This window comes from Malaclemys terrapin, chromosome 21, assembly GCF_027887155.1.
Source record: "Malaclemys terrapin pileata isolate rMalTer1 chromosome 21, rMalTer1.hap1, whole genome shotgun sequence".
In the NCBI taxonomy this organism is placed as follows: domain Eukaryota; kingdom Metazoa; phylum Chordata; order Testudines; family Emydidae; genus Malaclemys; species Malaclemys terrapin.
Genome location: NC_071525.1, coordinates 19,081,322 through 19,148,873, shown reverse-complemented (window position 1 = coordinate 19,148,873; position 67,552 = coordinate 19,081,322). Strand labels below are relative to the sequence as shown.

General features: G+C 57.0%; 5 protein-coding genes, 1 long non-coding RNA gene and 1 pseudogene across 9 annotated transcripts in view; 3 read left to right on the top strand and 4 right to left on the bottom strand.

Annotated features, from left to right (window-relative positions):
* The first annotated feature begins 9,108 nt into the window (after positions 1 to 9,108).
* LOC128827547 (uncharacterized) lies at positions 9,109 to 15,745 on the top strand. The gene is made up of 3 exons (XR_008442977.1): positions 9,109 to 9,325; positions 12,760 to 12,906; positions 13,244 to 15,745. It is a non-coding gene; the product is annotated as an uncharacterized LOC128827547 (long non-coding RNA).
* Positions 15,746 to 16,481: 736 nt separating this feature from the next.
* On the bottom strand, positions 16,482 to 27,183 carry LOC128827531 (interferon-inducible GTPase 5-like; annotated as a pseudogene).
* On the bottom strand, positions 24,622 to 25,851 carry LOC128827387 (interferon-inducible GTPase 5-like). The gene has a single exon (XM_054011235.1). The coding sequence runs from the start codon at positions 25,849 to 25,851 to the stop codon at positions 24,622 to 24,624; it is 1,230 nt and encodes a 409-aa protein (XP_053867210.1).
* Positions 27,184 to 30,748: 3,565 nt separating the features above from the next.
* LOC128827541 (interferon-inducible GTPase 5-like) lies at positions 30,749 to 33,948 on the top strand. The gene is made up of 2 exons (XM_054011488.1): positions 30,749 to 30,849; positions 31,770 to 33,948. Exon 2 carries the CDS (start codon positions 31,786 to 31,788, stop codon positions 33,022 to 33,024), a length of 1,239 nt encoding a protein of 412 aa, XP_053867463.1. The 5' UTR covers positions 30,749 to 30,849; positions 31,770 to 31,785; the 3' UTR covers positions 33,025 to 33,948.
* A 99-nt stretch (positions 33,949 to 34,047) lies between these two features.
* SMG9 (SMG9 nonsense mediated mRNA decay factor) lies at positions 34,048 to 42,973 on the bottom strand. 4 transcript variants are annotated; one of them, XM_054011472.1, is made up of 15 exons: positions 42,674 to 42,971; positions 41,803 to 42,057; positions 40,858 to 41,022; positions 40,696 to 40,770; positions 39,975 to 40,209; positions 39,550 to 39,647; positions 39,119 to 39,231; positions 38,648 to 38,759; positions 38,093 to 38,188; positions 37,737 to 37,822; positions 37,104 to 37,210; positions 36,523 to 36,630; positions 36,109 to 36,234; positions 35,709 to 35,853; positions 34,048 to 35,091 (listed from the first exon to the last, which is right to left on the bottom strand). In XM_054011472.1, the coding sequence occupies exons 3-15, from the start codon at positions 41,011 to 41,013 to the stop codon at positions 35,013 to 35,015; spliced, it is 1,536 nt and encodes a 511-aa protein (XP_053867447.1). In that variant the 5' UTR covers positions 41,014 to 41,022; positions 41,803 to 42,057; positions 42,674 to 42,971; the 3' UTR covers positions 34,048 to 35,012. The 4 variants fall into 4 exon arrangements, with proteins under 4 accessions (XP_053867447.1, XP_053867448.1, XP_053867451.1 ...); XM_054011473.1 differs by having other exon boundaries at positions 41,891 to 42,057; XM_054011476.1 differs by lacking the exon at positions 41,803 to 42,057.
* A 2,978-nt stretch (positions 42,974 to 45,951) lies between these two features.
* LOC128827532 (uncharacterized) lies at positions 45,952 to 49,623 on the top strand. Its single transcript, XM_054011469.1, has 3 exons — positions 45,952 to 46,031; positions 46,430 to 46,519; positions 47,193 to 49,623. The coding sequence occupies exons 2-3, from the start codon at positions 46,436 to 46,438 to the stop codon at positions 49,248 to 49,250; spliced, it is 2,142 nt and encodes a 713-aa protein (XP_053867444.1). The 5' UTR covers positions 45,952 to 46,031; positions 46,430 to 46,435; the 3' UTR covers positions 49,251 to 49,623.
* A 13,545-nt stretch (positions 49,624 to 63,168) lies between these two features.
* KCNN4 (potassium calcium-activated channel subfamily N member 4) overlaps positions 63,169 to 67,552 on the bottom strand; it is a 12,950-nt gene continuing 8,566 nt past the window's right edge. The window contains exons 7-9 of the mRNA XM_054011173.1: positions 66,759 to 66,828; positions 66,075 to 66,252; positions 63,169 to 65,303 (exon numbers count right to left, since the gene is read on the bottom strand). Of these exons, the coding sequence (XP_053867148.1) occupies positions 65,296 to 65,303; positions 66,075 to 66,252; positions 66,759 to 66,828 (256 nt within the window). The 3' untranslated portion in view covers positions 63,169 to 65,295. The remainder of the gene's footprint in view (positions 65,304 to 66,074; positions 66,253 to 66,758; positions 66,829 to 67,552) is intronic.

The window sequence follows — 67,552 nt, the reverse complement described above, 5'->3', positions numbered from 1 at the left end:
ACCTGTCCCCGTCGAACCTAGTTTAAAGCCCTCCTCACTAGGTTAGCCAGTCTGTGTCCGAATAGGGTCTTCCCTCTCCTCGAAAGGTGAACGCCATCTCTGCCTAGCAGTCCTTCCTCGAATAGCATCCCGTGGTCTAGGAAGCCAAAGCCCTCCTGGCGACACCATCTTCGCAGCCAGGCATTCACCTCCATGATGCATCTGTCTCTGCCCGGGCCCCTACCTTTAACAGGAAGAATTGAAGAGAATACCACCTGTGCTCCAAACTCCTTCACCCGTGCTCCCAGAGCCCTGTAGTCACTCTTGATCCGCTCAGTGTCACACCGCGCAGTATCATTTGTGCCCACATGGATGAGTAGCATGGGGTAGTAGTCAGAGGGCCGGATAATCCTCGACAATGCCTCCGTAACGTCTCGGATACGGGCCCCCGGCAGGCAGCATACCTCTCGAGATGAAATGTCAGGGCGACAGATGGGCGCCTCCGTCCCCCTCAGCAGAGAGTCTCCGACCACCACTACCCTACGTTTCCTATTCGCAGTGGTGGCAGCAGACTCTCCAGCCTTAGGGGTACGAGGCTTCTCCTCCTTTACTGTAGGGAGTGATTCCTTCTTTCCTGTATCAAGAAGAGCATAACGGTTACCTATAACCACGGCAGGAGGGTTCGGAGCAAGGGTGGAGCACTGCCTGCTGCCAGAAGTAACCAGCTGCCAGCGTCCACCCTGAGCCATCTCCTCCTCCACCAGTGGTGTATCAGCAGTCCTGTGTACTGGGACAGCTACCTCAGCTGTCTCCACATGGACACTGTCGAGGAATTGCTCGTGGATACGGATGCTCCTCAACCTAGCCACCTCCTCCTGTAGCTCTCTCACCTGCTGCCTGAGAGATTCCACCAGCAGGCACCTTTCACATTGGATGGTCCCCCCAGCCTGGATATCCGTAAGTGGAAATTGCAAGTTACAGTCTTTGCAAAACCACACCAGGATCTGGGTAGAGGCATCCATGCTTAGGCACTCTGTCTGGCTACAGGCACAGGTGGAGGAGACAGTAGCAGTGCTGGCACAGGTGTTGCGGGTCTTCCTAACCATCGTAAGCCTCCCTCTGTCAAACTCCCGTCTGCAGCCCCCTGTCAGCAGAGGCTTCTAGCTTTCAAACCTTCCTTTGAAGCTCACAGCTTCCAACTGCCAGCCACAGCACACGGTCCTTCAAACAACCAAAACAAACAAACAGACTGACAAACACAAGCTCAGCACACAGCAAGTAACCCTCAAACACAAACAAACACACACTACAGACAGTCACTTACCCCAAAAGGTTGCTGTATTGCTCCTCCTTCACCTGGAGAACTCCCTTGCGAAACTCCCTGTTAGCAGCCCCTGTTCGCAAAGCTCCCTGGTCGCTTGTGCGCTGCTTTATAAAGCCCTGGCCTGTATGAATGCCCCGCCCACTGATTAAGGCTCAGCCACTTACCAGAGGCTTCTAGCTTTCAAACCTTCCTTTGAAGCTCACAGCTTCCAACTGCCAGCCACAGCACACGGTCCCCAAAAGGTTGCTGTATTGCTCCTCCTTCACCTGGAGAACTCCCTTGCGAAACTCCCTGTTAGCAGCCCCTTCCCGCCGCTGAGCCTTCGCCGCCGATCCTGTTAATCAGTTTAGGCTCTAGGTGGGGTTTTACATTCTGCTTTTATCTGTAAGCGTTTGGGTCCGATCCTTAGACTTGCCTCTATTGGAATCTTTATTTTTAAGCTGTATCTGATAAACATCTATTTGGAGTTTTACTCTAGACACAACTAAGCGCCGGGGCTGAGGAGAGGATTGAACTGAGGGGAAGCGAGAAAACCGGGGGATGCTGCTTGCACAGAGGCAGTGAATCAATGACCAGAAGTCAAGGGACTGGGCGCCCGAGTGTAACGCTCTGGGGTGCACAGACAGGTTGGAAGGACCTGTCCCCTGGGGCCAGAGCTTAGCTCCAGGGGGTAACTGTCTCCACAGATTTAGCCCCAGGTTCTCTGCTCTGCCCCACGGCCTTACTCCGGGAGCCTAAGTCCTGGGGTGTGTGGTAGCGATTCAGCCTGTGCCCTCTGGGTAACGCCACCCAGGAGAAGGCTCCTGGCTGTGAATCCCATGGAGAGGGAGGTGCCTAACTCCCTCACGCCACACCCCCTCCTTGGCATTTCCTTCACTTGGCAGGCTGGCTTTGTGGGTCCCACTCTCAGGCTCTCTTCTCCCTAAGTGTTGCATGGGGAGCCTGGATGTGTCAAAGCTGAGCTTTGCAAGGCTGAGTCTAGCCCAGAGTGTGTTTTTTCCCGAGTGGTGCAGAGAGTCAGTGGTCAAGCTGGGTGTAGATTTGAAAAATGTTGACCGTCTCTCCCCTCCCCCACGCTATAACCACTAGACCATAATCCCCTCTCTACGGAACCCAGGAGTCCTGACTCCCAGCTACCCCTGTCCTCCTGCATTAACCCACCAGACCCCACTCCCCTCCCAGAGCCAAGGAGAGAACCCAGGAGTCCTGGCTCCCAGCCCACCCCTGCTCTAACCACCAGCCCCAGCTCCCCTCCCAGAGCTGAGATAGAACTCAGGAGTCATGGCTCCCATCCCCTCTGTTTTGACCATTAGACCCCTCACCCCTTGCTATAGAACCCAGGAATCCTGATTCCCAGCTACCCCCCTACTCTAACCACTTCATCCCACTTCCCTCCCAGGGCTGAAAACAGGACCTAGGAGTCCTGACTCCCATTCCCTAGCCACAAGGCCACTCCCTTCCCAATGCCACAGGAGGAACCCAGGAGTCCTGGCTGCCTGCTCAAAGCCAGGAATAGCACCCAGATTCCCACTCAGACTTCCTATCGACTAGGTCATATGGCCTCTGTACCACACCCACGTCATCCAGTCTAGCAAGTCAACACCTGGAGTTATATTTAAATGTAGGTGTAGCTATAAATACACCTGTGCGTTCTTTGGTTAGCTCGGCTGGCACTCGATGGGGCTTATCATGCCAACTTTGGGAGCTGCCCCCACTAAAACAAATCGTTCTTTGGAGTCAACAACAACTTCTGTGCCCCGGGAAGCTTTGTCTAAGGAACTGAAAGGTGACTAACGCGGTCAGCTGACACCGATGGTGGCTGCATCGTTCTCGGTGAGAGCTGGTTGGAAAATGGAGAGGGGTTCTGCAGAAAATGTTTGGTTCGCCTCAAAATTATCAGTGGAAAATTCAATTTTCATCAAAACCAGAAAATGAGACAACCCCCCACCCCCACCGATCCCCTCAAATCCTTCATCCTAAATCTACCAAACACTGAAAAAAATTCAGATTTCAGCCCAAAATCTTCAGTATTCAATTTTCCTGGGGGAGAGGGAAGAGAGGGGGAAATTGAGGAAAGAAGATACTTTCCATGAGAATGTTTGTGTTTATGTTTGTGTTTATGACCATTAGCCCCCACACCCCATGCTGTAGAACCCAGGAATCCTGATTCCCACTTCTCAGCTCTCTGAGCTCTGGTCAAGTGTTTATTAGTCATATTGAGGTAGCACCCAGGAAGGATTCCACTGTGCTAGGAGCTGTACATTATTATTGCTATTTTATTAGGTGTGTTATGGTAGCATCCAGGTCCTCCAGTCATGGCTCAGGATCCCATGTGCTAGGCACTGTACATTATTATTGTCATTTATTAGGTGCATTACGGTAGCCTCCAGGAGCCCCAGCCACGGACCAGGTCTCCCATTGTGCTAGGTGCTGTACATTATTATGGCTATTTATTAAGTGTATTATGTCAGCACCCAGGAGCCCCGGTCACAGACCAGGACCCGCATTGTGCTGCACAAACACAGAATAAACATTTGGTCCCTGCCCCGAAGAGCCGTGACAACCTGAGTATAAGACAAGCGGTGACGGATGGAGACAGATGGAGGAGCCAAAGGAAACGATAAGACAATATCAGTCAGTGTTAGTGCTGGTGAAAAGTTTTGGCCACAATGTTGTTGACAAACACAAATTCAGTTTGACTGAAACGCTTAACGAACGCACATGGATTTCAGCGAATTGCTTCAGTCACACCTCAAAAACCTCCTAAAAATGCAAAAAAAGTCTAAACGTTTCCTTTAGTTCTTTTTCTGAGCCACCAGCAAACTGAACAAACAATTATCCGCACAATGCCAGAACAAACAATTATCCGCACAATGCCAGTCAGCATGAGAGATGGGGGGTTCTGAGCACCCCTGCTCCCTAACCATTGTCAGGCTGTCTGTAGGCAGGATGGCAAAGGAGAGTGTGAAGACAGAGTGAAGGGGGATAAGCGGGTAGCGTTGCAGGTGTGTACAAAGGCCAGTTTCTCTAGACACAGAAGAAACAAACAACGGCAGCCAGTTTCCATGTTCAGAAACAGCCACGCTGTCTTATGTTACAGGTAAGTTATGTAATTGTGTCTATTATGGACAGATTCCAGTAATTTCTAGCATGCAGCCGGTTATTTCTCGCTGGATGCTGACATCTCAAGCACTTTCTCTTTTGGCATAATACACAAAGCTGATAATCTGCACCACCGAACCGTTTCTGTTTTGCTGGGGATGACAAACCAGTTTGAAGCTCTCCCTCCACAGGCAGTAATCTGTAACATGACAGACATTCAGCAGGTCTCATGTTCCGAGCGTTAACTGCTAACACCGCACTGCCAGCCGAGGGCCACAATTTAAATGTGTGAGGGCTGCATGTTTGACTTGTGTTAAAGTATAATTAAATCAACATTGATTTTTAAACATTTCCTACAATATACAGGCTTTTTACACCACCTCACATGACCTTCTCATAACTAGGGAAATACAGCCTGGAAGAATCTATTATTGTGAATGTACAACTGGTTGGAAAATGTAAATGTATTGTGAATGTACAACTGGTCGGAGAGTAGTTATCAATGGTTCACAGTCAAGTTGGAAGGACAAATCGAGTGGGGTTCCACACGGATCTGTTCTGGATCTGGGTCTATTCAATATCTTCATAAATGCTTTGGATAATGGCACAGAGAGTACACTTATAAAGTTTGCAGATGACACCAAGCTGGGAGGGGTTGCAAGTGCTTTGGAGGGCTGGATTAGAATTCAAAATGATCTGGAGAAACTGGAGAAATGGTCTGAAATAAACAGGATGAAATGCAATGCGGACGAATGCAAAGTACTCCACTGAGGAAGGAAGAATCAATTGTCAATCACAAACTAAATATGGGTCAACAATGTCATACTATTGCAAGAAAAGCAAATATCATTCTGAGATGTATTGGCAGAAGTGTTGTAAGCAAGAGACAAGAAGTGATTCTTGCGCTTTACTCAGCACTGATTAGGCCTCAACTAGAGGATTGTGTCCCGTTCTTGGCACCACACTTCAGGAAAGATGAGAACAAACTGGAGAATGTCCAGAGAAGAGCAAGAAAAATGATTCAAGGTCTAGAAAACATGACCTATGAGGGAAGATTGAAAGAACTGAATTTGTTTAGTCTGGAGAAGAGATGAATGATGGGGGACATGATACCAGGCTTGAAGAATGTAAAGGTTGTTACAAAGATGAGGGTGATAAATTGTTCTTCATCACTGAGGAGAGGACAAGAAGCAAGGGGCTTAAATTGTAGTAAAGGAGATTCCACTTAGATATAAGGAAAAACTTCCTAACTGTCAGGGGTGGTTAAGCATTGAAACAAATTCCCTAGGGAGGTTGTGGAATCTCTATCACTGGAGGTATTTAAGAAGAGGTTGGACAAACACCTGTCAGGGATGGTCTAGAATGATAAAGCTTCGTCCTGCCTCAGCGCAGAGCACTGGACCAGATGACCTAGCGACCTCCCTTCCAGTCCTACTGCTATGAGTCTATGAAGCTAGATAATTATTTTAGGTTTGTCATGGTGTTGCGGAGTGTGGGGGAGTCAGGGCCCTGCACCCCTCTTCCTGAGATTCACTGCAACTCTCAACCAGCCAGTAAAGCAGAAGGTTTATTTAAGGACAGGAACACAGTCTCAAGCAGAGCGTGTAGGTATGACCAGACCCCCTCAATTAGGTCCCTCTGGGAGGTTCAGGGAGCTTAGACCCCAGCTTGGGGTTCCCTGCGTTGCACCACCCAGCCCAACCCGAAACTAAAACCAAAACTCCTCCTGCTGCTCCTCTCTTCCCCCTCCCCCCAGCTCCTCCTCTCCTTTGTTCAGTCTCCCGGGCAGAAGGTGTTAATTCTCCCCACCCCCATTCCTGGCTCAGGTTACAGCTCAGGTAGCTTCCTTCAAGGGAAGTCCCACATCCCCACTGCAACCCCCCTGCAACATTCCCAGGTCAAATCTGCCCTGCTCCCTGCTCCGTCACATCTCTCCCCCCTTTGAGACTGAACTGAGCGGGGTCACTCTGACCAGTGACCTGGGGAAGTTCAGGGCTCCCTCTCCGGGACAATGCGTCTGCTATCAGGTTGTCACGTCCCTTCACATGGACCACGTCCATGTCATAATCCTGCAGGAGCAGGCTCCATCTCAGGAGCTTGGCGTTGGCTCCTTTCATCTGGTGCAGCCAGGTCAGGGGAGAGTGGTCGGTGTGCACGGTGAAGTGTCGCCCAAAGAGATATGGCTCTAGTTTCTTGAGGGCCCACACCATGGCCAGGCATTCCTTCTCGATGGCCGCGTAGTTCTGCTCCCGGGGTAGCAACTTCTTGCTCAGGTACACGATGGGGTGTCTCTCCCCCTTTTCATCCTCCTGCATTAACACCGCCCCCAGTCCTGTGTCTGAGGCGTCGGTGAACACCATAAAGGGCTTGTCAAAGTCTGGGTTTGCCAGAACTGGGCCACTGACCAGAGCCTCCTTCAGCGCCCGGAGAGCCTCCTGGCACTCCTCGGTCCAGACCACCTTGTCTGGCTTCCCCTTCTTGCACAGCTCAGTGATGGGGGCGGCTATGGCACTAAAGTGGGGCACGAACCTCCGATAGTACCCTGCCATCCCAATAAAGGCTTGGACCTGCTTTTTGGTTTGAGGAGCGGGCCAGTCTCTGATCACCTCCACTTTGGCTGGTTCCGGCTTTAGGCAGCCGCTTTCCACCCGGTGGCCTAGGTAGGATACCTCAGCCATCCCCACCTTGCACTTCTCCGGTTTTATGGTCAGCCCAGCCTCCTGGAGTCGGTCCAGCACTTGTCTAACCTGGGACATGTGGTTCTCCCAGGTCTGGCTAAAGACACAGATGTCATCGATATACGCCACGGCAAAACTCTCCATCCCCCTCAGTAGCTGATCCACCAGGCGCTGGAAGGTGGCCGGCGCTCCCTTGAGGCCGAAGGGCAGGGTCAGGAACTCATAGAGCCCCAGAGGGGTGATAAAGGCCGATTTCAGCCTGGCATCTGCATCCAGCGGCACTTGCCAATAGCCCTTTGTAAGATCCATGGTGGTAAGGTACCGAGCACCTCCCAGCTTGTCTAGGACTCGTTCGGCCTGGGCATGGGGTAGGCATCGGCTACAGTGATGGCATTGAGCTTCCGATAGTCCACACAGAACCGGATCGACCCATCCTTTTTGGGGACCAGCACCACCGGCGAGGCCCAAGGGCTGGAAGACGGCTGGATCACCCCCAAAGCCAGCATGTCATTGACCTCTCTTTCCAAGTCCTGAGCAGTTTTCCCTGTGACTCGGAAGGGGGAGCATTTTATAGGCGGGTGCGATCCTGTCTGCACCCGGTGGACAGTCAGATTAGTGCGTCCAGGCTGGTTGGAAAACAGCTGTTGGTACAGATGCAGCACCCCTCCGATCTCAGCTCGCTGGGCAGGGGTTAGCCGATCAGAGAGGGGAATTGCTTCCAGGGGGAAGCCAGCTCTTGTCCCAGGGAATAGATCTACTAAAGGGTCATCTCCCTGCCCCTCCCAATGTCCACACACGGCCAACACCACATTCCCCCTGTCATAATATGGCATCATTTTTAGCGTCCCATTGAACCTCTCCACCAGCCCATTGGATTGGGGGTGATATGCTGAGTCCCAGTTGTGCCGGACCCCACATCTCTCCCACAAGCACCGGAGTAGGGCCGACATGAAGTTGGACCCTTGGTCCGTCAAGACTTCCTTGGGGAACCCCACTCAGCTGAAAATGGTCAGCAGCGCATCTGCCACAGTGTCTGCTTCGATGGACGATAAGGCCACTGCCTCGGGGTAGCGGGTGGCGAAATCTACCACCACCAGGATGTATTTCTTCCCAAACCGGGTCGTCTTGCTGAGAGGTCCCACTATGTCCATGGCCACCTTCTGGAAAGGCTCCTCTATGATGGGCAAAGGCCTCAACGCTGCTTTCCCCTTGTCCCGGGCCTTCCCCACCCTCTGGCAGGGGTCACAGGATCGGCAGTACTGCCGGACGTTGGTGAAGACCCCGGGCCAGTAAAAGTTCTGTAGCAGCCTCTGCCTGGTGCGCCGGATCCCCTGGTGCCCTGCGAGAGGGATGTCATGGGCCAGGTACAGTAGCTTGTGGCGAAACTTCTGGGGAACCACCAGCTGCCTCCTGATCCCCCACGACTCCACTTCCCCTGGGGGAGCCCACTCTCGGTACAGGAACCCCTTCTCCCACAGGAACCTCTCCTTGCATCCTCTCCTCATGGTCTGTACCACACTGAGGTCAGCCAGGCCCCTTAGCTTCCGCAGGGAGGGGTCCTTCTGCAACTCGGCCTGGAACTCGGCGGCTGGGGAAGGGATGGGGACCTGCTCCCTCTCGTCGGCTGGGTCGGAAGCCCCAGCCACCCCGTGGCCTGTCCTTGGGTGTTCCCTCCCCACCCGGGAAGGGTTCGGTGCCTCCGGTGGGACATTCTTCCCAGGGTCCGGGCGTAGTGCCCCTCGCCGGCTCTGGCTACGGGTCACGACTAAGGCGGTCTGGGGGCTGCTTGGCCAGTCCTCTAGGTCCCCCCCTATCAACACCTCAGTGGGCAAATGGTGGTGCACTCCCACGTCCTTGGGGCCCTCCTTGGCAGGGCCGGCTTTAGGCCGATTTGGCCGATTTCCCCGAATTGGGCCCCGCGCCTGAGAGGGCCCCGCGCAGATTGGGCAGCGTCTCTGCCTGAAACAAAGCTCTCCCGGAAGTAGCAGCTGTTGCTGCTAGGAAACCAGAGACGCTGCGCTGGCCCGCAGAGGGCTAGAGCTGAGGCAGCGGCTGTTGCAGGTCGGGAGGGGGGAGAAGGCACATGTGCTTTGCAGCCTTCCCCTCCCCTCCCCTCCCCCCAGCACTCACCTGGAGGAGACGCTGCCGAGGGGGCATTCAATCGGTGGGAGACAGGAATCTCTGCAGTGTGGACCTCACTCACCTGACAGCTGCTGGGGCTTGACCCCGTGATTCCCCCTAGGTGTGTAATATTGGGTTGGTTTTGTGGTTTTCGGTGGTGTTGCTGTTTGAGGGTGAGTTTGTGCCTGTGTCTGTTTCAAAACTAAACTCGGGATCAAACCCAATAAACCCAGGAAGAAAGCCCCGAGCCAGTACTTAGTGCTGTGAATTCCAGGTGAGAGGGGGGGGGGTTGGAGGAGGAAATCAAATACATCAAGAGGAGAGAATGCGAAAGGTCTGCAACACGGCAGGCTGAGACTTTTATCTTCCCCCCCCCCCCCCCGAGAGAGGGGAATCCGAGGCACAGAGTGATCCGATTTCCTTCCCCAAATTATTTTGCAAAGGAGGGGGATGGGGGCTCCTATCCAAATCAGTTCCCTTCCCATCAACTCTGCTTCCCCTGCTACAAGACCGCTGTAGGGGCTGAATATTTCCATTAAACTCTGGCTCCTTCCTTTGCCCTGCCACAATAAAATAGACCGGCTTTGAGGGGGGAGGAATAGCCCCCCCCAAAGCTGTGTGGACATTAAGTTTTTTTTTGGGGGGGGGGGGGGGGACACGATAATATTCCAGATCAATCAAACGCCCAGATCAGCCTTCTAGCCATCCAGCACCTCTAGGGCAAGGAAGGAAGGTGCAGAGTGGTCGCAAAACAGGGGTGAATTTAGCGTGGGGGGGGTCTGGTTGAAATCCCACCCAGTGCAGCCACACAGAATCGCTGGCGGCGCTGGGAGAGGCCAGGAGTGGAAGCAGGTGGCCCAGGGGTGGGGGGACATTTGCCCTCAGTCCTGGGCTCTGGGATGGACTAGGCTGGGTGGTGGGTTCAGTCTAGTCTTCCAGCCTGTTGCTCTCGCTGGGGTTTGTGGTTTTCATGTGGCTCCACCGAAAAGATCAAACAAGCCCAGTAGAAAAGGGGGGTGAGAGGCGGGAAGGGGTTTGTAAGGGGTTAAAGTGACCCATCAATGAAAGAGTAAAACCAGAGTGTGACTGGGTTTCCCCCCAGCCACCACTCCTGCAAACACTGGGCAAGGGGCAGCCCCATCCCCCACCGAGGCTATGGTGAGGGGCAGCAGGGGAGGAAGGAAGCCACATGTGATGGCAGTCCCCTCCCCACCCCCAGCCCCCACCACCCCCTCTCCAGCCCCCAATCTCTGTTCCAGAGCCTGCACCCACCCCTCCGCACTCCCTCCCAGAGCCTGCACCCCTCCACCCATCCTGCACCCCACACCGTGCCCCAGCCCGGAGCCTGCACCCAAACTCTGTCCCACTCAGCCCTGGGCAAAGCTCTCCTTGGCTGGCTCCCAGCCCCTCTCCAAGGGTTGCAGCTGTCTGGAAGTGCCTGCCTTCCACACCTTCCTCATTCACACCTCATTCATTCAACAGGTCAATTGATTACAAAGTGGGGGAAGAACTTATTCTACTTCTAGCAAAAAGACATTTTTCTTTTACCTTAATTATACTACCTTAGGGGCCAGCTATAACATTACCAAGGTTCAATACAAAGTCATATAAAAGTTATACAAAAATGCATAATGCAGAGATTTATCTACAACTGCACTGATTGACTGCTGTGTGCAGTAATATAGTGATCCCTGGGTCTTTGAATGAGGCTTTATACTTGGGGGGGGCAAGCAGCGAGCGGGTGGGCAAGCGGCGGGTGGGCAAAGAGGCAAGCAGTGAGCCAGCAGGGGTTCTAGAGGCGGGCATAGGGGTTTCTGGCAGGGGAGGGAGAAGGTGAAAGGAGGCAAGTGGTGGGTGGGGGACTGACTAGGAGGGACGCAGCAAGCCAGCGGGGAGCTAGGGGGTGAAGAGGGGTGTGATGGTGGAGGCGAGTGGGGAGGGGGTCGGGTCCTATTTTACTGCTGTGATCTGGTCACCCTATGTGTGCCGTTTCTTCCACTCCCCCAACCTTCCTTTTCGGCCCACAGCTGTTTCAGCGGGGCAGCGCTGGGGAAGCAGGGTTTGTTTCCGGGGGCCGGGAGGCGCTGTGGGGGAGGGCAGAATTTTATATTAATAAGGAAATAATTTATAAATTTCAATAAAATAAACATTATTGAAGAAAATCAGTTGTACAACTATCAAAACATGAATTATTTTCCTAATATGAAAGTGAAACTCAGCTAATTAATATATGACGCAATGTCTGTAATATATAATTTGGTTATTATTTATATTGTCATGGAAAGTAAATACTACATGGAAGAAATGAAAGGGTTCTTTTTAAGTGGCTTTTTTTTTAGTCATCCCTGCTGGGGCTGGGGTGACCAGATGTCCCGTTTTTGGGGTCTTTTTCTTATATAGGCTCCTATTACCCCCCACCCCCGTCCTGATTTTTCACATTTGCTGTCTGGTCCCCCTAGCTGGGGCCCCGTCAAAACTGTTTGAATTGGACCCTGCACTTCAAAGCCGGCCCTGCCACAAGGGATAGGGAGAGGGACGGGGAGGGTGATATTGAGGGACCATGGCGGGGGTTGTTGTGGGACCATGATGGGGAGGGTGGGGGTTCCTGAGGGGGATACTGAGGAACAGTGAAGGGGGGCAGGAGCTCCAGGAGCTGGGAGGGGGCGATTTAATCCCCTTCCTGGGCAGAAATTCTTACCGGCCACACGAGTGAGCAGGATGTTCCCAGCGAAGCACTAGACACACCCTGATGCAGGGCTCTGGCTGCTTCCCTCTGCAGTCAAATGGAAAACCAACGCTGCAGAGAAAAGCCACCCTGGGGAATTTGAAGCCACACCCTTTCCTGGCAGATCAGCTGCAGCCATCTCTGAGCTCTTGCATATACCAGAGAGTGGGACTGGACAGACAGACAGACACGGGGATTGGAGGCTGGAACCCCAGAAATGTCAGGATTGCCTTAACAAAGAAGGAAAACACTGAGTTTGGAACAGAGACTCATTTAATTCACTTTCAGTCAAGTAGACAAATTTAATTGTGGTGCAAAATGCTCATTAAAGCACTACTCAGCGGCTGTCGTTTGATTGGTTTTTATTCTATTCCCCCCATACCCCGCACGCACCCACACCCCCACCGAAAAGTTGTCTAGGCCCCTGAAATAGCAAAACAGGGGAGGTAATGGATAGAGAAATGGAGGAACATTGAGCGTCCATATTGGGACAGTGGGAGCTCCTGGTGCGGGATATTGAGGGACTGTGAGGGGTATGGCAGGGGCTCCTGAGGGGGGAGATGGAGGGGCCATGGGGGGGATGGTGGAGGTCTGGAGCAGGAATATTAAGGGACCGTGAGGTAGTTGGTGGGGCTTCTGAGGGGGGATATTGAGGGACCAGGAAAGCGATGGCTGGGACTCCCGAGGGGTAATATTGAGAGGCAATGAGGGCATAGTGGGGGCTTCTGAGGGGGGATATTGAGGGACCAGTGGGATGGAGGGGGCTCCTGAGGGGTAGGGTGACTACAGGCTGGGGTTCTCCTGGACATGACCCTCTTTTTATCCTCCAGGCGGCTTTTTGAAATATGAAGAAATGTCCAGGTCCGGGATTTTTCCTTGCTCATTGCGGCAGAGGAAGATCCACCTCGACACCGTGGCTGGTCCCTCCCCTGAATCTGCAGCTGCCGGATCCTGCCCAGCCCAGCCCGGCCTGCCAGGTAAATGGAGCCCCCAAGCACCTCTCGCCCGGCTGCCTGCCCCACCCAGGAGCCTCAGAGCCTGGCCAGGTTGTGAGGGGTGACAGGCCAGGCCCCAGCAACCCGCCATGGGCAGGGGGAGATGCTGAGTGGGAGGTTCTTACTGATGGCCGGGCACATCCACCATCATGACCCAGATACCCTCCCCCAGTACCCCCCAGGTACCTCCTCCAGCACCACCCAAAAAAAACCCCAAATCCCTCCCAGTACACACACACCCCTCCAGCACCCGCTAGGGACCCCTCCCAGCATACAGTCTCTCTGGGATGCTGGGTATGACAATTGAACCGCTTTGCAGAATGTAACCCTACAGGTAATATGGATACCAAGCTGGAAGAATCCTGATCTAAGCTGGCCGCAGCCTGGAGCCGGAAATACCCCTCGACGGGCGAACGTGGGAGCCAGCATGGAAGCGGGTTCAACCAGCGCTTTTCAACGTGTCTTTCCAGTCCATAACGTGGGTAGTGCACCCCAGAGATGGTGGGTGGACCGGGCACACCCCAACTGCAGCACATACATAGAAGGGTTGAATCAACTATTTAATTGGTGGGTGAGGAGACACATGGAATTGTCACTGAAAAGGGGTTTGTGGGCAGCAGGAAACAGGGCTGGGTGTATGAAATCTGGGGGACTGTTGAGTAACTGATAAGCCAGAATGTAAAATTGCAGCAGCAAATCAATGAGCTACTGGCCCAGCAACTGTCTGCAATCGCAATGGGATGGAAAAGGGCCACAAAAGTGAACCTGTGGCTAACTCAATGGACAGGAGACCTCGTGACATAGGAGGGCATTGGCTTCAAAAGGCGAACTTGGGAGGGGGAAGTGTGCATGGGGATACAAAACGCTCAACTCTGGGGCTAGCTCCTGTGTAGTAGTTAGTGTGGTGCCTTGGAACAGGACGGCTACTAAGGGGGTCCCCATGAGCCCTATGGGAATAATGAGAAAGGGAGGAGCTCGCTGGGACCCACAGGGAGATAGATGGGGAGGATGGAATGGTGTCAAATGGACAATAATTCAGTTAAGTAATTGTCCAGAGAAAATATCTGAATGTGTCCCCCCTCAATGGTCACAGAGGGGCAGAATTAATGGCCTGTTGCAAATGGGGGCCATTAGGGGTGATATATATGGGGCATGGGATGTTTGCTGGGAATGTGTCGTACTTAAAGTACTGCACAGGATCTTTTCAGGGGGAATAAGGCAAAACGCCACATTTATTAGTGATACATGTATTTATTAACACTGTATTATATGCATATAATATATTACACTTACACTCACACACACACACAAACACACTCCGTCTTGTTGTTACCAATTAGTTGCTCCCCTTAACTTCACTGGCCAGGTGAGTTAGATGGGGGAGGGGGTGGAGCCGGGCTTCTGCCGATCCGGATCGATGCTCCCATGTTGACAAGACGAGACCCGGGGTCCTCTGCAAGACCTCACTTTTATAGCAGCTTCCCTCTTATGCAAATCTAAACCAGATTCAAACTCTGTGTCTGTGTCTATTGGTCTTTCGTGCTGCTTTCTTTTGAGTGTTGTCCCAATGCTGCAAAGAGGGTGTTTCCAAAAGAAGGTGCTTGCTTCTAACCCCCGAGGCCGTCCGTATGTCTGCTTGTCTTTAATGAGCCCACTTGACACGTTTTATTGTCCTTGGGTCTGGCTTCCAGCCCCTCTCCAACAGTTGAGGCTGTCTGGAGGTGCTGCCTTCCATGCCTTGCTCATCCACACCTCATTCATTCAACAGGGCAATTGATTAAGAGTGGGGGGGGGGGGAAGAGCTCTTGTTCTACTGCTAGCAAACAGAAATTTTTCTTCTATCTTATTTTATCCTTAGGGGCTATAATATTATACCAAGGGCAATGCAAAGTTTCTAAATGAGGCTTTGATACAAAGTCCCATGAAAACAGAGGTCACATGTGGGTAGACCCACCACAAGGTTATATGAAGAGGCACAATGTAAAGTCATATGAAAATTATTAGAGATTGATCTACAAATGTACACAACACTTGGGGACACAATTGCACCAGCATTGCACAGTTACACACATCTACACACTGCCATCAGGACTACGGTGCACGAATGGATCTGTGGAACCCATTGCTGTGCACAATCGAACCAGCACCTCTTACCCCATCCCATACCAAATAGTCGAACTGGTGCGGACAGCACTGAATTTCATTGTGGATATTCAATGGACACCCAACATGGACCAGAGTACACAAAGATTGCAGGAGCAACTCACCGCGACCACCAATAGTTGGACACACTTACAATACACACGTCAGGATGGCGTTGACAGAATTTTAACCCTGTCGAAGGAGGAGAAGCAGTGGTTTTGGTGGTGGTCGGGATGTTGGACTATACTACAGTGGTCAGGACTCTCGGTGTTGCTGTGGATTATCATGGTGGCTGGTGTATTGTTAAGTATACTTGTGCTTTGTTGCATATGGAACAGTCAAGAGGGGCACAACCCTCTAAAGAACGGCCACTAATTATAACCTATAAGTGATGTAATAGGCCCTTCCCCCTCGTGTACTAGACAACCCAGACCCAACCTTCTCAGGCCCACTATAATGGGAAGTCTGGAACACTAAATTGGAATAGGTGTGTGTGATCGGCGTTGGCCCACCCACCCGCTAGGGGGCGGTGGGGAGCTATGAGGTCACTGGCCGGCCTGGGTCACGCCCCCGTCAGCGGGGAATTAGCGGCGGGGCGGCCGCCAGCCAGAGTCTGTAGCGCGCCCCTCAGGCAGGGGAGCGCCGGCTAAGGTCAGTAGCGCGCCCCTCAGGCAGGGGAGCGCCGGCAAAGGTCAGTAGCGCGCCCCTCAGGCAGGGGAGCGCCGGCAAAGGTCAGTAGCGCGCCCCTCAGGCAGGGGAGCGCCGGCTAAGGTCAGTAGCGCGCCCCTCAGGCAGGGGAGCGCCGGCAAAGGTCAGTAGCGCGCCCCTCAGGCAGGGGAGCGCCGGCAAAGGTCAGTGGCGCGCCCCTCAGGCAGGGGAGCGCCGGCAAAGGTCAGTAGTGCGCCCCTCAGGCAGGGGAGCGCCGGCAAAGGTCAGTAGCGCGCCCCTCAGGCAGGGGAGCGCCGGCAAAGGTCCCGGCGTGGCTCTGCCGGGTAGGGGAGCGCAGGCCCACCCTACACCACTGCACTCCAGCCCAGGGCCCTGACAGTGGCAGAACGAGGGTCCCACCACTGGGTCAGCGGGGTCGTCCCGCTACATAGACTCACCACTGTGCAGCTCTGTCCCTGGGCTACTTCCTACCCGATTGCTCGCCCGAATTCCTCTGGTCCCGTGAGTGCGTCGGGGTAGTCCGCTGCTGGCAGCTCCGGCTCCCCCTCAGGCTCAGGCTCCTCCAGCTCCTCTGGGTACTCGGCTGCTGGCAGCTCCCGCTCCCCCTCCGACTCCTCCAGTTCCTCTGGGTACTCGGCAGCGGGCAGTCCTGGCAGCCCCAGTCCATCCTCCAGGTGAGGTCTCCACTGGCCCAGGGCCTCCCCTGGTGTGGCAGCAGGCTCTGACGGGAGCAGCCCACGGTCTGTGTCTGCCTCCCTCCCTGGTGCTGCCCTAACTGAGCTAAGGGCCCCGCCCTTTATACTTCCTGTTCCACCCCTCCCCTTCCGGGGGGTGGAGCAAGCTTGGGCTGGCCCCGCCCACTCAGGCTGAGGGAAAGGCCCTTTACCCTTAGGTTCGGAGGGCAGCCACCCTGGCCCCCCTACAGTGTGGTATGCCCATACCAGAGAAGGTGCAGGGCATTGTACTACACAAGGGGCAGTGGGACAGATGGAGCATCGACACCTTCCACCTCGATGCCTGGCCCTATCAGGAAATGTGTCGCCGTATATCCTCTGCTTTCCCAGGGATACCTGGGCAGCAGGATCCCAAAAGAAAAGAAAGGGTGGAGTGTTAGGATATAGATATTCAGGCCTGCCTGTACAGGCCTAGACTTTAAGAACTTAGGTGTATTTTTAGCACTTAGCTAGTGACAAGGGTATAAAACAAAGAATCAACACCATAGTCTGCCTGTGTCTGGGCCTTCTCTCACCAGGAGAGTCTGAGGCCTGGTTCTTAGGCTCAGGCCTTTGGCTAAGCAGCAGGGGCAGACATAAACTGGGAAGTGAACGGTCACATCCTCACCTCCCAAACCAGCCACACTGACATAAGGGGCTATTGGGCTGTGTCAGGGCTGATTCCCCACTCTGGCACTTCGAGTGCAGAAGTGGGGCCCACCACCCAAGAGCAGAACCCCTTTGAGAGCCCAGGAAGGGGCACTTGGGAATTCCTTCCTGTGCGTCCCCTCAAGCCCTTTCACCCCCACTCCAGGGAAGAGCTGAGAAAGAAAAACAAAGGAAATCAGCTGTTGCCACCGGCTAATTAAACAATACGTGCACAAACCTCGTAGACACAAAAATCCAATTCTGTTCTTTAAAAAGGTAAATTTTATTAATAAAAAAAAAGAAAGAAAATACATCTGGGAACTCAGGCTATTGCTAGGTTTAAAAAAAACAACTACAAGGATTAAGCACCGAGGATAGCTTTCTTCAGGTTCATCTTAAGGATTACAAGCAAAACAAAAGCACCTGGGGTTAGCAAAGAGGAATCCACAAGCCATTAAGAAATAAAAGGGCTAAACCTAATCTTGTCTTCCTGGACATTTCCTGATCTACTTACATATCTGGGGTTTCAAATGAGCAGTTTCTAGGTATGAGACTGATGACTTTTTCTTACCTGGCCCAAGCTTCTTACAGCATCGCTCTGCCCCATCCGCCTCTCCCGGACAACAACAAGAGACAGACAAAAGGGGGGTCTTTTTTCAATTTTAAAAAGTTCGAGCCTTCCCATTGGCTCTTTTGGCCAGGGGCCCACTCCCTTCCTTTTATCTATGCAAGCAGTGAGACTTTTTAACCCTTTACAGGTAGAGCAAGTAGAGAACAGCTACTAAGAGGGATTTTATAGCTACTGGCTGGCTGGGTGTCCACAAAAGGGAGCTATCCTCCCTTCCCCCCTTTCATTTATCACAGGCTGTTAGGAAGACGATCCTGTCCTGATAGTGCCCATCACCACCAGATAAAGAAACACATCTTAAGATGGTTAAAGAAAACAGGGCTAGTCTTCACTAGCAATGTGGCTTGTGTAGTTGCGGCACCAGCGCTGGGAGAGAGCGCTCCCAGAACTGTAAAAAACCCACCCCCTGTAGCTCCCAGCATTGGGGTACTGTCTACACTGCCACGTTACAGGGCTGTAACTTGCTGCGCTCGGGCGGGGGGTGTTTTTTCACACCCCTGAGCGAGAAAGTTGCAACGCTGTAAAGTGGCAGTGTAGACAAGGCTTTAGTTGGATAGCATCCTGTCTGGCAAGAAATCACTTCTCAATGATTGTGGTTGTGAAACCCTCGTTTCTGTCTGTTTTATCTTTATGGCCCCCACTTTTCTATTCTTAATCTGTCTGGACCTGTAATCGTTTCTGTCTGCTGTATAAGGAGAGAGCAGGCAGAGCCCACCTGGAGACAGGACAGATCTAGATGTATGGTGCTGAGGGAGGCCAGGACTGTGGCCCTGAGAGTTTCCTGTGCTGAGTTCAAATGCTCAATAAACCTCCTGTTTTACGCTGGCTGAGAGTCGCTCCGGGCTAGAGAACAGGGGGGCATTATTCCCTCTGGGTGTGGAGGCCTGAGGGGACCCACGGCAGAACCAGGTTTGCTGAAGGCTCAGAGAGGTGCGGTTCCTGGAGGCGCTGGAGTCCAGGGCTTTACCCCCGAGAGAGAGTGTGGACCCCCGAGTAGGGCTGTCACACTGAAGGGGGTTCCCCCCAGGAACAGTACGAAGCCAAGAGAGCATGAGTCCTGTGCGTCTGTGACACACAGGAATACAACTTTAACAAAACAAACTAAAGAGCTTCTAGTTTGCTTTTGAACTGCTGTGCACAGCTGTACTGGGTTCTCAACCGAGCTTCCAGGGCACATCACTAAATTCCTGCATTCATAATTCACTTCATTATGTGGGACCATCTCTAAATTCTAATCTTCAACAAACATCTCTCTAAAACCCCAACCCAGATCAGGGCCCCATTATGCCGGGCGCTGCACAGACACAGAGGGAGACACAGTTTCTGCCCCCAATGAGCTTACAGTCTAAATAGACAAAGGATTATTCTCTCCATGTTATAGGCTGGGAAACTGAGGCACAGAGATGACTAGACGTGATGAAGGTCCCACAGGCAGGCTGTGGTGGAGGCAGGTCTCCTGAGTCACACTCCAACACTCTGACTGCAACGCCATCCTCCCTGGTGCCACTAAACAGACTTTTTCTCTGCCACCTCCAGAGCCCCGGTGAGCACCCGGTGGGCATCCTCAGCAACGCCTTCCAGAAAGGAATGCAGGGCGTTGTATGTAGCTCGGAATGAGAGCTCTGCAGCTAGGAGGGTTCCATAGACTGGTACGAGGCTTATGTACTTTTTAATATTTATAATGGAATCATCCATCAGCCCGCATAGGCTGAACCAGGAAACACCAACAGGGAAGAGACCATCGAAGAATGGACTTATTGTACCTGTAACCTTGCTCAGCAGCTCCAAAGCATCTTCTCTTGATATTTCCTTGGCCAACGGGGTCTTGATCACATCCTTCAACTGAGACACGGGTTTCCTGACCTGTTTGGATAGTTTAATGAGGGATTCTTCATCCAAACCGAAGACTTTGCAGTACTCGGTCATGGATTCCACCAGGATGTCAACATCACATGAGACGGAGAGGTGGGGGATGGGAACAGCTGCGATGGCGCATGACTTCAGGGCTCGTTTCCAGATCTGCCTCTTCAGGGCTTCTTTTTTCATAACCAGGATTGGCCTTGAGATGTTGGGAAGCGCCAGGAGGAAAACGTGTCGCTTGTGAGAGTCCAGTTCGTTTGCCAGAGTTTCCTGCAGTTGAGGAAAATCATATTGGTCGAATTCACAACTGGCAATGAGGAAAACCTGTGGGGAATTTACCCCTTCTCTCCTCAGCATATCCACACAGTAGTCTCGGATTGTCTGTAAGGTGGTCTCCTGATTGTAGTTTCTTTTTCTACTTTCGTTTCTCAAGTCCTCATCTACTTTGGAGCGCACAAAGTAGAACTTCTTCCCCATCTTCTGGATCTCCTGGGCCAGGTCTGCATTACAGGATGTGACGCGCTTCGAAGTGACAATGATGAAGAAGTCATAGCGGGCAAAGCTGACCTGCTGAAGGTAGGTGTCAGGCCGGAAACTTGGAGTCCCAATCCCAGGCAGGTCCCACATCTTCACATTGGAGAGCATGGGATGCAGATAAGCGGTTGGCTCTGTTGTCATTTCTGTGATGCCAACCTCTGCTGCTCCTTCGTCATCGTCGGCTAAGCCCAGCATGGCGTTGACGAAGGACGATTTCCCAGATCCCGACTCCCCCGTGATGGCGATGTTGAGCTCAGTGTTTTTTGACAGCTCCAGGGCCTCCTGTGCTTTTTGAGCTGCTTCTAAAAGGTTCCCTGTTTCAAGGACAGCCTTTAGCTCTTCAACATCCTCCTCGGACATACCAGGGAGTTTAACATCCCGATCTTGAAATAAACCAGACGAAGTTTCTCCAGTAGCATTCATCTCTCTGGGGGAAGGGAAGAGAAGAGAAAGATTGTAGTCATTGTCACAGTGCACCAGGCCCTCCGTGGCCCAGTGGGTCAGACTGTGATTTAGAAGACGTTGGTTCTATTCCTCTTTCTACCCTTTGTCTATTTAGGTCAAGGGCTATAACTCTTCCTCTACAGCATCTAGCGCAAGGCAACCTTAATCTATGTATGTGCCACTGTAATATACATAATTAATAACTATGGTTAGTAAATGGGAAGGGTCTGCAAAAAAAAGCATGAACCAAAATATTTTGATTTAGAAATCCTGTTCTGATGTCTCATGGGAGTTGTAGTTCAGGTGACTCATGCCCCCATTCACCATTATAGACCAGACTCCCTGGTTGGACTACATTTCCCATGATGCACCACACTTTCCCTTCTTGGAGAGAGAGAGAGAGGCAGAACATCACTGGAGCCTCTCAGCATAGTGCCTCATGGGGGATGTAGTTCAGATGGGATCCTCACTCATAGAGGAGAATGAGGACATGAGGGAAATGAACTACAACTTCTATGTGGCACCTTTAAGACTAACAGATGTATTGAAGCATAAGCTTTCATGGGTGAATGTCCACTTTTGTCAGACGCATACTTATGAGGCAGTGCAAGACAAAATATTTTGGGTGGGTTTTTTTGTAATTATGGATGTTTTTAAGAAAAGAAAATCTGACTCTTTCAAAACCAGATTGGATGACAAATTTTCAACCAATAATAGTTAATGATAAGCTGCAGTCAGTAGCAATGAGCGAGGAGTTTCAGCCTTCATCACACCCATAAGCCCACAGAGCTGGTGAGATAACATAGGCTGGAGCATTCTGGGATGCAGGCAGCACCCATGTCCTCATCTCAAACCCTGCTTATGTAACCCACACACATCCTGGGTGTGGTGCTCTGTCCTCTCTAGTGGCACTGAGACCACTTAGAGAGAGATTAATGAGTCTGCTCTACAGTCTTAGCTAAGGGACATGTGGCTTTTAGCTCATGCTCTAGAGTCTCATGCACTAAGCTTCAGAGATTCTAGGTTCGATCCCACCCACCAACGACCGGGGTCTGTTGGTGTTACACTAAGTTCTTCTTCGTTTTATGATTCGCCCAGATTCACCTCTGGTGTAAAACTCTGCTGATCTCATTAAACTGATATTTTAAAGAATAAAATAATTATTAATAGTGCTTACGATGTTTGAGTGCCCCATTAACTCCAATGGAGCTACAGCCCATTGACCCCAGCTGGGATCTGGCCCCATTGATTCCAATGGAGCCATGGCCCGTTCACAGCAGCTGGAGATTCTGACCCATAGATTTTCCCCGCCATCAGACTAGAATCCTCTGAGCTCCAGGCCTGTGCATTAATCACAAGACCATAGCGCTGACTTTCTAATGCGCTGGGGTGCTTGACCCCCAAGCTCTGCCCCAGCACCTCCCCCACTCCAACCCTTCCCCCAAGACCCCACCCCCGCCCTGCCTCTTCCGCCCCCGCTCCACTCCACCCCTCCCCACCTCTTCCCACCCCATTCTGCCCATTCCCCGAAATGCACCACACCCTCACGCCTTCCCTCTCCCCCTCAGCGCCTCCTGCATGCCACGGAGCAGCTGATCGCGGCGGGCGGGAGGCACTGGGAGGGAGGGGGAGGCACTGATACAAGTGATTAATCCTCATAACTTTTTCCAGTGGGTGAGAGACTCCGGTCGCTGGTCTCCAGCTCCCTTGAGAGTCTCTGTCTGGGGACTATTGAGACTGCTGCACTCACTTTTTCTCTTCCGCCTCCAATGCCTTGATCAGGACCCTTTGGGCATCTTCAGCCGCGTTATCCAGAAAGCGCTGCAGGACGGTGCATGTGACCGAAAAAGTCATCTGTGCCTCCACCAAACCTCCGACCAACGGTATCGCACTGAGGATACGCATGGTTCTTGTCATGCAATCAGCTCTCGCCTTGGCCAGCAGATTCAAAGTAAAATGACTAGATATTTCTTTGCCTAGCGGAGACCTTACCACAGCTCTCAAGTCCACGACAGGCTTCCCAAGCTGCTGGGCAAAGTTAACCGGGGAGTCGTCATCCAAGCCAAAGCTCTTGCAGTAACTTGACATGCAGTCCATCAACTGGGGAACGCCACAATCAATGGAGAGATCTGGATTAAAAACGGCAGAGACGGTGCGGGCTTGTACCCTGACCTGCCCCTGCAGGGCTTTCGTCTTCCTTTCGAAGATGAGTCTGAAAATGCCGGGTACGGCAAGAAGCAAAACATGTCTCTTGTGAGCATCGACTTCATCTGCCAGAGCTTCTTGCAGTCAGGGAGCATCGTACTGGTCGAATTCCCACCTGGAGATGAGGAAAGCCTGTCGGGAGCTCACCCCTTGTCTCTATGGCGACTCGATGCAGTCACTTCGGATTCTCTGCAGGGCACCCTCCTGGCTGAAGTTCTTTTTCCTTCTCTCGTTACACAAGTCCATGTCCACCTTGGAGTGCACAAAGCAGAACTTTTTCCCCATCCTCTGGATCTTCTGGGTCAGGACAGCATGGGTGTATTTGAATCGCTCTGCAGCGATGATGATGAAGCAATTGTAGTGGGAAAAGTTGACCTGCTGGAGGTATGTGTCAAGCCAGAATCTCGGTGTCCCAATTCCTGGTAGGTCACACAGCCTCACATGGGGTGTTTGGGAAGAGAATAAGCAGTTGGCGCCATTGTCATTTCAAAGACACAAACCTTAGCTGCACCTTCATCATCATCTTCCAAACCCCGGATGGCATTGATGAAGGATGACTTCCCAGCGCCCATCTCCCCCATGATGGCGATGTCAAGCTTGGCATTTTTCAATAGCTCCAGGGATTTCTGCACTTTGGAAGCTGCTGCTGAAAGGTTTCCTCTATCGATGGCAACCTGAAACTCTTCTAGATCCTCCTTGGACATAGCAGGGAGCTTAAAATCCAAATCCCGTGATCTACCAGCCAGAGCACCATTTGGTAACTCCATCTTTCTGGGGAAAAGGAGAAATACACCAGCCAATATTGACAAAAAGGGAGAATTGGAGCAGGGGAGGACACAAATGAGAATTGTAAAGGTTCTTCAAATGTTCCTGCCTCTTTGTAAGGCTGGTAAGATAGCAGCTGGAGCTTACAGATGAAATGGATCAAGAACAACCTTTACTCAACAACACTTCAGATGAACAGGAGAGAGGAGAGGTGGAAAACGAGACGACTCAGAGCTCTGTGGTGGAGATCTCTGCTTGTGAAGAAATAGAGGTTTGCATTAGAGCTGGGAGAAAATTTTTTTTTTGCCAGTGTTCTTTTGATCAAAACAGAAATATCCATTTTCAAATATTTTTCAAGCTTTTGTCAAAACAAACAAAAAACCACTGGAAAAAGTCAGATGTTGACGAAATCCTGAACATTTTTTATGCAAAATTTTGACCAAAACCAACACAACCCCCCCCCCCCACACACACACACACACACAGTTTCATGGAGGAAAAAAACCCTACATTCCCCAAACAGCTCTTGCTTTTCTTATTGTTGATTCCCAGACCTGAAAGCCAGAAGGAACCATTGGAACATCAGGCTGACCACCCGTATAACACCGGCCAGAGACGTTCACCAAGTTACTTCTGTACTGAGCCCACAGTTCACCTAGAGTGTATCTTTTAGGAAGATGCTTTATTTTGATTTAAAGACTCCAAATGATCGAAAATCCACCAGATCCTTGTGCATCACCTTTTAAACAAGAAAAATGAATATCTGCTCAGCAAATTCTCTCTCTTGGAAGAGATTTTTTCCAAGTGTGTTTTTTCCACAGTCTAATTTGAATGATCCCAATTTCAATCACCCACATTCCTGCCCTTTCCTCTCCCTGATATAATAATGTCAATTTCCCCACAGGAAATCTGGAAATGAAAATGTTTGTGTTGATTTAAAATTCCACTTCAGACTCAAATTAATGGTGATTCAAAACAAAAATGCTCTGTGTGAATTGGTTCCAAACTTTCAACATTTTCTAACCAAAAAATTTTGAACACTTTGCATTCAAAATCTCTGTTTCTCGATCTTGACACGTTCCCATCTTACTCCAGAACTTTCTTGCGAACCCTTCGTGCATCCTCAGCCACCTTCTCCAGGAAGTTTGACAGAATGGAGTAGGACATAGCAAAGGACAATCCGGCTGCAGCCAGGGTGCTAAGCACTGGGACGAGGTCAAAGCATCGTTCGACTGAGCGGGTGAGGCCACACCCAACCTGGACAATCTTCTTCTTTAATACATCTTGGGTGAGAACTTCCCCTTGTGGTGAGACGATAACAGCCTTGAGCTCAGCAACAGGCTTCCCAGCCTGCCTGGCCAGTTTAGCTAAGGAGTCATCGTCAAGGTTGAATTGTTTGTAGAAGGCGATCATGGATACCAACAGGAGGCCAACATCACAGGCAAGAGAGACACCTCCCATGGGAAGGACATTGATAAAAGCCGACACCAGGGATATTTTCCATAAGTGCCCATGCAGAGCAGATTTCTTCTTCTCTATGATTTCCGGAGAGAAGTTGGGCAGGCTGAGCAGGAACACAAGTCTCTGTAGATGGGGGAGGTCCTTCTCCAGCGTCTCCTCCAGCAAGGGAAAATCATACTGGTCTAAGTCCCAGTTGGAGAGAAGAAAGACCTGGGGGTCGATTACTCCTTGGTCTCTCAGGCATTTCCTGGCGTTCTCCCTGATCCTCTGGAGAACATTCTCTTCGACATAGGCTTGAGGATGAGCCCTTCTTGCGTTGGCCAAGTCTTCATCCACTTTGCAGCGCACAAAATAGAACTTCTTCTCCATCCTCTGGATCTCCCGGGCCAGGTCGGCGTGGCTGGATCGGAACCGCTCCGAAGCAACAATGACAAAGAAGTCATAGCGTCTGAAATTCACCTGCTGGAGGTATCTCTCTGGTCGAAAATCCATCCCCCCGATCCCCGGTAGGTCCCACAGGATCACATTCGGGTAGCTTGGATGGGGATAAGCCGTCGCCTCTGTCGTTGTTTCTATCACCCCGGTCTGAGCCGCGCCTTGATCTTCAGCACCCAAACCGTGGAGGGCATTGATGAAGGAGGATTTTCCAGAGCCCGTCTGCCCCGTGACAGCAATGTTGATCTTGGTGTTTTCCAGCGACTCCAGATCCTCCTGAGCTTTGGAGGCTGCCTCTTCCTGGCCTCCATCTTTGAAAAGCTCCACGAATTTCTCATACACCTGTAGTGCTGCATTGAAAAACCCCTTAGGGTCTGACTCAATGTCAATGCCCTTCGTCAGAGCTGAGAGATCCTCCATCTGCCGCAGAGAAGGAAACGGATATCGCCGTTACTCTGAGTTGGTTTATAAACAGGTGACTTAAAATGGTCACCTCAAGTAGGAACTCAAGGCTGGATTAAGGCCTAGGTATTGTAAATGTAAATTCCTGCGTCCATCAGCTGATTCCAGCAGAATCTCAGCTTTCAGTTACTAAAGAAGAGAGAGTAATTTCCTAACCCTAACAACAAGGAGTCTGGTGGCACCTTAAAGACTAACAGATTTATTTGGGCATAAGCTTTCGTGGGTAAAAACCTCACTTCTTTGGATGCGAAGAAGTGAGGTTTTTACCCACGAAAGCTTATGCCCAAATAAATCTGTTAGTCTTTAAGGTGCCACCAGACTCCTTGTTGTTTTTGTAGATACAGACTAACACGGCTACCCCCTGATTCCTAACCCTAGTGACTGGTGAGAAAAACTCAAAAATGTGATTACATTTAGGTACATTTGAGATAATGCAGGGCTGCTGCCTGAACTTGAAGAAAGCCTGAACCCATCACTTTGAGGGGGTAGCTGTTCTGTGCATCTGACTGGGGTGTTAACTCCCACCCCACCCCAGCAGGGGACTCTGTGTGGGGCAGAAGGGGAGGAGCAAAGCAGGCCTGCCTCTGCCATCACCACCCCAGCAGAGACACCTGGGCTGATGAGGGTAAGTTCTAGGGGATCCCACTCCTCACACCAATGCCTCTGTGCCTGGGGGGAAAGTGAATGGGGATCCCATGCCACTGCAAATCCAAGTGTGTGCATGCGTGTGTGTGTGGGTGGGGAGGTTGGAAGGGCTATTGTCCCTAATCATCATAACTGATCAGTTCCGGATTGCCATATCCCGAGCCCCAGTCAGAACTGGGGCCCTGTCACACGGGACGCAGCCCAGACACACCCCACCCTGGTGAGCTCATGGGCTAGTCAACCCTCTCCGCTCCTGCCCCTGCCCCATGTGGTTCAAACTTCCCCTGGGAGCAAGGCGCCCACCTGCCCTTTGCTAATCTCCCCCCGGCTAAGGAGTAGGGCCCTGGGAAAGTGCCCAGTGAAACCCAGCCCAGGGCCAGCCCCCACCAGGCCTCAGGAGCGCTGTGAGCTCGCAAACATACCCAGCTGTTAATGCAAGCACGGCCAGCGATCGGCAGCAGCTCCGGGAACTAGGAGGGGGCAATTTAACCCCCTACCTGGGCAGAAGCTCTTACCGGCCACACGAGCGAGCAGAACGTTCCCCGCGAAGCACAAGAGACACCCCAAATGCAGGACCCTGGCTGCTTCCCTCTTTGGAGTCGAATGGAAAGCAAAAGCTGCAGAGAAAAGCAACCCTGTGAAATTTGCAACCGCGCCCTTTCCTGCTAGATAAACTGCAGCCAACTCTGAGTTCCTGCATGTACCAGAGAGCGGGGCTGGACAGACAGACACGGGGATTGGAGGCTGGAACCCCAGAAATGTCAGGATTGCCTTAACAAAGAAGGAAAACACTGAATTTGGAACAGAGACTCATTTAATTCACTTTCAGTCATGTAGACAAATTTAGTTGTGGTGCAAAACTGCTCATTAAAGCACTACTCAGGGGCAGTCGTTTGCTTTTCTTTCTATCAATCTCCCTTCCCCCCGCTCCCCTGCACGCATCCACACCCACACCGAAAAGTTGTCCAGGCACCTGAAACAGCAAAACAGGGGAAATGATGGATAGAGAAATGGAAGAAAAGAGAGAGAGATGGGTGTGTATGGAGGCTGGATAGATAGATAGAGGGGGTGTGTGGGGATAGATAGATAGATAGATAGAGGGAGTGGCTGGAGATAGATAGAGTGAGTGTGTGCATGGGTATGGACAGATGCAATGCTCTGTCTCACGTTTCTCTAAAACACTCCCAGACGTTCCCCACTTGTTAGGAGAGCTGTTATCTGGGGCTATGACCCAGCTGGCGCCTGGCAGTCCTGGGAGGGGCGTCCAAGGCTGCGCTTTCCCCAAATGGTCCGGATGTTGGACGCCTCCATCTCTGAGAATTTAACCCATGGTTCACTGGGCTAGTTTGTGGCAGAACTGAGAAGCGGCAACTCCCACGGACCTCAGTGTGCTCCGCACACCCATAAACCAGAACCCAAGGGTCTGCAGCCGGGCATAGGCATGCAAACATCTGGGACATTTCAGGCTGAGGGGCTCAGTCGGGGGCACTGGCCCCAGATCCAGCTGGAGAAAGTCCCCCCGGGCTAGGCACACAGTCAATCCCTGGAAGGACCCGCTGCTCAGCCCGGGCTCCCAGCTCGCCCTGAAGGCTACAGAGCTCCACCCCTGTGTCTCTTTTTGTTGTTTTTCCTGTTTCTTCCTTCCTGCCAGTAGTCCCCCCTCCAGGCCCCCCGCTGCTCCCTCCGGCTCCTTCAGCACCGACCTGAGCCGGGGTTCAGTGTTTAGCCCACTGGTCATCTTCAGTCCATGAATTGTGCTTTTCTGGGCCGATGGGTGAACATCCTCCCTGCAAAAAGACAAAAAGTGGGGGAATGTCGTAGGAAGAGAGCCTGAGACATCAGCCCGTGTATCAGAGGCCTGGGCTAAAGTAGTGAAAACGTTGCTGATAGAAAGCAAAGTTAAGCTGTGAACAAGAGGCAGGCCCTGCTCACGGGGGTAATCCTGCAGAAACACACATTCCTAAGTAGTGCCGGCGTAAGAACAGGGACGCAAGCACATTCCGGAAAGGTGATACCCGAACACCTCGATACCAAACACATCCCCCAAAGAGAACAGGAACACGCTGACCCAGCCGAAAGATAAGATCAGGATGACAGGGCAATGAATAGAGATGTTTTGATCAAACCAACATGTACAAGGTAATGGGTGGCACCCAAATACATCAGAAGGCGGCACCCAAATACGTCAGGAGTGATGTGTAACTTGTTTGTATGGGTGAATAAAGACACAGAGGGAGAGTCTTTGGCAGGCCTAGGAGATAATGGAAAGTCCCGACATTAACTTAGCTAGTTCATTGCAAGGGGCATACCTGTGTTACCAGGGCCTTAGCACCGTGCTTCGCTGACAATAAACCTGACCGAGTGCCTTTGCTACGAACCGAGTCTGTGGATTTATTGGGCCGTTCCCCGAGGGCTGCTGAGCCGGCCGCCTGCGCAGAGCTGGGAGATCTGAATCAAAGCAGGACGGGGACCCCACGCAGGGAGAACACACGCACGCAGCCGAACATCTGACGACAGTGAGTATAGAGCATGAGGGGCAGTCTTGCTGGAGGGACCACACTGCACGTGGCCAGGAAAAATTCCCTGCTGTCGCCAATGTCCTCCTGCCGTAGCCACGTGGCGTTGAGGTGCTTCCCCTTTGCCTCTGGGCTTTCCGAAGGCCTTGGCCCCCTTCACTGGGGAAACCGGGCCCTCCCGCTACACCGGAACCTGCCCCCACCAGCCGCTCCTGCCTGTCGTTTCCTGGGCTCGTCCAACCCGGCCTCGCTCACGCTTGGCTAGGGTGACTAGAGGGCAAGTGTGAAAAATCAGCACGGGGTGGGGGTAATAGATGCCTATATAAGAAAAAGCCCCCAAAATCGGGACTGTCCCTATAAAATTGGGACATCTGGTCAACCTACGCTTGGCCCTTCTAAGCCCCTTCAGCTCCCTTGGGCTGTTCCTCCACAGGCAGGCCCCCTGGCCATCCAAACCCAGCCCTTCTCTCTGGGCCTGCTCCAGCCCAGTGACTGGTCTACCCTCCCCGGCTGCTTGCCAGCCTCCTCCAGCCAGTCTAGGGCCCAGGGCTTCTCCTTCCCCGTGGGCTCCTGCTAGTCCCAGGGAGCGACTGCAGACTCCTTCCCCTCAGCCCCCTTCTGCTGCCCACGTCCCTTCTTTATACTCACCCGCCTGCTCCACCCCCTGGCTCTGACGGTGCACCCTGGCGCCATCTCAGGCCCACACGAAGCCGTTCGGGGCCTGGGTGGGGCACACACCCCAACACACTGTGACACGCGATACAATGAACGTAAGGGAACACACAACACGGCCGACACCACACACAGGATAGATTCAGGCGCCGCAGAATTCGATTAGTTTATATACAATTTCGATGGATAATATCGCTCCGTATTTTTATTTGTATCCATTTACACGTTCACAGTTGTGCCAAATTATGTGTTTGACACATTCCCCCCCCCCGCCCCATTTTTATCTATTTTAAATATTCGCGGTAGCAGGAAATTCAGGGGGAGGGGAGAGGCAATAATCCTTGCAAGACGAGTGCTATAGTTTATGTTGGAGGCTCCCACGGGACGGAGAACGCAGCCTGCCGGCGTAGGTGGGTTTTCTGGGTTATAAACGCTGTCGCTCTGTGAATCCCGCCGCGTCCAGTGACTGTGAATGAACAGTGCCGCACCTCCCGGTGTTGAGCACCAGTGGGTGGCACGAGGGGTCTCACGCACGCACGGCTGCACTGGGCTGGATTGTTGAGTGATCAGGGCCCAGCGGGGAGGGGATGAAATCTGCTGTGTGTAGGGCGACCAGACAGCAAGTGTGAAAAATCAGGACAGGGGGTGGGGGGGTAATAGCCTATATAAGAAAAAGCCCCCAAAATCGGAACATCTGGTCACCCTAGCTGTGTGCAGCGAACACAGCCTTGCTGGAGGAGGAGATGAGCCGTGTGGGTCCCTGCCGGGGTGAGCTGCCCGGTGGCACAAGGTTAAACACGCCGGCAGCTGGTAAATGAGCGGCGGGCTGGGCTCAGACAGGGCAGGGGGCGGAGGTTGTGGGGATTTGCTCTAGGAGGGGCACAGGGACAAACACAGCCGAGTTAATGCCTTCCAGCAGGGGTGGGTGTGCGCAATCACACACACACACACACACACACACACACACACACACACAGAGCAGGGCTCCTTCCGTCCAGCAGGGGGCAGCAACGACACACACACACACACACACACACACACACACAGGAAACGAAAGTGAAACTCTCCAGCCGGCGGGTCGCCCCCAGCGTGGGACAAGGACGGATCTGTCCCCACTCGGGAGGTAACCCCGGGACGGGGGGCAGAGGCGGGCAGACAGTCGGGGGAGGAAGCAGGGACGGGGCGGACGGGAAGCTGCCGGAGGGGGCGAGGGAAGGAGCCGGGGCCGGTGGGGCAGCCGGAGAGCCGCGGGTGTGGACTCGGGGGGCAGAGGGGGAAGAATGGGGGAAGCAGGGGGCAAAAGGGTCGGAATGGGGGGCAGAGGGAGGGGGAGCCGGGGGTAGACTCGGGGGACAGACAAAGGAGGAGCTGGGGGGGCAGACGGAGGGGGGAGCCGGGGGTGGAATCGGGGGGCAGACAAAGGAGGAGCTGGGGGGGGGGCAGACGGAGGGGGGAGACGGGGGTGGAATCGGGGAGGAGCTGGGGGGGCAGCCGGGGGGCAGAGGGAGAAGAATGGGGGAAGCAGAGGGCAAAGGGGTCGGAAGGGGGAGCCGGGGGTGGAATCAGGGGGGCAGAAGAGGAGCCGGGGGGCAGACAGAGATGGAGACAGACTGAATCAGAGCAGGGCAGGGACCCCCCATCCATCCTTCCACCACCCCAAATGGGGCTGTGCCCCGGGGGGACCCAGGCAGTGCCCCACAGGGCCGGAGAGCGACCAACCCAGACTTGCCGGGGGATGCAAACTGGGAACCCTCCCCCCTTTCTGCCTAAACCCCCAGGGATGGGGGCCACGTTCAGGAGCCGTGTGGTGAAGATGCGGGTGGGGGCAGGTGAAGAGCGCAGCCCAGCAGTGCCCTGGTTTGGGCTCCTGCCTTTTGCCCACCCCCACCCCCCAGTGGAAGGAGGGAACCCATTCCCTGCCCCCCTTGGCCAGCCAGTCCCCGCCCTGGGGCCGCATGGAAGCCAGCATCCCTAGAGGGGAAAGGCCCCGTGTCCTGTTTCCCTACATTAACCCCCACTTCTGCATCTCTCTGCCCCCCCAAGCGCTCTCCCAAGCCCCATGGCTGATCAGACCCCCCCGGAGAGCGACCAGCGTTCCGCCGACTTCACGGAGGAGTATGACATCATCACCGAGGAGGACATCGCGGAGCTCAGAGACGCCCTGGAAGGGGGACGGCTGGACGAAGCAGCCTCGAAGATCCTGGAGAGCCTGGAGGACTTGGAGAACGCCCAGCTGGACATTGCCGTGACCGGGGAGTCTGGCTCCGGCAAATCCTCCTTCGTCAACGCCATCCGCGGCCTGCAGGATGATGACGAGGGAGCGGCCGCCACGGGGGTGGTGGAGACCACCATGGAGCCGACCCCGTACCCCCACCCCAAACACCCCAACGTGACAATGTGGGACCTGCCGGGCATCGGCACCTCCGAGTTCCAGTCCCACGCCTACCTAGAGCGGGTGGGCATCCCCCGCTATGATTTCTTCATCCTCATCGCCTCCGAGCGCTTCCGAGCCAACCACGCCCAGCTGGCCCGGGAGATCCAGAAGATGGGCAAGCGCTTCTACTTCGTGCGCTCCAAGGTGGACGCCGACCTGGACGCGGCCAGAAGGCGGCGGCCGGCAAGCTACAGCGAGCAGGGGGTCCTGACGCAGATCCGGGACGACTGCTGCCGGCGGCTCCTGGCCGAAGGGGTGGCTTCCCCGACTGTCTTCCTCGTCTCCAGCTGGGAGCTGGGCAGCTACGACTTCCTGGCGCTGGAGGAGACCTTGGAGAAGGAGCTGCCTGCCCACAAGAGACACGCGTTCCTCCTGGCTTTGCCCAACCTTTCGCTGAGCATCCTGCAGAGGAAGAAGGAAGCCATGCAGAGGCAGATCTGGAAACTGGCTGCCATCTCCTGCGGAGTGGCCGCTGTCCCCATCCCGGGGCTCTCGGTGGTCTGCGACGTGACCATCCTGGTCAAAACCCTCTCCGCGTACCGCCAGACCTTCGGCTTGGACGACGAGTCGCTCTGCAAGCTGGCCGAGAAGGTGGGCAAACCCGTGGAGGACATCAAGGAGGCCATCAAGTCGCCTCTGGTCAAGGAGATCTCCAGGGACCTGGTGCTGAAGTTGCTGACCAAAGCCGGAGGGGGAGCGCTGATGTTCATAGAGTACCTGGCCAGCACGGTGCCAGTGTTCGGGTCCATGGCGGCCGGGGGGATCTCCTTTGGAACCACCTATTACATGCTCCGCAGCTTCCTCGACGAAGTCGCCAGGGACGCCCACAATGTCCTCATCAAGGCCTTTGAGACAGATGTTTGAAGAGGGACCAGGGAGCCCCATGGTCGGGGCGAGGGGGGGGATCTTGACCGTGGCATGGAGCTCAGTCCACTGGCCATGGCAGAAATCCCCACGCGGGAGAGATTTCGGAGTTGGATCCTCAGCGAGAGTAAACCGGTGTTGGGCTGATGGACACCGGCTGGGGAGTCAGCGGGTATCAGAGCAACATGCGACTCGCTGGCCTCCACAGGCTCTCCAGACTTGTCCCCAGGGGCACCTGGTCCGTGCCAGCTGTGCGGTCTCCCCCCGCGGAGGGGGAAAGCAAACCAGGGGGTAACGGGAGGCCATGGGCTGTGGTGCTATTTTGGGGCCCTGCAGGGGGCGCCTTGCGGCTCCCAATGGAGGATTGTGGGAGCTCAGCGCCCCTGGTCTGGGATCAACCTTGCTTTGGTGCAATCAGGGTACGGTTCAGCAAAACGAGAGATTGTTTTGCAGGTGATTGATTAAAAAACAAACAAATTTATTTGTGATGGTGGGGTAGAAAATGGGAGTCAGGACTCCGGTTCTATCCCTGGCTCTGGGAGGGGAGTGGGGTCTAATGGTTACAGCAGGGGCAGGCGGAAGGGGGGGGGAGAAGCCAGGATTCCTGTGTTCCATCCCTGGCTCTGGGAGGGGAGTGGGGTCTAGTGGTTACAGTGGGGGCAGGGGAGAAGCCAGGACTCCAGTGGTTAGAGAAGGGAGAGGGCTGGAAGCCAGGACTCCTGGGTTCCATCCCTGGCTTTGAGAGGGAACACAGTGCTGACTTCACAATCTTTCCACAAAGGCCTAACTTGAGCCCCCACTCAACCCACTACCAGCGCAGCCGGGCCCGTTGGTCTGAGACGTCGCAGGTGCCCGACAGCGGGCAGACGGGCCTGTTGGTCTGGTGCTTTGCGGGTGCGATACCAGGTGGATGGGCCCGTTGGTCGGATCTGGGGGTGGGGTAGGGGGGTCCGCACGAGGTGCTCTGCCCCAATGCAGCCACTTCTCCGGGTGTTAAAAAAAAATCCACCACAAAGTCAGTGCCCAGCTTCAAGCCCTCTTTATTAGCAGGGGTGGTGTGTGTGTTGGGGGGAGAGGGGGGGAGGGCACAGCATGGAGGGTCCTCACGGATGGAGGGGAGACCCTATGGCCATTGTGGGGGGACCCCAGTATGGGGTCTGAGCGTCACATGCGGCAGGGACAGTGGGAAAGGCAAAGAAGGGGGCGTGAATGGGGGAGGGGAAAGAGATTCTTCCTTAAGGCTGGTGTGGATGAGAGGGGGGAGGGATGGAAGGAAGGAGAGATAAGCAGGGGAAGGACAGAAGGAAGAAGGAACGGAGAGGTGAAGGTGGGGGGAAGAACAGAAGGAAGGAGGAGAGGAAGGAAGGGTGGAAGAGGGCGAGGAGGAGAGATGAAGGGGAAGGGAAGGGTGGAAGGGGAGAGGAGGAGAGATGAAGGGGGGAAGGACAGAAGGAAGGGGGCAAGGAAGAGAGATGAAGGAAGGAAGGAGGGAGGGAAGGGTGGAAGGGGGCAAGGAGGAGAGATGAGGGGGGGAAGGACAGAAGGAAGGGGGCAAGGAGAGATGAAGGGGGGAGGAAGGAAGGAAGAGGAGATGAAGGGCTCAGTTCCATGGGGCACTGGTTCAGGACTATGGCCCTGCCCTATGGTTCATCCCCGCCCCGTGGCATTGCAGAGGGTGCATTCTCAGCCCCGGGCAGGCTGGGAGTGGCGAGGGCTCCCCCCCGCCCCCCAGTACCCCTGTCTGGCTGGGAGAGCTCTGATGGCTCGGGGGGGGGGGGGTGTCAGAGCGGCTCTGCCCCGGGTGCCCTCTGGGAGTGGGATGGTGGCCCAGGAGGGGCATCCCGCCCGGGCTCTCCCGCACCCCGCCTGGAGCCAGCGACCAAACAGCACCTCCCGGGCTGCCCAGCAGGCCCCTTGTGCCCCAGGAGGCAGAGGGTGGGGGCCCCAGTGCGGCCCCCCAGCGCGGCGGCTCCGTGGGCGGCAGTCGCTCAGGCCAGCAGGCGGCTGTACTCCGAGAGTGCTGAGGATTTCTTCACCCCATCCCAGATCCGGGCCGCATAGTGGAACCTGCCAGGGGGTGCACAGCATGTGAGTCAGCGCCGATGGCCGGGGGAGAACCCCCACCCCACCACACCCCCTGCAGCACAGCGCCCCCTAGGACATCGGGGCCAGCCCTGCCTGCCACGGGAGAGAGCCCCACCCCACCCCACGCCCTGCAGCACAGCGCCCCCTAGAACATCGGGGCCAGCCCTGCCTGCCACGGGAGAGCCCCCACCCCACGCCCTGCAGCACAGCGCCCCCTAGGACATCGGGGCCAAACCTGCCTGCCACGGGAGAGCCCCCACCCCGTCCCCCTGCACCACAGCGCCCCCTAGGACACCGGGGCCAGCCCTGCCTGCCATGGGAGAGCCCCCACCCCGCCCCCTGCACCACAGCGCCCCCTAGGACACCGGGGCCAGCCCTGCCTGCCACGGGAGAGAGCCCCACCCCGCGCCCTGCACCACAGCGCCCCCTAGCGCTGCCCTGGGGCATCGGGGCTGGCAGTGACTGCCAGGGAGAGCCCCCACCCCACTCCCTGCAGTACATCCCCAAACTTTCTTACCAATAATCCTTTGCCCCATAATCTCCTACCCAACCTGCCTACCCATAATCCCCTGCTCCCTCAACTGTATCCGGCCCCTCACCAGTTCTTCTCCGTCAGGATGGTGTGGGAGAGCTGGGGCCGCGCCATAGACATGATTTGGCTGCGCAGCTTGGCCATGAGCGACTGGAAGCTGGGGTGCCCCTTGTACCCGGGCAGCAGAGAGAAGAGGGGGCCACCCCCAGGAGCTGCAAGCACAAGGGGGGAGGGAATGAAAATAGGGCTGCCCCGAGGACGGCAGGGGGCAGAGGAGGGCACTGCCCTAGGGACCGCACTCAGGGACCACAAGGGGGCATAGGACAGCGCCGTCCTAGAGGCCACGCCCCAGGACTGCAGATGCCTGTTCCCCAGCCCAGGGGGACGAATACACACAGCGCCACCTAGGGCAGCACAGAGGGACAGCAGAGTAGGACGACTCCAGGGGCAGGATCCCAACTCCCTACCTGCTCTGGGGAAAGTGTCGTCGGCGTCACTGTCCGCGAACGGCAGCAGGAAGAGATTCACCTCCGTGTCCAGGTAGTCGTAGGGCAGGCCAGGGAAGATGTTACACTCCAGCATGGAGAGAGTGCCTGAGAGACAGAGACAGAGTGTGGCAGTAGGGGGTGCTGTGCTGCAGGGGGCAAGGTGGGGGGCTAGCAGTCAGGGCTGGCCCCAAAGCCCAGCACAGTACTTCGGGGTACTGTGTTACTTTTGAGGTGAGAATCACACCCAAGCCTCCAGCCATTCCTGGTCATTCCAAATCCCCCAGCACTTTCCCCAGCAGGAGCTGGGCCATTAGCTCTGCGTCCTGGAACCCAGGTGTCCGGGGCCCCATTCACCCCACCCCCGCGCAGGAGGAGCTAGCGGGGAAGGCTTACCCTTGTATTTCAGGTGCGAGTGCATCATGATTTTATCGATAACCATGTGCATCTGCTTCAGGTTCCGGGGACAGAAATTCTCCCGCTTGGCCTTGTTCTGCAGGAAAACTGGAGCGAGGGGCAGAGACACCGAGGGGGGGAGGGGGAGGGCGGAAAAGAGAGAGAGGATATTCAGCTTGGACAACACTGCACAGACCAACACCTGCTAGAATAACCTGGCCCCAATTCACCAATGGAGCACTAGGGGGCGCTGTGCTATGTGAGCAGGATGGGGGCTCTCCCCTGACACTCAAGGCTGGCCCTGATGCCCCAGGGCGGCGCTAGGGGGCGCTGTGCTATGTGAGCAGGGCAGGGGCTCTCCCCTGACACTCAAGGCTGGCCCTGATGCCCCAGGGCGGCACTAGGGGGCGCTGTGCTATGTGAGCAGGGCGGGGGCTCTCCTTGGCAGTGAGGGCTGGCGCTAGGGGGCGCTGTGCTGCAGGGAGCGGGGGTGGGGGGCTCTCCTTGGCAGTCAGGGCTGGCCCCGATGCCCCAGCACGGCACTAGGGGGCGCTGCGCTGCAGGGGGCAGCGGCTGCTCACCGACGTGGGGATAATACTCCGTGCCCTCGTCGGTGCCCGAAGAGCCGGTGGACTCGTGGCTGGGGGAGGGCGTGGAGGGTTTCACCATCTCGGCCGTCTGCAGGAACCTGCCGTGGGGACACAGGGAGCTGCGGTTAGTGGGGAGCTAGGGAGGCCTGGGTCCCCGGGGCCATTTAGTGCCTGTGGGAGGGGCAGGGTGGTTCCCTGTCCCTGCTGGGAACGGGGCTGAGACCTGGCAAACTTGATTCACACACGAATTGCTGAGCCTGGAGCCCATCCCCCAAAACAGCCTGGGGCCAGATCAGAGCTGGCGCACCCTAGAGGGGAAAGACCCCGTGCCCCATTTCCCATCCCCCTGCCCCAAGCCAGCCAGTCCCAGCCCTGGGGCTGGATGGAAGCCAGCGCCCCCCAGGGGGAAAGACCCCGTGTCCCATTCCCTGCCCTCCAGAGCCAGCAGGTCCCAGCCCTGGGACTAGAAGAGAGCTGGGGCCCCCTAGAGGGGAAAGGCCCCATGTCCCATTCCCCACCCTGCTGAGCCAGCCAGTCCCAGCCCTGGGGCTGGATGGGAGCCAGCGCCCCCCAGAGGGGAACAGCCCCATGCCCCACTCCCCACCCTGCTAGGGGCCTTCTCACCTGTACAGACTGAGGTCGGTGAACCAGTCCTGCACCACGATGACCACGTGGCAGACGGTGAAGAGGAAGGCTGCGATCTGCAGGGACTGCGGGGAGCAGAGCAGCTGTCAAAGGAGGAGTCTCTGGGGTGGGATCTCCCCCCAGGACCCGGCCAGCAAAGCAAATGCCCCCCCAAATAGTAGCAACCAATCATTGCTGTGTATCCCACTACCCACCACCTCCTTCCCCCCCACCCTGGGGCCGGATTGGAGTCAGCGCCCCCTAGAGGCGCAAGACCCCATTCCCCATTCCTTGTCCCAGTGAGCCAGCCAGTGCCCGCCCTGGGGCCGGATGGGAGGTGGGGGGCAGTAGTCTACCTGCATCTCCACGTAGGTGTGGGGCAGGTTGTACTCGGGGGGCAGCTTGCGGTCGTTGTTGATGAGATGGTCCAGGATGGAAGGGCTGAGAATCGGCTGGAGGGAGACACGGGGCAGGGAGCGTTACAGCGTCCGACTGTCCAGAGCCGTGCGAGGTGCTCACAGGGACACACACGGAGCAGGGCTCATCCCCGCCAGCAGGGGGCGATACACACACACTGAATCACCCCACCGTAACCCTGCCTTGGCCAATGGGGGAATCCACCCACAGCCCGTAGAGATCCCCCATTTCTAGAGAGCCAGGGAGCCAGCCATCCCCACCCTACCACCAATCAGCCCCCATTGACCCATGTGCCACATAGACCCCCTATTGCTCCCGGCCCAGGGGAGCCTCGTCCTGAGAACTGAGCTCGTCAGGGTGGCAGGCCCAGCAGTCACAAATGGTGGAGTCATGTGGTGATGCCCCCTGGTGGCCAAAGGCAGTATTGCGCCAGGATCTCCATGCCCATTGCCAGGTGACGGGGGTGTCCCCTGGAGAAGGGGGCGGGCAGGGACCTGGGTGTCGAGGAAGATGATGCGCTCCTGGGTGATGAAGAAGTCGATGCCGCTGGTCTGGTTCCCCCCGCGCTCCTTGATCTCCTGGCTTTGGGTGCGGAACACGTAGGCCCTGGATGGGGGGGACAGAGAAGGGTCAGTAGGGATGGAGGGAGGAGAATATGTGCCCCCTTGACCTGCTTCTTGATGCCCATCCCCCACCCGACACCTCTCAACAGCCCACCTCCCCACTGTCCCCCAATATCCCACCTTCCCCCCAAACACTTGCCGGTGCCCCCCCCAGCACCCACATCCACCCCCCACCCACCTACCCCCCCTCCATCCCACCCCTACTTCCCCCTTTCCCCCCATGCCCTGGTCACTCAGCATTCACGCCCATCCCCCGCATGAACGTGCCAGACCCCGTGCATGCCCTCTCCCCAGTTGCTACCCCCCCGAAACACCCACAAAGCCCTCCCCCACCCCACGTACCTTTGATCTTCTTCAGGCTGGTTAGCCGACAGCAGAGACATCAGCATGGATTTGCCGGTGCCCTGTAATCCCAGCACCCCGACCACCAGCACGTCGGTCTGGTCCAGCAGGTACTGCCGAGGAGAGAGAGCCCAGTGACTGCCGGCTCCCTGAGAACCCAGGAGTCCTGCGGAGCAGCAGTACAAGAGCGGGGACCGGCTGGCTCAGGGGGGCAGGGAATGGGGCACGGGGCCTTTCCCCTCTAGGGGGTGCTGGCTCCCATCTGGCCCCAGGGCAGGGTCTAGCTGGTTCAGGGGGGCAGGGAATGGGGCACGGGGCCTCTCTCCCCTCGGGGCCACCGGCTCTGATCTGGCCTCACTAGCAGGGCCCGGGGGGGCAGGGGATGGCTGGGAGGATCTCTGTGGGGTGGGGGGTGTCCTGGGGCCAGGTACCTCGATGGCGCTGTCACACCAGTTCATCTGATCGTCCACCAGTTTGATGCTGTGCTTCATCTTCTCCGGGGCCAGCAGCTTTGCCTGGCCCACCACGGCTGGGGGAGGGACAAAGAGACGGGACTCAGAGAGTCTGACAGCCCAGGCCAGGGCATTCGCTACGTGATGTCCCACCCAGTGCTGCTCGAACCCACTGGCGAGAGAACCCAGGTGTCCTGGCTCCCAGCTCTTCCCCCTCCCCACCTCCAAACCCACTAGCTGCTTGGAGGCTGGCCGCCATCTGGTGGCAGACACTGGTAACTACATGCATATTAAAGGGGACCGGGTTCTCTTCCCGCATCCCATCCCCCTGGGGCTACAACCCCTTACCCCTTCCTCCTACCTCCCCCCTTCCTCCTAGCCCCGCCCCCGTAGCGGGTACTCACGGTCCATGGTGCTGCTGGAGGCAGCGGATCCCATGCCCCGGTTCTGGATCTGGTAGACGGGTTGCGTGGGGCGCTGTCCCTCCTTCTCCCCCTTGGCGGCAGCTGTGGGGAGCTGGGCAGCACCCTCCACGGGGCCTTTGCCTTCCTCCCGCGACTTCATCAGCACGATGGGCTTCTCCATGGGGGACGGGGCAGTGGCGGGTGGGGCCGGAGCTGGGGCAGGGGCCAGCTTGGACTGTGGGGAGAATGAGGCTGGTAGAGACCCTACGTCCCATCCTCAAGCTGAGGACAGAACCCAGGAGTCCTGACTCCCGCCCCGCCCTGCTCTAACCACTAGACCTCACTCCCCTCCTCAAGCTGATACAGAACCCAGGAGTCCTGACCAAGGTCTGCCCAGCTCATTTACTCTTATTGGACTCACGTATCCTGCAAATGGTTAAGAAGCGGTTGTGAGACACCCTTGCTTGGCGCCTGCTCTATATAGTAGCTAATAGCCTACTGCTGCTGCATGCTGACAGAGTAACTCCTTTAGCTTCCTGTGAGGATACCAGCTCTACTACAGCTGCCTGCTGATGAAACCCCCCCTTTAGCTGAAGCAGCAGAGTCCTGTGGGCTGGCACTGCAGGTGGTGGGTTCAAGACCCACTATTGGTGGGGGTCTCACACACAGGGGTGGGTGTGACAGGCCCTGGGGGGCAGCGCCCTTCCCATGTGGGTCTTACCCTCTCAGCAGGCGGCTTGGCCAGGATGATGGGCGTCTTCTGCATCACGGACCCGACCGGCTCCTCCACGGGCTCCTGTGGGAGAGATCAGAGAGGGGTGAGGGGGGGTCCCCGCACGGCCCCTCCTGCAGCCCACGGCCCCTCCCCTGCCCCGTCACTCACCCGGCGCTCGCGGTCCCAGGGGCCGTAGTCACGCTCCCGGCCTGGCCCCGACAGGCTCTGGGGGCCGCCCGGGGGGCCCAGCTCCTTGTCACGGTTCCAGCGGCGCCGGCGGTCGGGGCCGTACAGGCCGGGCTGGCTGTGCCCGGAGTCCGACATGGCTGCCGCCTGCGGGGGGGCGAGAGTCATGTCAACCCCAGTGGTGCGGCGGAGGGACACGGCGCAGGGGGGAGAGATGCCACATAGATGAGGCTCAACACGCGGGGGCTATTTCCCCAGCAGAGGGAGGAATACCGTATGGGAGAATGTGACAACACCTGGGGATTATTTCTCCAGTGAGGTGGAGGGATACCATACCAAAGAGGCCGTTAGGGACTATTTCTCTGAACAGGTGAAGAAGGAATATATTGCAGAGGCTGCTAGGGACTATTTCCCTGGTATGGCAGATGGATACATATACGCGTGAGGCACATGCTTGGGAACTATTTCCCCACACTGCGAAGGGATATCACAGAAGAGACATGATCACTGGGGTCTATTTACTCGACATGGTGGAAGGGCACCAGGGTTATTTAACCAGCAAGACACAGAGACACCGTGGGGAAGACAGGGACTATTTTCTCTGCACTATTTACCCTGCCTGGCAGAAGGACACGAGCACAGAAGAAAGGAGGGATACTGGACAAGTGGTGAAGCCACCAGGGACTATTTACCCAGCCCAGTGGAGGAGCAAACCACCACAGGGAACTACTTAACCTGCGTAGCAGCAGGCTGTGGGACTACTTTGCCAGCATTTGGAGGAGCAAACCACCACAGGGAACTACTTAACCTGCGTAGCAGCAGGCTGTGGGACTACTTTGCCAGCATGGTGGAGGGATACCACAGAGAAAAGCGCACAAGAGGCATGGCGGACGGGGGGGCTGAGAGCCCTTGAACCAAACTACAAACCGTGGATACGATGGAAACCACGTCAAGCCGCACCTAGTCCAGCACCTATGGGGGACTATTTAGCCCATGTGGTGGAGGAATATGTAACCTGCTTCTTAAGGCGCTGGGGTGTTAGACCCGTGGGCGCATCAGCCCTGCGGATGGATACGGGGCAGGAGGCTGCTGGGATACGTCCTGCTCAGCTGAGGGATTCTGGGCACCAGGGTTATGACCCCAACCGCCGGGGGGGGGGGGGCGCCACTGGGATTATATATCCTGCGGAGGGATACAGAGAAGTGATAAGTGTTATGGGGTTATATGGACTGCAGAGGAACTCCCCCCCCCCCGGGTATACTGTGCACAGTCAGATACTATATGGCCCATGGAGGAATACAGTAGGGATGTGAGGTGTCATGCTGGGAGCTATATGGACCACTGAGGGATACAGGGGTGTGTGAGACATCACCCCCAAAGGCTACACGGCCGGCGGAGGGATACGGGGCAGCGTGAGGCATCACCCCAAAGGTTATACGGCCCGCGGAGGGATACGGGGCAGCGTGAGGCGTCACCCCCAGAGGCTATACGGCCCGCGGAGGGATATGGGGCGCTATATACACTGGAAGATGGTGGAGCAGTGCGCACCCGCGGAGGGATACCGCCCTAGGTTAGGGAGCTGTAGGCTCTACATGCCCTGTGCGGGTCACCGGGCTGCGGAAAGAGCCGCAGAACGACACACCCGGCGGAGGATTAATCCCTAGGTAAAGGAGGACCGAACTAGCTCCCCGCGTAGGGATACCGGACTGGGTATCGCGTCCAACCGCCCGCCCCTCGGAGGGATACCGGGAGTGTGACGCGTCACCCGGCACTATTTACCCGCCCCGCGGAGCGATACCTGAGCGCTGGTGCTGAGAGCAGAAGCCGGGGCTGTCTCCCCGGTAACGGCGGAGGGATACCGGCGGCTCACTGGGGCTGAGGTACCGTGCAGCGGCCGGACGGGCTGCTGGGGAAGCCCGGCGGCGCGAACAGCGCATCTGGGCGCCGGCTTGGAACGAACCTGCTCGGCCACCGTTGTTTCCGAACGCGCCTGCGCGCGAGGGGGGCGTGTCCAAAATGGCGGCTTCGCGCCCGCGCGGGCCGCTGGCGGCACATGCGCACTGCTCTGGCATGGACAGAACAGACCCCTCTTAAGGGGCGTGGCCTCCAGTCAGAACGAGGCTAGAAAGGTAGAGGGGAAATACATGAGCGCGCATGCGCACGGAGCCGGGGTCTCTGCGTGGCTCTGGGGGCGGGGCGGGACCGAGGGGTTGGAGCAGGGGGCGGGGCCAGGACGCCTGGGTTCGATCCTGGGTCATGGTGCGGCTCGGGTCAGACCCGGCTGCCGGTGCCTCAGTTTCCCTCGCCGCTCAGCGCGGGGGGGCTAATTAGCCGAGACAAATCAACCCGGAACAGGGACCCCGCCCCCAGCACCCCCCCCATTCCCTATACCCCCCCGCCCACCCCCGCCCCCCCCATGGACCCCCCCATTCCCTATACCCCCCCGCCCCCCCCCGCCCCCCCCATGGACCCCCCCATTCCCTATACCCCCCCGCCCCCCCCCCGCCCCCCCATGGACCCCCCCATTCCCTATACCCCCCCGCCCCCCCCCGCCCCCCCCATGGACCCCCCATTCCCTATACCCCCCGCCCCCCCCCGCCCCCCCCATGGACCCCCCCCATTCCCTATACCCCCCCCGCCCCCAGCACCCCCCATCTATCCCTATACCCCCCGCCCCCCCCCGCCCCCCCCATGGACCCCCCCATTCCCTATACCCCCCGCCCCCCCCGCCCCCCCCATGGACCCCCCCCATTCCCTATACCCCCCCGCCGCCCCAGCACCCCCCCCATTCCCTATACCCCCCCGCCCCCCCATGGACCCCCCCATCTATCCCTATACCCCCCCCGCCCCCAGCACCCCCCATCTATCCCTATACCCCTGCCCCCCCCCGCCCCCAGCACCCCCCCATTCCCTATACCCCCCCGCCCCCCCATGGACCCCCCCATCTATCCCTATACCCCCCCCGCCCCCAGCACCCCCCATCTATCCCTATACCCCCCCGCCCCCCCCCATGGACCCCCCCATTCCCTATACCCCCCCCGCCCCCAGCACCCCCCATCTATCCCTATACCCCCCCGCCCCCCCCATGGACCCCCCCCATTCCCTATACCCCCCCGCCCCCCCCGCCCCCCCCATTCCTATACCCCCCCGCCCCCCCCCGCCCCCCCCATGGACCCCCCCATTCCTATACCCCCCCGCCCCCCCCGCCCCCCCCATGGACCCCCCCATTCCCTATACCCCCCGCCCCCCCCGCCCCCCCCATGGACCCCCCCATTCCCTATACCCCCCCGCCCCCAGCACCCCCCATCTATCCCTATACCCCCCGCCCCCCCCGCCCCCCCCATGGACCCCCCCCATTCCCTATACCCCCCCCGCCGCCCCCAGCACCCCCCCCATTCCCTATACCCCCCGCCCCCCATGGACCCCCCATCTATCCCTATACCCCCCCCGCCCCCAGCACCCCCCATCTATCCCTATACCCCCCGCCCCCCCCCGCCCCCAGCACCCCCCCATTCCCTATACCCCCCCGCCCCCCCATGGACCCCCCCATCTATCCCTATACCCCCCCGCCCCCAGCACCCCCATCTATCCCTATACCCCCCCGCCCCCCCCCGCCCCCAGCACCCCCCCATTCCTATACCCCCCCGCCCCCCCCGCCCCCCCCCATGGACCCCCCATTCCCTATACCCCCCCCGCCCCCAGCACCCCCCATCTATCCCTATACCCTCCCCGCCCCCCCCGCCCCCCCATGGACCCCCCATCCCTATACCCCCCCGCCCCCCCCCATGGACCCCCCCATCCCTATACCCCCCCGCCCCCCCCATGGACCCCCCCCATTCCCTATACCCCCCCCGCCCCCAGCACCCCCCATCTATCCCTATACCCTCCCCGCCCCCCCGCCCCCCCCATGGACCCCCCCCATTCCCTATACCCTCCCCGCCCCCAGCACCCCCCATCTATCCCTATACCCCCCCGCCCCCCCGCCCCCCCCATGGACCCCCCCATTCCCTATACCCCCCGCCCCCCCCCGCCCCCAGCACCCCCCCCCATTCCCTATACCCTCCCCGCCCCCCCCGCCCCCCCCATGGACCCCCCCATCCCTATACACCCCCCCCGCCCCTCCCCGCCCCCAGCACCCCCCCATCTATCCCTATACCCTCCCCGCCCCCCCCCATGGACCCCCCCATTCCCTATACACCCCCCCCGCCCCCAGCACCCCCCATCTATCCCTATACACCCCCCGCCCTCCCCCCGCCCCATGCCCCCCCCCATCTATCCCTATACACCCCCCCGCCCTCCCCCCCGCCCCCAGCACCCCCCCTCTATCCCTATACACCCCCCCGCCCTCCCCCCGCCCCATGCCCCCCCCCCATCTATCCCTATACACCCCCCGCCCCCAGGACCCCCCCATCTATCCCAAGTATCAGGGGGTAGCCGTGTTAGTCTGTATCTACAAAAACAACAAGGAGGCTGGTGGCACCTTAAAGACTAACAGATTTGTTTGGGCATAAGCTTTCATGGGTAAAAACCTCACTTCTTCACTCTATGCATCCGAAGAAGTGAGGTTTTTACCCACGAAAGCTTATGCCCAAACAAATCTGTTAGTCTTTAAGGTGCCACCAGACTCCTTGTTGTTTTTGTTTCCATCTATCCCAATACACCCTCCACGCCCCCCCCCCCCGCCCCATGGACCTCCCCCCCGCCCCATGGACCCCCCCCCCACTGATCTGTCCCTGCCCCGCCCCTGTCCGTCTGCACCCACGTGTCTCTTCTCGGTCCCCCTCCGCACAACCCCCCGCCCCTCCTTCCCTCTCCCCACCCACATCCATCTCCAGCCCCCTCCCCACACACCACCACCCCGCCCCCCAACAGAGGCACCTTCCCTGTGCCAGACAAACAGCCACATTGTCCCTCCTCCCACTCCATAGCTCTGGACCATGTAAAGCCCGCAGCCGAATGGGGAGGGGGGGACTACACTTCCCAGCATCCCCCTGTGCTTCCCCCCCCCCCCAGCTGCCAGCTTCCGGGCCAGCAGGCTGGCGGGGGCGGGGCCGTAGGGAGCTGCTCCCCCTTCCACGGGGTGTTTGGGATCCAGGGAGGACCATGCACGAGCGAGCCCTGGGCTGGGTAGCTGCAGCCCAGGCAAGTACCCCCAGGTAGGCAGCCTCCCCCCCCTCCCCTGCGCTACCCACTAGACCCCACTTCTCTCCCAGGTGGCCTGAAATTTACTCCCCTCCCACTCCCCGAAACTGAGGTCTCATTTCCCTGGCCTTCGCAGGACTCCTGGGTTCTCTCCCTGGCTCTGGGAGAGGGGTCAGGTCTAGGGGTTAGGGCAGGGGGGGCTGAGAGCCAGGACTCCTGGGTTCTATCCTGCACTCCACCACAGATACTTTGTGCGACCATGTGCACATCCCCGCTTGTGTGCCTCAGTTTCTCCTCTCTCCCCCAACCGGAGGCAGCAGGCCGCTCTGCGCTTGTGAAGTCCTGTCAGGGCGGCGGGGGGCGCGGCGTGCTGCCACTGATCCACTCAGTGTGTTCCCCGCTTCGCTTCCAGGCAGCCATGGACCCGGCGCCGGCAATGGAGGTTGGGGCCGAAATTGAAGTGACCGAAGATGGCGCACTGGAGGAGCTGCCGCTGCGGCTGGTACGTCCCGGCGCTCGTGTCTGAGCAGCGAGTGCGCCGGCTTGGGCGGGAGATGCAGCCATCTCTGAGGTGGGGCAGAGGCTGTTTATACAGGACCCCTCACCCGGCCCTGAGATGCGGCTGCCTCTGGAGGGGAGCGTGGGGGGCTGCTTAACAGTTTGAGACAGGAAGTGTATGAACCACACATTTTAGGACGGGTAGTTTTGGTCTGGACTCAGAACTTTACTTCACTTCCTGTCCGGGGGGAGGGATAGCTCAGTGGTTTGAGCATTGGCCTGCTAAACCCAGGGTTGTGAGTTCAATCCTTGAGGGGGCCACTTACGGATCTGGGGCAAAATCAGTACTTGGTCCTGCTAGTGAAGGCAGGGGGCTGGACTCAATGACCTTTCAAGGTCCCTTCCAGTTCTAGGAGATGGGATATCTCCATTATTTCTTTCTTTCTTTCATTTTGGAGGGACTCCATAGAGAACTTGTGGTGAGATGGGGGGATCTCCCCTGGCAGTCAGGGCTGGCCCCCTGGCAGCAATAGGGGTGCTGTGCTGCAGGAGGTGGGGAACCCCCAGTCAGGGCTGGCCCCGATTCCCCAGTGTGGCAGTAGAGGGCGCTGTATCACAGGGAGGAGTGTGGGGGTGCTCTCCCCTCCCACCCACTTACCTCCTTTTCATCCCCCCAGGAGAACGCTAAGAACTGCCTCTCATGGGAAGGCCTGGAAGCCTCCAGCAGCGATGACGATGGGGAGACCACCACCCCCACCTCCCTGCCCCCCTTGCGCCCACCCCGGCCCCTGGCGCCAAACCTGCTGGCTCCCCACTTCGCCACCAAATCGCTGCCTCTGGAGAACATCATTGTCCCCTTCCGCCCGGGGCCTGCCACCGCCCCGGGGACCCAAGCGTTCGGGGCCTACCAGTGTCAGGAGTGCTGCCAGGTCTTTGTGGAGGAGTGGCACTATCTCCAGCACGCCCAGGAGCACGCCCAGGAGCTGGCCCGGCGGCCCCGGCTGGCCCTGCCCCACTCCCTGCCCCGGAGGAAGCAGCGCTGCCCGGACTGCGGAAAGAGATTCTCCCACCAGTCCCACTTCACCAGGCACGTCAAGTGGCACCTCAAGCTGGCGCAGGCGGGCATCCGGGTGCAGCGGAGACGGGGGGCCCGGCCTTGTTCCCTCACCTCCTACGTCTACCAGCCGATGGGCGCCGGGAAGAACCAGGCGGGTTCTGGGGACGTCCCCTGTCCGCCGGCCAACTGGGGGGGTTCGCCCGGCCTCAGGAAACAGCAGGGTGGGGCCCACCCCGGGAGGCGTGTGGGGCAGACAAAGGGGCGTCAGATGCCCGAGGCCCGGACAGCGAGCAAGGAGCAGGGCACAGAAGGGCCCAAAGGGACCCGGCCGCGTAGACCGACTCTGGGCCGGGAGTTCAGCCTGCCTAGGCCAGTTGGCATGAGTCTTACCCAGCCAATGAACATGGAGGACGAGGGGCGGGTGGCCAACTTCGACAGCAAGGTTGTCATGAGTCCGCCGCAGCCAATGAATGGCCAGGTTGGCGGGAGCGCGCTTCAGGCGGCCATCTTGGACAGCCAAATTGGTGGGAGCACATTTCAGGCAGCCATCTTGGATGGCCAGGTTGGTGGGAGCACTCTCAGGACACTGGTCATCAATACTGAGGAGCAGGCGGCCATCTTGGATGGCCAGATTGATGGGAGCCCTCTCAGGACGCTGGTCATCAATTCTGAGGAGCAAGCGGCCATCTTGGAGAGCCTGGTAGGCGCCAGCCCTCTCCACTCTTTCCGGACCGTGGTGGTGGGAGCTGAGGAGCCGGCGGCCATCTTGGAAGGCCAAGTTGGCGTGAGTCCCCTCCACCCCATGCCCCTGCGGGCTGAGGAGCTCCCGCCTTCGTTGTTCCTGGAAGCCGAGCCCGGCCTCAGCACGGCGGTGGATGCGGTGACCCTCCGCCTGGTCCCGTTGCTCCCTGACCCCCAGGGGCTCGTCCCGTGGGGCAGCCAGATGGTGGGGGAGCTTCCTGACGAGGCCGGAGACTCTCAGCCCACGGCTTTCCAGCTCACGGGCTACCTCCCGCCGCTCAACCAACAGTGCCGACCCCCAGGCCCGCTCAAACTTCCCCCCTCCCCGCGGGCCCCCTTGCTCCTCCACCTGGTGCCCACCCACCCTGGCGAGCTGCCCCAGGTGCTGGAGCTGGAGTACGCACCAGGCGGTGGGCTGGCAGCGGAGCCCTGGCCGGGGGGCGTGGCACCAGAGGCCGGGGACGACTTTATCGTGGTGGAGCTGGAGGCGGACGCTGGTGGGCGGGAGGAGGTGGTGGCCGGCCAGCCTGGCACTGCGGGGCCTGAGAGCTCCTTGGACGCCAGCAGGCGCCGGCATTTCTGGTGCCCGGACTGCGGGGTGCGCTACGGCCGGGCGTCCCAGCTCCGCTCCCACCGCCGCGGGCTAGGGCACCAGCTATGTGGCTGCGGCCGGCCCTTCCGGGGCCTCCTCCACCTCCTGCGGCACCAGCTCTGGCAGCTGGAGGGCGCCGCCTTCCTCTGCGCCGCCTGTGGGGAGGCGCTGAAGGGTCGCTGGGCACTGGGCCGCCATGGGGGGCGGCACCCCGGCGCCCCCTGCTTCCGCTGCCCCTGTGGGGCGGGCTTCCAGCGCCTGCCTCGCTACCTCTGGCACCGGATCCGGAACCAGCCGCCTGGCCTGGGCGTCTACAGCCTGGACAGCTTCCTCACCCCGGCCTGAGCGGGGCCGCACGGGGCCTGTGCCCTCCAGGGGGCGCCAGCTGCTACCCAGCCTCCTGGCAGGGACTGGCTGGCTCAGGGGGGCAGGGAATGCGACATGGGGCCTGTTCTCTCTAGGGGGCGCCGGCTCCCATCCAGCCCCAGGGCAGGGACTGGCTGGCTCAGGGGGGCGGGGAATGGGGCACTGGGCCTTTCCCCTCTAGGGGACGCCGGCTCTCATCCGGCTCCATGGCAGGGACTGGCTGGCTCAGGGGGGCGGGAAATGGGGCCTTTCCCCTCTCGGGAGTGCTGGCTTCCATCCTGGGTCTGGCTGGTGCTGAGTGACCTGATTCTTGTTCTAATTAGATTGTTCCTAATTAAAGAGCTAAAGCGCAGCGGTTGTCACGACCTTTTCTCCCCCACCCCGGGGGGCACTGGCGATTTCTCAGGGTGCCCCCCCACCCAACACCATTCCGAAATTGTGGAAGCAGAGGGATTGAGGGGCTCCTCAGACTCCCTGAAGCTGGTCCCCCAGCCAGCCCCCCATCTTTTCCAGCACCCCGCAGCCCTCCCTTCTCTTTAGGGGGGCCAGGCCGAGCTCCGCCAAGCAAGGAGCGGACCCAGAAGTCCGGGAGAGCCCCTAGGGTTGGGGGAAGGAAACAGAGCATTGGCAGTAGAAAAGGGGGTGTCCCTGGGATTGGGGGGCCTTGGCGAGATGTAGGTGAAAGGGGCTGTGAATGGGAAGGGGAGCTGACATCGTGGGGAGCAGGCTGCAGGGAGAGGGGGGGCTGAAATTGAAGGGTCCTGGGGGTGGACTGGCAGGAGTAGGGGATGACCAATGGGGAAGGGGCGTCAGGGGCCCTTTATGGGGAGACGGGGGCTGGTGTGGGGAAGGGGGCTGCTGAAGGGGAGGGGATTTTTGGACCCAGGGCAGCTGAGCTCAGAAGTAAGGAAGAGAGGCCGAGGCGGGCACGTGGGCAAACGGCTCTTTTATTTCCAATGCGGAAGCTCTGTCTGTAACCATCAGACCGAGGGGAGCCAGTGTGCCAGGCGCTGTCCAGCAGCACGGCTGGGCATCCAGCACCCCACGCGCCAGGCACTGTATGGCAGACCTGCTGGGCACCTGCACCCCGGGATGTCAGGCAAGGGACAGCAGCCCGGCTGGGCATTCGGGGGACTGTAGGGGTGCCCCAGCCCTTCCCGCTCCCGCACACCAGGCACTGGACAAACCCCAATCCCCAAAGCTGGTCCCTGCACCAAAGGGCTGACAGTCAGCTGCGAAACACCCCCCGCAACCCCAGTGGGTAATTCACACCCTTGATCTAACCCTGCTGGGGCTATCAGAGAATCTCAGGGTTGGAAGGGACCTCAGGAGGTGTCTAGTCCAACCCCCTGCTCAAAGCAGGACCAACCCCAACTAAATCCTCCCAGCCAGGGCTTTGTCAAGCCGGGCCTTAGAAACTTCCAAGGAAGGAGATTCCAACACCACCCTAGGGAACCCATTCCAGTGCTTCACCACCCTCCTAGTGAAATAGTGTTTCCTAATATCCAACCTAGACCTCCCCCACTGCAACTTGAGACCATTACTCCTTGTCATGTCATGGGGACCCTGTTATTTTAGGGGATTCCAGTCCCCCCCCACACACACACACTTCTGGTTTCCATTTTTGCCTGAGATGTTCCCGACTCTAAGCCCAAATGGCTAGACAGGTACCCTTTGCCTGGTGCTGAGATGCAGCCACCTCTGGGGTGGGGCACAGGGGCTGTTTATGCAGGGACCCCTCGGTGCTGAGATGCAGCCACCTCCAGGGGGTTAGGACAGCACGTGAGGGAGAACTGAAACTGCAGCGGGGAGTTTAGGGAAGCAGAAGGGAATCACGGGAGCGGGGCTTTGTCCAGGATGCCTGGGTCCACGCCCTGAGTCTGGGGCGGGAGGGGAAACCAGGAGGGCCCTAGTGCCCACAAGGGGCTGAGGCCTCGGGTTTGCCTCTTGGCTGAAACGTACAAGGCACCGGCGTCCCCTGCATTAAACCCCACGCTCAAGGGGCTGTTCCTGCCCTGGCTATTTCGTGGTGCTCCAGGCTGGGCAGCGACAAGAACCGGCGTTGGGCGCGCCTGGTGCTGTACGCACGGCCATTTGCCCCAGGTGACGGTCGTGCCCTCCATGGTCTGCCTCCTGGGCACTTGGTGCAAGCGTGCACAACCTTGTCTGAAGGGGGGAACCACTCTCTTTCACACTTAGCCCCCTTGCACACTGAGCCACCACCTGTCATGACACCCATGTGCTCTGTATTTCATGTTTCTACAGGCTCGCACATCTGCTCACGATCCCAAAGCCCCTTGTGCAAAGCAGGTGCTTTCCAAGTCTCGCACACTGGGTCCTTCGCATGGCAGAGCCCCTGGTGCAAAGCATGCATCTGCCGTGTTTCACAGATGGCATCCCTCACATGCCTGTTCACAGTCACAGTGTCTCTGGTGCAAAGCACAGGCTGGTCATGTTTCACAGCCTGGCTCTTTTGCACAACGGCTCACATTCACCGCTTACCCTTGTGCACAGCGTGGGCCTGTCGTGTCTCACACCCTGGAGACTTCACAATCCCAGAGCCCCTTGTGCAAAGCGTGTGTCTTCCCTCACTCACATCCTGGATTCCTCACACACCTGCTGCCAGTCACAGTACCTCTTGTGCAGAGCACACTCTGTCTGTCTCTCAGACCCTCAGTCCCACGCAGGGCTGCTCGCACTCGGAGCTCCCCTCGTGCAAAGCGTGTGCCTTCCCTGGCTCACATCCTGGATCCCTCGCACACCTGTTCACAACCACAAATCTACTGGTGTGAAGCACGTGCCTTCCATCTTCTGCAGCTTGGGTCTTCGCACACCTGCTCACAGCTGGGGGTGCCCTGCCGCAAAGTGTGGGCCCGCGGCGTGGATTGTTCCCCAGTGGGGATCCCCTCGAGGAAGGCGCGTGCCTCCGTGTTTCCCCCGACAGCGGCCTTGACCCTAACCAGCCCCCATCGGGTGTGTGACCCCCTTGCACTTCGGAGCTGGGGGGAGCACAGGCAACCTGCGGTACCGCCCTGCGGCCACCAGGTGGCGCTGTTGTCCACCCATTCCCAGCCCCCAAGTGGTGTCTCCTTCAGCCAGGGGACAGGGGGCTGAGTTCCTGCAGGCCCCTATGGGGCAGGCGCCCCCTGGACCAGGGTCTGGGCTCCAACGCCGGGTCAACCCCTCCTCACTGGCCTGCGGAGCAGGGAGAAACGGAGCCCTTCGTGGGGGATGGGGGGCGGATGTGGGGAAGGGGGCAGCTGAAAGGGGGGGGGGGAGATTTTGGGACCCAGGGCAGCCGAACTCAGAAGTAAAGAAGAGAGGCCGAGGCGGGCACGTGGGCAAACGGCTCTTTTATTTCCAATGCAGCAGCTGTGTCTGTAACCATCAGACCGACGGGAGCCAGTGCGCCAGGCGCTGTATGGCATCACGGCTGGGCATCTAGCACTCCAGGGCCCCGCCCGCCAGGTGCTGTACGGCATCACGGCTGGGCATTCGGGGTTCTATGGGGGTGCCTCAGTCCCCCCCCACCCCGGATGCCAGCCACTGGACAAACCCCAACCCCAAAGCTGGTCCCTGCCCCGAAGAGCTGACGGCCACGAAACGCCCACCATCACCTCTGCAGGTTACTTCACACCCTCCATCTAACCCCGCTGGGGCTGTCATGTCACGTTAATTGAGGGGATTCCAGTTCCACTCTCTCTCTCTCTCTCTCTCTTCCGATTCCCATTTTTGCCTGAGAAGTTCCTGACTAAGCCCAAATGGCTAGACAGGCACCCTTTGCCCGGCGCTGAGATGCAGCCACCTCCGGGGGTTTAGGACAGCATGTGAGGGAGAACTGAAACTGCAGTGGGGAGTTTAGGGAAGCAGAAGGGAATCACGGGAGCTGAGCTTTGGCCAGGACGTCTGGGTTCATGCCCTGAGTCTGGTGTGGGTGGGGGAACCAGGAGGGCTGAGGCCTTGGGTTTGCCTCTTGGCTGAAACGTGCAAGGCACCGGTGCCCCCTGCATTAAACACCACGCTCAAGGGGCCGTTATTTCATGGTGCTCCAGGCTGGGCAGTGACAAGAACCGGCCTTGGGCGCGCCTGGTGCTGTACGCACGGCCATTTGCCCCGGGTGAGGGTCGTGCCCTCCATGGTCTGCCTCCTGGGCACTTGGTGCGAGTGTGCACAACCTTGTCTGAAGAGGGGAACCACTCTCTTTGACACTTAGCCCCCTTGCACCCTGAGCCACCACCTGTCATGACACCCATGTGCTCTGTATTTCACGTTTCTACGGGCTTGCACGTCTGCTCATGATCCCAAAGCCCCTTGTGCAAAGCAGGTGCTTTCCAAGTCTCGCACACTGGGTCCCTTGCATGCCAGTACCCCTGGTGCAAAGCATGCATCTGCCGTGTTTCACAGCCGGCATCCCTCACATGCCTGTTCACAGTCATGGTGCCCCTGGTGCAAAGGGCAGGATGGTCATGTTTCACAGCCTGGCTCTTTTGCACAATAGCTCACATTCACCGCTCGCTCTTGTGCACAGCATGGGCCTGCCGTGTCTCACACCCTGGAGCCTTCACAATCCCAGCTCCCCTTGTGCAAAGCGTGTGTCTTCCCTCACTCACATCCTGGATCCCTCACACACCTGCTGCCAGTCACAGCACCTCTTGTGCAGAGCACACTCTGTCTGTCTCTCAGACCCTCAGTCCCACGCAGGGCTGCTCGCACTCGGAGCTCCCCTCGTGCAAAGCGTGTGCCTTCCCTGGCTCACATCCTGGGTCCCTCGCAAGATCACAGATCTACTGGTGTGAAGCACGTGCCTTCCATCTTCTGCAGCTTGGGTCTTTGCACGCCCGCTCATAGCTGGGGGTGCCCTGCCGCAAAGTGTGGGCCCGCTGTGTGGATTGTTCCCCAGTGGGGATCCCCTCAAGGCAGGCGCGCGCCGTATGTGACCCTTCGGGTGTGTGACCCCCTTGCACTTTGGAGTTGGGGGGGCCCCCACAGGCAACCTGCGGTACCGCCCTGCGGCCACCAGGTGGCGCTGTTGTCCACCCATTCCCAGCCCCCCAAGTGGTGTCTCCTTCAGTCAGGGGACAGGGGGCTGAGTCCCTCCAGGCAGGGCCGGATTAACTTTTTGTGGGCCTGGCACCAAACATATTTGTGGGCCCCCATTGGGGAAACAGGGCATGTGATGGGGGCGGTCCGCAGAGCGAGGGGCCGGTTGGGGGCTCTCATAACTATAAAGGGAAGGGTAATAGCTGTCCTGTGTACAGTACTATAAAATCCCTCCTGGCCAGAGACTCCAAAATCCTTTTCCATGTAAAGGATTAAGAAGCTCAGGTAACCTGGCTGGCATCTGACCTAAAGGACCAATAAGGGGACAAGATACTTTCAAATCTTGGGGGGGGAAGGCTTTTGTTTGTGTTCTTTGGTTGGGGGTGTGTTCGCTCTCGGGACTGAGAGGGACCAGACATCAATCCAGGTTCTCCACATCTTTCTAAACAAGTCTCTCCTATTTCAAACTTGTAAGTAAATAGCCAGGCAAGGCGTGTTAGTTTTCCTTTGTTTTTCTCAACTTGTAAATGTACCTTTTACTAGAGTGTTTATCTCTGTTTGCTGTACTTTGAACCTGAGACTAGAGGGGAGTCCTCTGAGCTCTTTAAGTTTGATTACCCTGTAAGGTTAATTTCCATACTGATTTTACAGAGATGATTTTTACCTTTTTCTTTAATTAAAAACCTTCTTTTTAAGAACCTGATTGATTTTTCCTTGTTTTAGATCCAAAGGGGTTTTGGATCTTGATTCACCAGGAGTTGGTGGGAGGAAGGAGGGGAATGGTTAATTTCCCCTTGTTTTAAATCCAAGGGGTTTGGATTTATTTTCACCAGGAAATGGGTGAAGGTTTTTCAAGGCTTCCCAGGGAGGGAATCCATTGGAAATGGTGGCAGCGGAACCAGAGCTAAGCTGGTAGTTAAGCTTAGAAGTTTTCATGCAGGCCCCTACATTTGTACCCTAAAGTTCAAAGTGGGGATCCAGACCTAACATGGTGGATAGCGGTGGGATCATTTTAAACCCAAAAGCCAGTGAGATTTTTTTTTCCTTCTAGCTGCTTGGAAAGCCGAGCTGGAAGTAGATAGATGCATATCTTATCTCTCCTTGCCTGAAGGCAGAGGTGTTAAGTTCTTTTAACAGGTCCTTTGTTAAGAGAAGTGTTCAAATGAGCAAACAAAGCTAAAGGGAATTTACAAGCTGAATTGTTTTTTTTTTTTCTTTTTACATCCTCGGGAGTAGCTAGTTAGAAAGTTTCTGTTAACTCAGCAGCAGCCAGAGCTGAGAGCTTCCCAGTTTCAGTCAACTGCAAAGGGGGTGACCCAGCATAAGAAAACAGGAAAATGACTACCAAAGAAGAAAAAGCCAAAGAGGAGGCCCACAAGAGAGAGATAGAGCTGAGAGACAGAGAGGAGAAAGCCAAAGAGGGGGCCCACAAGAGAGAGATGGAGCTAAAAGAAAGAGAAGAAAAAGCCAAAAAAGAGGCCCATGAAAGAGAGATGGAGCTGGAAAAAGCCAAAGAGGAGGCTCACAAGAGAACTATGGAGCTGAAAGAGAAAGAGATGGAGGAGAGAGAAAAAGAAAGGAAGCATGAACTGGAAGTAGCAAAGGCTAAGCAGGATGCACCAGCCAATGCTAACAACCCCCCTCCAGGTACCACTTCCCATCCCAGAAAATTCCCCACCTACAAGGCAGGCGATGATACTGAGGCCTTCTTAGAAAATTTTGAAAGGGCCTGCCTTGGATACAGCATCGCTGCAGACCAGTACATGGTAGAGCTGAGGCCGCAGCTCAGTGGACCCTTAGGAGAGGTGGCGGCTGAAATGCCTAAGGAACACATGAACAGTTATGAACTTTTTAAAAACAAGGCCAGACTCAGAATGGGGCTAACACCCGAGCATGCCCGTCGGCGGTTCAGAGCCCTAAAGTGGAAACCCGATGTGTCATTTACCCGTCATGCCTACCACATTGACAAAAATTGTGATGCCTGGGTATCAGGAGCAAATGTTCAATCTCTGGAAGATCTACTTTCCCTAGTAAAAATGGAGCAGTTTTTAGAGGGTGTTCCTGAGGAAATAGAAAGGTACATCCTAGATAGGAAGCCCAAAACTGTAACTGAGGCGGGGGAGATTGGAGCCCAATGGGTGGAGGTGGCAGAAAAGAAAAAAACTAGTAGCAGTTGGAGCGAATATCAGAAGGAGCAACCCGAAACCAAACCTTACCGCCGGGGACAACCCAAGGCCCCACCCACATCCCAAGGGAAACCCCAGACGCCTTCTCACCCCACCACACCAGTCTCCACCAACCAACATCGTCCCGGTGATACCTTAGCAGGGCGATGTTTTAAATGTAATGAACTGGGACATATAAAGGCTCACTGCCCCAAGAACCCCAACCGATTACAGTTCATTACATCCCAATCACACCAAAGATCCCCAAACCCAGATGCCCCTCTCATACCCTCGGAGCGAAGGGAAACCTTGAGAGTGGGCGGAAAGAAGGTTACCGCTTGGAGGGACACTGGGGCTCAAGTGTCAACTATCCACCAATCCCTAGTGGACCCCAAACTCATCAACCCAGAGGCTACAGTGACAATTCAACCCTTCGTGTCACAATCTGTAACCTTGCCTACAGCCACGTTGCATGTCCAGTACAAGGGCTGGTCAGGAATGTGGACTTTTGCAGTCTATGACAATTATCCCATTCCCATGCTGCTGGGGGAAGACTTGGCCAACCATGTGAAGCTAGCCAAGAGGGTGGGAATAGTCACCCGCAGCCAGGCTAAGCAAGCTTTCACCCCCATCCCTGTTCCTGAGCCGTCCACCAGGGCCCCGTCTGTGTTACCGGAGACCCAGACAAAGGTGGTGGAACTGGATCCCCTGCCAACGACTGCAACAGCCGTAGTGGATCCAATCCCAGAGACCCAGCCAAAGCCAGTCCCAGAACCGGAACTGGCAACGCAACCAGCACCAGAACCATTGCCAGCCCTGAGTCCAGCGCTTGCAAACCCGTCTACAACTCCAACGCCAGAGGGCACTAACGAGCCTGAACTGGCAGAAGCAGCAGATAACCCTACCCAAGAGGCTCAGCCAGAGCCTGAGATACCACATAGTGCACCAGAGGACAGCGGATCACAGTCAATGGAAACAGCCTCAGCACCTGCATCACTTCCAGAGGGACCAAGCCCCAGTCCACAGTCCAAGGAGGAACTGATGTCTCCAGCATCAAGGGAACAGTTCCAGGCCGAGCAGGAAGCAGATGACAGCCTTCAGAAAGCTTGGGCGGCGGCGCGGAGCACCTCACCGCCTCTCAGCTCTTCTAACCGATCCCGGTTTGTTGTAGAACAAGGACTTTTATACAAGGAGACTCTTTCTGGTGGGCACCAGGAAGACTGGCATCCTCAAAGACAGTTGGTAGTTCCCACTAAGTATCGGGTAAAGCTCTTGAGCTTAGCCCATGATCATCCCAGTGGCCATTCTGGGGTGAACAGAACCAAGGACCGGTTGGGGAAGTCCTTCCACTGGGAGGGAATGGGCAAGGACGTTGCTAATTATGTCCGGTCTTGTGAGGTGTGCCAACGAGTGGGAAAGCCCCAAGACCAGGTTAAAGCCCCTCTCCAGCCACTACCCATAATTGAGGTCCCATTTCAGCGCGTAGCTGTGGATATTCTGGGTCCTTTCCCAAAGAAGACACCCAGAGGAAAGCAGTACGTACTGACTTTCATGGATTTTGCTACCCGATGGCCGGAAGCAGTACCCTTAAGCAACACCAGGGCTAAAAGTGTGTGCCAGGCATTAACAGACATTTTTGCTATGCATCCGAAGAAGTGAGGTTTTAACTCACGAAAGCTTATGCCCAAATAAATCTGTTAGTCTTTAAGGTGCCACCAGACTCCTTGTTGTTTTTGCCAGGGTAGGTTGGCCCTCCGACATCCTTACAGATTCGGGAACTAACTTCCTGGCAGGAACCATGGAAAACCTGTGGGAAGCTCATGGGGTGAATCACTTGGTTGCCACCCCTTACCACCATGAAACCAATGGCCTGGTGGAGAGGTTTAATGGAACTTTGGGGGCCATGATACATAAATTCGTAAATGAACACTCCAATGATTGGGACCTAGTGTTGCAGCAGTTGCTTTTTGCCTACAGGGCTGCACCACATCCCAGTTTAGGGTTTTCACCATTTGAACTTGTGTATGGCCGCGAGGTTAAGGGGCCATTACAGTTGGTGAAGCAGCAATGGGAGGGGTTTACGCCTTCTCCAGGAACAAACATTCTAGACTTTGTAAGCAACCTATAAAGCACCCTCCGACACTCTTTGGCCCTTGCTAAAGAAAACCTAAAGAATGCTCAGGAAGAGCAAAAGGCCTGGTATGATAATCATTCCAGAGAACGGTCCTTCAAAGTAGGAGACCAAGTCATGGTCTTAAAGGCAATCCAGGCCCATAAAATGGAAGCGTCGTGGGAAGGACCATTCACGGTCCAGGAGCGCCTAGGAGCTGTTAACTATCTCATAGCCTCCCCCACCTCCAACATAAAGCCTAAGGTATACCATGTTAATTCTCTTAAGCCCTTTTATTCCAGAGAATTAAACGTTTGCCAGTTTACAGCCCAAGAAACAGATGACGCGGAGTGGCCTGAAGGTGTCTACTATGAAGGAAAAAAGGATGGTGGCGTGGAAGAGGTGAACCTCTCCACGACCCTTGGACGTCTGCAGCGACAGCAGATCAAGGAGCTGTGCACAAGCTTTGCACCAATTTTCTCAGCCACTCCAGGATGGACCGAACGGGCATACCACTCCATTGACACAGGTAATGCTCACCCTATTAGAACCCCACCCTACCGGGAGTCACCTCATGCCAAAACTGCTATACAAAGGGAGATCCAGGACATGCTACAGATGGGTATAATCCGCCCTTCTAAGAGTGCATGGGCATCTCCAGTGGTTCTAGTTCCCAAACCAGATGGGGAAATACGCTTTTGCGTGGACTACCGTAAGCTAAATGCTGTAACTCGTCCTGACAACTATCCAATGCCACGCACAGATGAGCTATTGGAGAAATTGGGACATGCCCAATTCATCTCTACTTTAGACTTAACCAAGGGGTACTGGCAAGTACCACTAGATGAACCCGCTAAGGAAAGGTCAGCCTTCGTCACCCAGGCAGGGGTGTATGAATTCAATGTACTCCCTTTCGGGTTGCGAAATGCACCCGCCACCTTCCAAAGACTTGTAGATGGTCTCCTAGCGGGATTGGGAGAATCTGCAGTTGCCTACCTCGATGATGTGGCCATTTTTTCTGATTCATGGGCAGAGCACATGGAGCACCTGGAAAAAGTTTTCGAGCGCATCCAGCAGGCAGGACTAACTGTTAAGGCTAAAAAGTGTCAAATAGGCCAAAACAGAGTGACTTACCTGGGGCACCAGGTGGGTCAAGGAACTATAAATCCCATACAGGCCAAAGTGGATGCTATCCAAAAGTGGCCGGTTCCAAAGTCTAAGAAACAGGTCCAATCCTTCTTAGGGTTGGCTGGATATTATAGGCGATTTGTACCCCACTACAGCCAAATTGCCGCCCCGCTGACAGACCTAACCAGAAAGAAACAGCCAAATGCAGTTCAGTGGACTGATGAGTGTCAAAAGGCCTTTAACCAGCTTAAGGCGACACTCATGTCTGACCCTGTGCTAAGGGCCCCAAACTTTAACAAACCGTTCCTAGTAACCACAGATGCGTCCGAGCGAGGCGTGGGAGCAGTTTTAATGCAGGAAGGACCGGATCAAGAATTCCATCCTGTCGTGTTTCTCAGTAAGAAACTGTCTGAGAGGGAAAGCCATTGGGCAATCAGCGAAAAGGAATGCTACGCCATTGTGTACGCGCTGGAAAAGCTACGCCCATATGTTTGGGGACAGCGTTTCCAACTACAAACAGACCATGCTGCGCTACAGTGGCTTCATACCGCCAAGGGAAATAACAAAAAACTTCTTCGGTGGAGTTTAGCTCTCCAAGATTTTGATTTTGAAATACAACACATTTCGGGAGCTTCTAACAAAGTGGCTGATGCACTCTCCCGGGAAAGTTTCCCAGAGTTAACTGGTTAACAATTGTTCTTGGAATGAAACATATTGTTAGTTTTTATATAATCAGTAGTATGTCTAAAGGTACATGTGTCTTATTAACTCTGTTTTCTCCTAGAACTCCAGGAAGAAATCACAGCCAGTGTGGAACCGAACATCCAACACTATCTGTGATTTGGGGGGCGTGTCATAACTATAAAGGGAAGGGTAATAGCTGTCCTGTGTACAGTACTATAAAAATCCCTCCTGGCCAGAGACTCCAAAATCCTTTTCCATGTAAAGGGTTAAGAAGCTCAGGTAACCTGGCTGGCATCTGACCTAAAGGACCAATAAGGGGACAAGATACTTTCAAATCTTGGGGGGGGAAGGCTTTTGTTTGTGTTCTTTGGTTGGGAGTGTGTTCGCTCTCGGGACTGAGAGGGACCAGACATCAATCCAGGTTCTCCACATCTTTCTAAACAAGTCTCTCCTATTTCAAACTTGTAAGTAAATAGCCAGGCAAGGCGTGTTAGTTTTCCTTTGTTTTTCTCAACTTGTAAATGTACCTTTTACTAGAGTGTTTATCTTTGTTTGCCGTACTTTGAACCTGAGACTAGAGGGGAGTCCTCTGAGCTCTTTAAGTTTGATTACCCTGTAAGGTTAATTTCCATACTGATTTTACAGAGATGATTTTTACCTTTTTCTTTAATTAAAAACCTTCTTTTTAAGAACCTGATTGATTTTTCCTTGTTTTAGATCCAAAGGGGTTTTGGATCTTGATTCACCAGGAGTTGGTGGGAGGAAGGAGGGGGGGTGGTTAATTTCTCCCTGTTGTAGATCCCAGGGGGGGTTGGAACTGATTCACCAGGAGTTGGTGGGAGGAAGGAGGGGAATGGTTAATTTCCCCTTGTTTTAAATCCAAGGGGTTTGGATTTGTTTTCACCAGGGAATGGGTGAAGGTTTTTCAAGGCTTCCCAGGGAGGGAATCCATTGAAATGGTGGCAGCCGAACCAGAGCTAAGCTGGTAGTTAAGCTTAGAAGTTTTCATGCAGGCCCCTACATTTGTACCCTAAAGTTCAAAGTGGGGATCCAGCCCTGACAGGGGCAATGAGACGCAGCGCAGCAGGAGTGGCCCCACTCAGCCCAGCACAAGGGCACTGTTTACAACCCCCAAAGTGCTAGGGGCACACTGTCCCGCCCAGCCCTGTGCTGCCAGCGTGCCCCATCCACACTGCCCCCGGGCCCAGTGCCCTGCCCTTATGCCAGCGCCCCCTCACCCAGAGACTTCCCCCACAGATCCCTATGCCCAGCACCCCCTGCCTAGAGACCCCTCCCGCTGATATCCCACCACAACTACACAGCACCCTGCACACCATACCCCCTGCCCAGCTCCCCCCCACAGATCCCCTCCTGTCCAGCACCCCCTTCACAGTCCCCCCATCACAGCTGCACAGCGCCCCATATTCCGGAGGGAATTCTACAGCAAATTCTGGGCATCATATTTTAAAATTATGATTTTTTTTAATAATAAATAAATGTGGAAGCTCCACCATGGCAGTGGGGAGCACAGGCCCCTGGCTGCATGGAGGTGGGAGATCACCCTGCAGCCTCCCCCACCCCCCCGGGACAGGGACTTGGCAGTGAGACTGAACCTGACCCTGACACAGCACAAGGGCCAGGCCTGCCACAGAACCACCCTGGGGCCCTGCCCCTTTTGGGCCAGGCTCCCCAGATGTGGGCAGGGAGGCTCAGCCCGGCAGCAGGATCCGAGTGCAGAGGGACTTAGTGCGGGGGATCCAGATGGGGGTAAGAGGGTTCTGGGGGAGGGGTAAGAGGGTTCTGTGGGGGAGGGTAAGAGGGTTCTGGGGGGCAGTCTGGGTGCAGGCACCTCAGTGGGGGATCTGGATGCACAGGGAGGTGCCAGGTGCAGGGGCAATGGGAGTCTGCAGGGGGGACCAAGTGAAAGTGGTTGGAGCTCGGGGGGGGTGGGGAGTCTGGGTGCAGAGGAGGTGGGGTTGTTGTACTTAAAGTACTGCACAGGGTCTTTTCAGGGGGAATAAGGCAAACGCCACATTCATTGGTAATACATGCATCAATCAACCCTGTATCATATGCATATGATCTAGATTACACTCATGCACTCACACACACACACACAAACACCCTCCGTCTTGTTGATGTTACCAACGAGTTGCTCCCTTAACTTCACTGGCCAGGTGAGTGAGTTAGGGGAGGGGTGGAGCCGGGCTTCTGCCGATCTGGATCAATGCTCCAATGTTGACAAGACCCAGGGTCCTCTGCAAGACATCTCACATTTATAGCAGCTTCCCTCTCATGCCAATCTGTACCGGATGCAAAATCTGTGTCCACTGGTCCTTTGTGCTGCTTCCTTCTGGGTGTTGTCCCAATGCTGTTCAAAGAGGGTGTTTCCAAAAGAAGGTGCTTGGTTCTAAACACCCCCCCCCCCCGCCCCCAGGCCATCAATATGTCTGCTCTTCTTTAGTGAGCCCACTTGACAAGTTTGATTGTCCTTGGGTCTGGCTTCCATCCCCTCTCCAACTAGCTGTCTGGAAGTGCTGCCTTCCACGTCTTGCTCATTCACACCTCATTCATTCAACACAGCAATTGATTAAGGGAGTGTGGGGAGGGGGAATCGTATTCTACTCCTAGCAAAAAAGACATTTTTCTTCTACTTTAACTATCCTTAGGGGCTATAACATTATACCGAGGCTTAACACAAAGTTTTCTAGAAGTTTTTCTACATAGGGATCTGATACAAAGTTCCTATATCAAAGGACTCGATACAAAGTTGTATGAAAATAGCTTAATACAAGGTTATATGAAGAGGCATAATACAAAGTCATATGAAAGTTATGTGAAGATGCTTAATACAGAGATTTATCTACAGGGTTCATTTGGGTGACGGGGGCTGGTGTGGGGAAGGGGGCAGCTGAATGGGAGGGAGATTTTTGGACCCAGGGCAGCCGAACTCAGAAGTAAAGAAGAGAGGCCGAGGCGGGCACGTGGGCAAACGGCTCTTTTATTTCCAATGCAGCAGCTGTGTCTGTAACCATCAGACCGACGGGAGCCAGCGCGCCAGGCGCTGTATGGCATCACGGCTGGGCATCCAGCACCCCAGGGCCCCAGCGCCAGGTGCTGTACAACAGCACAGCTGGGCATTCGGGGGACTATGGGGGTCCCTCAGTCTCCCCCAACCCGGACACCAGCCACTGGACAAACCCCAACCCAAAGCTGGTCCCTGCCCCGAAGAGCTGATGGCCACAAAACGCCCACCATCACCTCTGCAGGGTAATTCACACCCTCCATCTAACCCCGCTGGGGCTGTCATGTCATGTTAATTGAGGGGATTCCAGTTCCCCCCCCCACACACACACACTTCCGATTCCCATTTTTGCCTGAGATGTTCCCGACTCTAAGCCCAAATGGCTAGACAGGTCCTCTTGCCTGGTGCTGAGATGCAGCCACCTCTGGGGTGGGGCACAGGGGCTTTTATACAAGGACCCCTTGGTACTGAGATGCAGCCACCTCCGGGGGGTTAGGACAGCACGTGAGGGAGAACTGAAACTGCAGCGGGGAGTTTAGGGAAGCAGAAGGGAATCACGGGAGCGGGGCTTTGTCCAGGATGCCTGGGTCCACGCCCTGAGTCTGGGGCGGGAGGGGAAACCAGGAGGGCCCTAGTGCCCACAAGGGGCTGAGGCCTCGGGTTTGCCTCTTGGCTGAAATGTGCAAGGCACCGGCGTCCCCTGCATTAAACCCCAAGCTCAAGGGGCCGTTCCTGCCCTGGCTATTTCGTGATGCTCCAGGCTGGGCAGCGACAAGAACCGGCCTTGGGCGCGCCTGGTGCTGTACGCACGGCCATTTGCCCCGGGTGAGGGTCGTGCCCTCCATGGTCTGCCTCCTGGGCACTTGGTGCGAGCGTGCACAACCTTGTCTGAAGAGGGGAACCGCTCTCTTTCACACTTAGCCCCCTTGCACACTGAGCCACCACCTGTCATGACACCCATGTGCTCTGTATTTCACGTTTCTACGGGCTTGCACGTCTGCTCATGATCCCAAAGCCCCTTGTGCAAAGCAGGTGCTTTCCAAGTCTCGTACACTGGGTCCCTCGCATGCCAGAGCCCCTGGTGCAAAGCATGCATCTGCCGTGTTTCACAGCCGGCATCCCTCACATGCCTGTTCACAGTCACGGTGCCCCTGGTGCAAAGCACAGGCTGGTCATGTTTCACAGCCTGGTTCTTTTCACAACGGCTCACATTCACCGCTCGCTCTTGTGCACAGCGTGGGCCTGCCGTGTCTCACACCCTGGAGCCTTCACAATCCCAGAGCCCCTTGTGCAAAGCCTGTGTCTTCCCTCACTCACATCCTGGATCCCTCACACGCCTGCTGCCAGTCACAGTACCTCTTGTGCAGAGCATGCGCTATCTGTCTCTCAGACCCTCAGTCCCACGCAGGGCTGCTCGCACTCAGAGCTCCCCTCGTGCAAAGCGTGTGCCTTCCCTGGCTCACATCCTGGGTCCCTCGCACCCCTGTTCAAGATCACAAATCTACTGGTGTGAAGCACGTGCCTTCCATCTTTTGCAGCTTGGGTCTTCGCACGCACAGCTGGGGGTGTCCTGCCACAAAGCGTGGGCCCACTGCATGCATTGTTCCACAGTGGGGATTCCCTCAAGGCAGGCGCGCGCCGTGTGTGACCCTTCGTGTGTGTGTCCCCCTTGCACTTCGGAGCTGGGGGGAGCACAGGCAACCTGTGGTTCCGGTCTGTGGCCAACAGGTGGCGATGTTGTCCACCCATTCCCACCCCCCTCAAGTGGTGTCTCCTTCAGTCAGGGGACAGGGGGCTGAGTTCCTGCAGGCCCCTATGGGGCAGGTGCCCCCTGGACCAGGGTCTGGGCTCCAACGCCGGGTCAACCCCTCCTCACCGGCCTGCGGAGCAGAGAGAAACGGAAACAGAGGTTAATCTTGCCCCAGGGGGAACCAAAACTAGGGTCCCGGCCCTTTAAATTTCACACCCCAGCCCCACCCTCCCCCCCACACACTAAGGGGTGGAGAGGAAAAGGGGGGCTTGTGGAGTCGCAGGCACAGCTGGTGTGGGGGGAGCCCAGGGCTGGGCTGGCAGGGGCTGCGGGTGGGGAGTGAGGGGCACCGGCAGAGCTGGGGGGTGGGGGCTGGGCTGGGCTGGGCTGGCAGGGGCTGCGGGTGGGGAGTGAGGGGCACCAGCAGGGTTGGGCTGGCAGGGGGCTGCGGGTCGGGAGTGAGGGGCACCGGCAGGGCTGGGGGGGAGCCCAGGGCTGGGCTGGCAGGGGCTGCGGGTCAGGAGTGAGGGGCACCGGCAGGGCTGGGCTAGCAGGGGGCTGCAGGTCGGGAGTGAGGGGCACCGGCAGGGCTGGGGGGGAGCCCAGTGCTGGGCTGGCAGGGGCTGCGGGTCAGGAGTGAGGGGCACCAGCAGGGCTGGGGGGGAGCCCAGGGCTGGGCTGGCAGGGGGTTGCGGGTCAGGAGTGAGGGGCACCGGCAAGGCTGGGGGGGAGCCCAGGGCTGGGCTGGCAGGGGCTGCGGGTCAGGAGTGAGGGGCACCGGCAGGGCTGGGGGGGAGCCCAGGGCTGGGCTGGCAGGGGGTTGCGGGTCAGGAGTGAGGGGCACCGGCAGGGCTGGGCTAGCAGGGGGCTGCGGGTCGGGAGTGAGGGGCACCATGCCCACCTGTCTGGCTGTCCTGGGGCTGTAGCAGCCACGGCTCCTGCGGTTGTTTGGCCTCCAGGGCGGCCGTCACCAGCCGCGTCAGCGCCTCCAGCTTCTGGTCCAGGGCGTCGATTCGCTTCTCCAGGCCCCGCTGGGAGGTGCTGAGCCCAATGCTGAGGTCACAGAGAATCGTCTGCACCTGGGGAGGGAGCGGACAAAACCCCGTGGCATCGTGGGAAAGCGGCCAAGGGTCAGACGCCCCCCTCCCCCCCGCTGAGGCTGAGCCTCGGGGGGGTGGGGGGGATGACGTGAAGCCCCTGGAGGGCAGCAGCACCCCACAGCCTGCCCAGCTGGTGCCCCTCACTCCCAACCCACAGCGCCCTGGACCACTGGACCCCAATCCCCCCCAGAGCTCAGGAGAGAACCCAGGAGTCCTGCCCCCCTGCTCTAAACCACTGGACCCCAATCCCCCCCAGAGCTCAGGAGAGAACCCAGGAGTCCTACCCCCCTGCTCTAACCCACTGGACCCCACTCTCCTTTCAGAGCCGGGGAGAGAACCCAGGAGTCCTGGCTCCCACCCCCCCATTCTGTCTCAGTCCCTGCAGTTTCTACCTTCCTGTCCCCGAGCAGGGGGCTGTGTGGGGCTGGGTTACTTAGGGGCCCTGGGAGGGGGAAGCCAGGCTGGGACGTGCAGGCAGAACTCACCTTCGACATGTCCACCAGGGCGTTAACCTGATCTCGGAGCTTCCGGTGCCGAATCCGGACCTCCCGGAACCTGCAGAACCGGAGAAAGAGCTGAGCCGGCGCCCCTCACTCCCGACCCGCAGCCCCCTGCCAGTCCAGCCGGCGCCCCTCACTCCCGACCCGCAGCCCCCTGTCAGACCAGCCGGCGCCCCTCACTCCCGACCCGCAGCCCCCTGCCAGTCCAGCCGGCGCCCCTCACTCCCGACCCGCAGCCCCCTGCCAGTCCAGCCGGCGCCCCTCACTCCCGACCCGCAGCCCCCTGCCAGTCCAGCCGGCGCCCCTCACTCCCGACCCGCAGCCCCCTGCCGGTCCAGCCGGCGCCCCTCACTCCCGACCCGCAGCCCCCTGCCGGTCCAGCCGGCGCCCCTCACTCCCGACCCGCAGCCCCCTGCTAGACCAGCCGGCGCCCCTCACTCCCGACCCGCAATCCCCTGCCAGTCCAGCCGGCGCCCCTCACTCCCGACCCGCAGCCCCCTGCTAGACCAGCCGGCGCCCCTCACTCCCGACCCGCAGCCCCCTGCCAGTCCAACCGGCGCCCCTCACTCCCGACCCGCAGCCCCCTGCCAGTCCAACCGGCGCCCCTCACTCCCGACCCGCAGCCCCCTGCCAGTCCAACCGGCGCCCCTCACTCCCGACCCGCAGCCCCCTGCCAGTCCAGCCGGCGCCCCTCACTCCCGACCCGCAGCCCCCTGCCGGTCCAGCCGGCGCCCCTCACTCCCGACCCGCAGCCCCCTGCCGGTCCAGCCGGCGCCCCT

Bases quoted from the DNA above. Each gene is read 5' to 3' on its own strand.
- LOC128827387 (XM_054011235.1), bottom strand. From the start codon at position 25,851: ATGGAGGATCTCTCAGCTCTGACGAAGGGCATTGACATTGAGTCAGAC.
- LOC128827541 (XM_054011488.1), top strand. From the start codon at position 31,786: ATGGCTGATCAGACCCCCCCGGAGAGCGACCAGCGTTCCGCCGACTTC.
- SMG9 (XM_054011472.1), bottom strand. From the start codon at position 41,013: ATGTCGGACTCCGGGCACAGCCAGCCCGGCCTGTACGGCCCCGACCGC. The intron at 40,210-40,695 runs GTAAGACCCACA...TTCTCCCCACAG, and splicing joins CCAAGCCGCCTGCTGAGAGG to TCCAAGCTGGCCCCTGCCCC. The intron at 38,760-39,118 runs GTACGTGGGGTG...CCCCCCATCCAG, and splicing joins CAGCCTGAAGAAGATCAAAG to GGCCTACGTGTTCCGCACCC.
- LOC128827532 (XM_054011469.1), top strand. From the start codon at position 46,436: ATGGACCCGGCGCCGGCAATGGAGGTTGGGGCCGAAATTGAAGTGACC. The intron at 46,520-47,192 runs GTACGTCCCGGC...TCATCCCCCCAG, and splicing joins AGGAGCTGCCGCTGCGGCTG to GAGAACGCTAAGAACTGCCT.